This window comes from Carcharhinus amblyrhynchos, unplaced genomic scaffold (genome assembly GCF_965287045.1).
Source record: "Carcharhinus amblyrhynchos unplaced genomic scaffold, sCarAmb.v2.hapA scaffold_381, whole genome shotgun sequence".
In the NCBI taxonomy this organism is placed as follows: Eukaryota; Metazoa; Chordata; class Chondrichthyes; order Carcharhiniformes; family Carcharhinidae; genus Carcharhinus; species Carcharhinus amblyrhynchos.
In genome coordinates this window covers 67,288-139,376 of record NW_027650121.1, presented here as the reverse complement: position 1 = coordinate 139,376, position 72,089 = coordinate 67,288, and the positions used below count along the sequence as shown (strand labels likewise).

Genomic DNA, 72,089 nt, shown 5'->3' with positions numbered 1-72,089 from the left:
TTTGGTTCTGAAACTATTATCAGTTCACTGAAGGAGAGGCTGACAGAAGCTGTGTTTTGGGAAACAGATTCCACTACAACATCTCCTGAGTTTCTTCACAAGGGATTGTCAGCACTCAGCCCAGGAGGCTGGATTCCTGTAACAAGTGGGCATTACCCTGTACTGTATTGTGTTTATTTAGAGGGGTTTGTGCATTGGATGTTAGCTTTGGCTGGAACACAGTAGAGATATTTCCTTAAGGATTATACATTATCATGGTTGTTGTGTTTCTGGTCTGTAATTGTTAAAAGTTATTGCTATTTGTCTTACTATATATGGCAACAATATTGTTAATTAAACTCTGTTTTTGATAAAGCCCCTCGTGGGTCAGTTGAACTTGGGAGTGAAACCTTTCATGCTCATCCCAGCCAAATTCAACATAAACCATTACAGGTCAGGCGAGCTTCATAGAACACCTTGAAGTATCCAACCTGATTTGTAACACTGGCTTCGCATAGTGAATTTTTAAAAAAACATTTGTGAGAAGCGTTGCAGAAACAGTGAGAACTTGCACCTCTCTTTCACTAAACAACAATAAAAGTATTTATTAGAGTGATAATGAAACATGACGAAGAACAATCTTATACTTCAACAACTTAACAGTAAATCTGTAGTCTCTCAAAGACTGGAAACCCCAAAGTATCTGTTTCCCCACAATCCTAAACTCTACAAGGACCCTTCAGTTTCCCAAACCTCTATGACTCTATAGGGGAGAGAGACAAAAGGATCCAGAGGGGCAATTTTTTCACATGGATGGTGATGAGTGTCTGGAACAAGCTGCCAGAGGTAGTAGCAGAGGCGGGTACAATTTTGTCTTTTAAAAAGCATTTAGACAGTTACATGGGTAAGATGGGTATAGAGGGATATGGGCCAAATGCAGGCAATTGGGATTAACTTAGGGTTTTAAGAAAGAGGCAGCATGGACAAATCGGGCCGAAGGGCCTGTTTCCATGCTGTAAAGCTCTATGACTCCAACAACCGTAAATCTCATGGTCAAATCTAGCCAGTGGCTTCCACACTGCATCACTAAGTGACCAGGATTTGGGAATGGCCTTTGGTTCAGCAAAGAAAATGATCTTTAGTACGAACTGATTTTTGTCTTCAGAACTTCTTCTCCAGCTGAGCTGCTTCCTGAGGCTGGCTGACAGTGTGGCATTGCTACAGAACTCCTAATTGTATCAGTTGCAATGAACACCCTGCTCCCTATTCTTTTCTTTCTCTTAGTTGCTGCCAAGACATGGTTCACAAAATACATAGCAATTTGATTTAACTTGTCCAAAAAAAGCATTTGTTTTAATATCATCCGACCATTTTGTGACAACGGGGTGGCTCTGTTCATGCGTGTATATACATGGCAGTGTGGTCAGGTGTGAGTTATGATGTGGGTATGCCGGCGTTGGACTGGCGTAAACACAGTAAAAAGTCTGACAACACCAGGTTTTAGTCCAACCTATTTATTTGATAATATACTCACTAGCTTTCGGGGTTACCCCCTTCGTCAGGTGAATGGAGAGTTCTGGCCTCAGACAGAGCATATAAAGCACAGACAGTTTAGAGATTACTGATTAAATCAGTTAATCAGTAATCTCTAAACTGTCTGTGCTTTATATGCTCTGTCTGAGGCCAGAACTCTCCATTCACCTGACGAAGGGGGTAACCCCGAAAGCTAGTGAGTATATTATCAAATAAATAGGTTGGACTAAAACCTGGTGTTGTCAGACTTTTTACAGGTGTGAGTTGTCAGTGGTGTTTTTCTGCTCCTACCTGTGTCTGCACTCCTCACAATGAGAAGGAAAGAGGGGAAGTTGGGAAAGCAGAGAAAGCATTGAGTTCTCCCAGGTTAGGATGTGTTCCTGGGTGAAGATGATCCAGTTTACATTGAGATGTCACAGAGCAGTGTGAGCTGGGTGGCTCACTGTATGAATGCACGGCCTTGTTCAGAATGTTCCAGATCCGGTTTGAACGGACACTGGAGACAGGGACAGGGAGGGGAATGGGGGGGAGGCGAATGGCGATGTGGGGGTGGGGAATGTTGCTGTGAGGCGCCAGGCAGAATAGTTGGCAAGGCAGGCTGGGTGGTGGGCTAAGCCCCTGGGGCAGGGTGAGCCATGGCTCAGGGGCAGATGGTAGTGTAAGCCTCCTCCCTGCACCCAGGCTGTGCAGGTATCACAGTGAGCTCTGCAGAATTGACAGCTCCTTAGCACTGCCAGGCTACCTCAGGCTTTTATAAAACAGGGAGAAGGGCCTGCCATCCCGAGGCTGTTGGTTCAGAGTCCAGGATTACCACATCTTGAAGGTTGTGACAATGATGGTGAGCCCTGTTGCAACCCAAACTGTTTTGGGATCTGCAATTGGGAACTTATAAACTGTAACAGAGCTTTGAACAATATAGCCTTTAATCCATTCTGGAGAGTGTGGCTGGATTATATAAATGTCTGGCTTGTTTGACTTGCCCCAGACATGCACTGCAGTAACAAAGAGCTTGATTTCTACCTGGTTTCCACAGGCTGTTTGGGGTTGCACTGGCATGCTGGGCTGAATAGTACCTTTCTGCTCCATAACTTTTCTGTGGATCGATGGCTTGCTGTGTGATTTACAAATAAGAGGAAATGCCCAGAGCCTGCAGGAAAGCTGATGTTTCCTGCATTACTAGTAACTAGGATTACATTCAATATCATAACACACAATTTCAGGGAAATTGGATGTTGAGACTTATAAAAGCAAATTTATGAAGAATACTGGAAATGTGAAAACACTCAGCAGCCTAGCTAAAAGATAGAAATGGAGTCAACATTTCAGGAAGATATATCATGGTGCAGAATCTCAGTAGAAAGCCAATGCCTCCTGTTAGCGGTTGGCCAGTGGATTCATTGATGTCTCCCATGGTGATTCCTGTTGTTAGCAATGCCAGCAACATTGGCAATGCTAGTAGCAATATTGGCAACGCCAGTAGCAATATTGGCAATGCCAGTAGCAACACTGGCAACGCGAGTAGAAACATTGACAACGCGAGCAGCAACATTGGCCATCCCAGCAGCAATATTGGCAACATCAGTAGCAGCAACAATGGCAACACCAGCAGCAGCAACAATGGCAACACCAGCAGCAGCAACATTGGCAACACCAGCAGCAGCAACATTGGCAACACCAGCAGCAGCAGCAACATTGGCAACACCAGCAGCAGCAACATTGGCAACACCAGCAGCAGCAACATTGGCAACACCAGCAGCAGCAATATTGGCAACACCAGCAGCAGCAACATTGGCAACACCAGTAGCAGCAATATTGGCAACACCAGCAGCAGCAATATTGGCAACACCAGTAGCAGCAATATTGGCAACACCAGTAGCAGCAATATTGGCAACACCAGTAGCAGCAACTGTGGCAACACCAGCAGCAATATTGGCAACACCAGTAGCAGCAATATTGGCAACACCAGCAGCAGCAACATTGGCAACACCAGCAGCAGCAATATTGGCAACACCAGCAGCAGCAATATTGGCAACACCAGTAGCAGCAACTGTGGCAACACCAGCAGTAATATTGGCAACACCAGTAGCAGCAATATTGGCAACACCAGCAGCAGCAACATTGGCAACACCAGCAGCAGCAACATTGGCAACACCAGCAGCAGCAACATTGGCAACACCAGGAGCAGCAACATTGGCAACACCAGCAGCAGCAACATTGGCAACACCAGCAGCAGCAACATTGGCAACACCAGCAGCAGCAACATTGGCAACACCAGCAGCAGCAACATTGGCAACACCAGCAGCAGCAACATTGGCAACACCAGCAGCAGCAACATTGGCAACACCAGCAGCAGCAACATTGGCAACACCAGCAGCAGCAACATTGGCAACACCAGCAGCAGCAACAATGGCAACAACAGCAGCAGCAACATTGGCAACACCAGCAGCAGCAACATTGGCAACACCAGTAGCAGCAATATTGGCAACGCCAGCAGCAACATTGGCAACACCAGCAGCAGCAACATTGGCAACACCAGCAGCAGCAACATTGGCAACACCAGCAGCAACATTGGCAACACCAGTAGCAGCAACATTGGCAACGCCAGCAGCAACATTGGCAACACCAGTAGCAGCAATATTGGCAACGTCAGCAGCAACATTGGCAATGCCAGCAGCTACATCGGCAATGCCAGCAGCAATACTCTGGGCAGCACTGCAGGCAGCATCACCAGGATCATGAGCAACATCATTAGAAATGCCAGCAACAATGCTAATTGCTGGGTTTACGTGAACAGCCAAAATAAAACCATAAACACAAAAAGTTAGAAATTGTTTAGCCTTTGCATCATCATCACCATCGTGAGCATCACGTCCTCCATCACCCCTACCTCCCTCATCATCCCTACCCCTCCTACCCCTCCCATCACTCCCACCTCCCCTGTCACCCCTACCTCCCCCGTCACCCCTGTCTCCCCTACCTCCCCTGTCACCCCTACCCCCCCCATCACCCCTATCTCCCCTACCGCCCTCATCACCCCTATCTCTCCTACCTCCCCCGTCACCCCTACCTCCCTCGTCACCCCCACCTCCAGCACCAGCTCTGACATGAATTCTACCGCTGCCACCTCCATTACCACCAAGTGTAGCACCAAGGGCACGTGGGAATTCCTCACCCTGCGGAAAGAGGTTGTATCAGTAAACGATATAAACAGGTTCCACAGTGAAAATATTTTCAATGACTCTGTGATCCCAGTTATTTTTCTGCACACGCACACACATGTACACACGCGCACACGTACGCACACGCACGCACACGCACACACACGTGTACACACACGTGCACGTACACACACGTGCACGTACACACACGTGCACACACACACGTGCACACACACACGTGTACACATGCGCGTACACACATGTACACACACACGTGTACACACAGACGTGTACACGTGTACACACGCGTACACACACGTGTACACACACGTGCACACGCACATGCGCACACGCGTGCACACACACGTACACACACATGTACACACGCACGCACACACGTACACGCACGCACACGTACACACACGTGTGCACACACGTGTGCACACACGTACACACACGCGTACACACGTGTACACACACGTACATACACACGTGTACACACACACGTACATACACGCGTACACACGCGCACACGTGTACACACACACACGTACACACTCACGCACGTACACACGCACGAACACACGCACACACACACACGCCTACACACATGCACACACGCACGTACACACGCATGTACACACACACGCACACACGCACATACACGCGCACGCAAGCGTGTACGCATATGCGTATACACGCACGCACACGCATATACTCGCACGCACACGCGTTCGCACGCACACGCGTACACACGCACTCACGCATGTATACACACGCACGCATGTATACACGCACGCACACATATACGCGCGCACGCGCACACATATATGTATATATACACACATATATATACACACGCACGCACACATATATACACACGCATGCACACATATATGTACACATAAGCGCAGACGCACACACATATATATATACACGCACGCACACACATATATACACAAACACACGCACACATATATGTGTGAGCGCGCATATATATATACACATGCACGTGCACATATATATACACACACGTGCACATGTATGCATGCACGCGCACATATATATATACACACACGCACGCATGTGCACATATATATACACGCACGCATGCGCACATATATATACATGCACGCATGCGCACATATATATACATGCACGCATGCACACATGCACATATATATACACGCACGCGCACATACATATATGCACGTGCACATATATACACGCACACACGTGCACATATATATACATGCACGCACACGTATATATATACACGCACGCGCACATATATATACACATGCATGCACGCGCACGTATACACACGCACGTGCACATATATATACACACGCATGTGCACATATACGCACGCACATATATATATACACGCACGTGCACATATATATATATATGCACGCACACACATATACATACACAAACACGCACACACATATATATGTGTGCACGCATATATATATGCACATGCACATATATATATATACACACACACATGCACATATATGCACGCACGCGCACATATATATATACACACACACGCACGCATGCGCACACATATATATACACACATGCACATACATGTACACACACGCACATATATATATACACGCACGCGTACATATATATACATGCATGCATGCGCTCATATACATGCATGCATGCGCTCATATATATACATGCATGCGCACATATATACATGCATGCACATATATATATACGCACGCGCACATATATATACACACGCATGCACGCGCACATATACACACGCACGCACATATATATACACACGCACGTGCACATATATATACGCACGCACACATATATATACACGCACGTGCACATATATATATACATGCACGCGCACATATATATACACACATATATATATACACGCACACACATATATATACACACGCATGCACGCGCACACATGTATATACACACACGCACACATATATACACACACACGCACACATATATACACACACACACGCACATATATATACACACACGCACGCGCACATACATATATACACGCATGCGCACACAACATATATACACACATGCACGCATGTGCACATATATATACACGCACGCACGCGCACATATATATACACACGCACGCAGACGCACGTATATATATACATGCATGCACGTGCACATATATATACACGCACGCACGTGCATATATATATATACACGCACGCATGCGCACATATATATACACACACACATATATATACACGCACGCATGCGCACATATATACGCACACGCACATATATATACACACACGCACATACATATACACACACGCACACATATACACACACGCACGCACACATATACACACACGCATGCACATATACACGCACGCACACATACACACGCACACACACATATATAAACACGCGCATGCACACATATATACACACACGCACGCACACATATATATACACACACGCATGCGCATATATACACACACGCATGCGCACATATATATATACACACACGCACATATATATATACGCACACACGTGCATATATACATATATACACACATATTTACACGCACATACGCAGGCACATCTATATATACACACACGCGTGCACACACATATACACGTATGTATTTATGTACGTATGTATATTTACATATATATATACAGAGGCACACATATCTTTATAAATACACACGCACAGACACATACACAGGCACGCACTCTGGTCTGAAAAGTTAACTCTGTTTCTCTCTCTCCACAGATGCTGTTGGTCCTGCTGAGTTTATCCAGCATTTTCTGATTTGTATATTGTATTCATACATTCTGTCAACCTCTAGTGACCTCCCAACTTACCTCTTCCAGTTAAAATATGCCTTGGTCTTCATTCCCATTCCATGGAATGAACTAGCTCTCTCCCCACTAATGTTCTCCAACACTCTCACTGCCAAACAGATAGCATTGATCTATCACCCTCCCCCCCGCCCCCGCCCGGTAACAACGGGTGGGATTTTCTGGCCACGCTCGCTCTGGAACTGGACAATGGACCTTTCCATGGTTCGTCTCTTGCCCGCTTTGATTCCCATGGTGGGCGGAACAGGAGAAAATCCGCTCCCAATATGTCTGACACTCAGAGGGATACCTGCTGACTGGGAGACCTGTCCATCTATAATATGAGATCTACTCACCTGCGGCATTTTAACTCTGCCGTATCGAAGCTCGGTGACAAAGTCTTCACAGCTTTCTGTTGTTAGGTTGTAATTTACATTCTTTCCAACCTTTGTTTCAGCGTTTTCTATTATCTGGTCAACAGCTAATGGTGTCCATTTTGCGTCCAAAGTGTTCTTGACATGGTAACGATCATTTCCAACAACCTCCGAGAGAAGCTTTCTTTTAACCACAACAGATCCTGCATCTGGAAATTACAGCGAAGGGAGAGTTTACAGGAGCTGTTTGCTTACCCAGGGTCAACAGAGTTAGAGATTTTATTGTATTCATTCATGGGATGTGGATGTTACTGACTGGGCCACCCGTAATTGCCCCTTGAACTCGTTCAGCCATTTCTGGGGCAGTTGAGAGTCACCCACATTGCTGTGGCTCTGGATTCCCATGTAGGCTAGAGTAGGTAAGGATGGCAGATTTCCTTCCTGAAAGGACATTACTGAACCAGATGGGTTTTTCCGACAATGGTTTCATGGTCATGATTAGACTTTTAATTCCAGATATTTTTAATGTGGGATTTGAACCTGGATTCCCCTGGATCACTGGATTATTAGCACTGTGACCTGGGTTAAGTACAGTTCAAGGATCTATATCAGGACGTGGGTTAATTACATTATTACTGAAGCTGATTAAAATCTCCATTAGATACAAGGTGTAATTGGCTGATAAAGGTGCCAAGGTGTATGAAGGAGGAGTGAAATGAGGATCTGTGTTTATTGAGTTCAGGGAGCTGAGGTTAGCTTTATTCACAGAGGGTTTGAGCTTTGTGATCAGTGGTCGATCCAGTGTAGAGGAATAGTGGGAAGATGAACTCCAGATTTGGCTGATTGACTTTCCAGGTTTTACCAGGAAGATGTCTGAATGTAGCTGTTCTCTCAGTGTTCAGGAGTGGAGTCCTAGGTCCCACACTTCCTCTGCCAGTGGAGGGAATGATGTGGGTATGCCGGCGTTGGACTGGCGTAAACACAGTAAAAAGTCTGACAACACCAGGTTTTAGTCCAACCTATTTATTTGATAATATACTCACCCGAAATATACTAACCCGAAAGCTTGTGAGTATATTATCAAATAAATAGGTTGGACTAAAACCTGGTGTTGTCAGACTTTTTACAGTGGAGGGAATTCCAGAGCTTGATTCCAAGTGTCTCACCATTGGTGAAGGAGGATTCCCAGGAATCTGGGCTCGGAGTGACATCATTCTAATTACACCCTCCTTCCAATGGTGACACTGCAGCACCTCCACTGGTGAAAGGTTATAATTACAGTGTGACGTTTACGCAGGCAAGTCTCCATTGTAAATAATGGATTGTGGACACGTTTCAGATCCATCCTTTTACTCTATCAGTTGAAAAGATCACACAATCCAGTAGCCCTTACCTTCAGTTAAATAAATGACATATCCATCTCCAACATAGATAGCCCAGGGTTTATATGCAAGTCTAAATATTTCGATCATATCTCCAGGATTAGGACTAGGCTGGAAACAAGAGAGATTTTATTTTCGAAATCATACAGCCATTTGAAAGTGTAATTTATTCACAGATGCTCAGATTCTTGTGGTGCAGAATAGTGACAACACCAACAATTTAATTGCCCTTATTCCTCTACACTCGTGAGTCTGTGCAACCTAGCTTTATAATTTAACTCTTTTATCCCCAGTATCTTGTGATGTCTCTGCACTCCCAAAAAACACTATATTCTTCCTCGGTGTGGTAATCAGACCTGAACGCAGCTTCTCCAGATGGGATCTAAGCAATGCTTTATATCAGCTGTAGTATATAGAAACATAAAAGATAGGAGCAGGAGGAGGCCATTCGGCTCTTCAAGCCTGCTCCGCCATTCATCACCATCATGGCTGATCGTCCAACTTAATAGCATAATCCTGCTTTCTCCCCATAACCTTTGATCCCGTTCGCCCCAAGTGCTATATCCAGCTGCCTCTTGAATACATTCAATGTTTTGGCATCAACTACTTCCTGTGGGAATGAATTCCACAGGTTCACCAGGTGAAGAAATATCTCCTCACCTCTGTCCTAAATGGTCTACCCCAAATTCTCAAACTGACCCCTGGTTCTGGACAGCCCCACCATCAGGAACATCCTCCCTGCATCTACCTTGTCTAGTCCTGTTAGAATTTTATAAGTCTCTATGAGATCCCCCCCCCCCCCTCATTTGTCTGAACTCTAGCGAAAACAATCCTCACCTAGTCAATCTCTCCTCGTACATCAGTCCCACCATTCCCAGAATCAGCCTGGTAAACCTTAGCTGCACTCCCTTGAGAGCAAGAACATCCTTCCTCAGAAAACTGCCCACAATACTCTAGGTGAGGTCTCACCAAGGTCTTATTTAATTGCAACAACACATCCCTGCTCCTGTATTCAACTTCTGGCAATGAAGACCAACATACAATTCGCCTTCCTGGGTGGTACAATGGTTATCTGGGTACATCCAGGTTCGATTCCTGGCTTGGATCACTGTCTGTGTGGAGTTTGCACGTTCTCCCCATGTCTGTGTGGGTTTCCTCAGGGTGCTCTGGTTTCCTCCCACGGTCTGAAAGACATGTTGGTTAGGCTGCATTGACCCGAACTGGCGCCAGAATGGGGTGACGAGGGGAATTTCACAGTAACTTTATTGCAATGTTAATGTAAACCTTACTTGTGACTAATAAATAAACTTGAAGCTTCTTTATCTGTTTCACCTGCATGCTTACCTTCAGCAACTGGAGCATAAAGACACTCAGGTCCTGCTGCACAATCCCCTCTCTCATTTTACATGTAGTAATCTGCCTCTTGTTTTGCTTCCAAAGTGAATAACCTCACATTTATCCATATTATACTGCATCTGCCATTGCTTTGCCCACTCATCCAACCTGTCCAAATCATTTTGAAGGATCTCTGCATCCTCGTCACAGTTCACCCTCCCACCCAGCTTGGTATCATCTGCAAACTTTGAGATGTTACTTTTTGTTCCCTCATCCAAGTCATTAGTATATATTGTGAATAGCTGGTCCCAGCACCAATCCCTGTGGCACCCCACTAATTACTGCCTGCCAATCTGAAAAGCACCCATTAATTCCTACTCTTTGCTTCCTTTCTGCCAACCCGTTTTCTATCCATCTCAATAACATCCATCCCTTTGTGTTCCGACCTCTGAAACAAAGGCAAATAAATCAAATTGACTTTGTTAAGACTTGGAGTATTGTATACAGTTCTGAGGACTGAGATGATAGAATTGTCCTGTCAGGAGAGATTGAGTAGATTGGACCTAAATGCTCTAAAGTCTAGAACAATGAGAGGTGATGTCATTGAAACATTGACAATTCTTGCATGGCTAAACAGTGAAGATGTTGATTCCCTCAGTTGGAGAGACTAGAACACTGGGGATAATTCGGATAAAGATTTAGTTGATTTGGACTGAGATGAGGAGAATTATAAATCTTTGCAATTCTAAACCCCAGAAAGTTGAATATGGAATTGAATATGTTCCAGGCTGAGATGGTTAGCTTTTGGGGATTGGAGGGGATACGGGGATAGTGGTTGAGTTAAAAGATCTGCCAGGATCTTACTGAATGAAGGAGCAGGCTGAAAGCCGCATGACCAACACCCGATCTTATTCTTTATGTTATGTTGCATTCCTTCCTCTTCCAGGTACTCTGCCAAAAGAAGGGCTTTGGGGACCATGAATATCCATTGGATGGGTCTATGACTACAGTGGGAAAAGTCCTGCAGTGGTTTGTCTTTCTGTTGTCTCACTGACCAGGAATCTCTCCCAGTCTTATTGCTGGCCATCAGTTCTATTGGGTGGGGTTACAGACTGAGAACCAACCTCCTCTCAGTTCAAAACGGCTAACCCTTTATTCCAAATTGTCACCCTGTGTTCCAGACTCTCCAACTGATAACCAGTCTGTTTGGTCGTGTTATGAGTGCATCTTCGTTGGCCATTGAGTCTTGGGGTAGGACTGGAAGCAGGAGCTTCTGTCCCAGAGATGTGGACACTACCCATTGTGCTACACAACCCACAATCTCGTTTCCATCAATCTTTCTAATGATTTCTTGTAGCTGCCCGCCAGCTTTTAGTGATTTCTCTCCCAGGTAGTGTTCCAGATCCTAACCGAGTCACCATAGTCCCAGAAGATCAAAGGCTACTCTCGCCTTTCAGAGAGAGAAAGAGCTGACAGTGGTAATTTGATCTGAGGATCACCACATATTGGGCGAGAGGTGAGGTTGAGAAGACGGGGCCTTCATAGATAACCTCAGCTGGTATGGGAATTGAACCGTGCTGTTGGCATAGCTCAGCCAACTGAACTAACCGACCCTCCCCCTGCAGAGCCTAACCACTCACTGTGTGAAAAGATTTATTCTCCTACCGCAATCACGTTTTCTGCCAATTATTTTAAAACCAATGACCTCTTATTCTCAATCCTTTCATGATTGGGAACAGTCTCTCTTTCCCTCTGCTCTATCCAGGTCCCTCATGATTTTGAATATTTCTATCAAATCCCCCCCTCAACCTTCTCCTCCAAGGAGAACACTCACAACCTCTCCCATCTACCTCCGTAACTGAAGTTCCCCATTTCTGGAACCTTCCTCCTTGGTCTTTTCCGCACTCTCTCCAATGCTCTCATGAGAATGGTCATTACTGATGTGTTAAAACTGGGAAAGATCAAGAAAAAGATAAACTTACCCTGTCCATTTTAACTCTGTAATTCCGAGTGGAGGCTATGGGTTAGATATAGTCTCTCCCTCAGATTTTGACTACACTGCCAGATTGGAATTCATAAGTAAGATGCCTTTCTTTGAAAGGTTCTCTTGTTGTTGTATGTTGTCCGCCGCAGTCTTGTACAGGCTATATTGATATGTGTGGATTAACTGAAAGATCAGCTTTGGCTATTCGGTAGCTTCACTTTCGGTTTATCCCCAGTACAAACAGGTTCTTGTAACTGAACACTTTTCTCAGCAGCGTTCCAGTCATTCTTCCCCGTGCAGGTTAACGTCTGTTCACATTCCTGACTTTCTGCTACTGGATCGTCTTGTCTGACAACATAGAACCTAAACATAGAACATTACAGCACAATACAGGCCCTTCGGCCCTCAATGTTGTGCCGAGCTACGTCCAATCTCAGAATCAAGCTATCCCACTCCCTATCCTTCTGGTGTGAAACAACAACTTACAGATGTGATGAGAGAGGATTTGCATTTATGTAGCCCTTTTTGCTCTGACTCAGCAGCTGTGACTCGATCGTCTATTCAATTTTTTCCATCACTTTATCTGGATTATAGTCTATTTCCTACCTCTGCTGTTACCTGTTTCTGATTCTTGCACTCCTAGAATGGTAACAGTGAGGAAGGAGGCCATTCTGCCCATCGAATCAATGCTGGCTCTTTGGAGGATTGATTTTTCCCCCCCCTTCCCCCGACATCCTGCATATTTCTCCTTTTGGGCTATTTCTCCTTCTGAAAGTTCCTGTTGAATCTGCTCCCCTGGCCCCTGTAACCCTCGGGGATAGTCTGTGAATGTCACCGAGTAATTCTTTATCTTTGAGCTAGTAACAGCCGGCCTGTTATCAGCGTTCGGAGGGAGATGGTGAATGTCTTTGTTCTGCAGTAACAGTCTCCGTTCTGTGCATTTTGCTTCAATATATAAAGTATAGCCGTGTTTTTTTTAACCAAATAAAGTTGTGCTAATATGGAATGGACGTGATGTGTGAGTAGGCATCTCCTCAGTGTGCAGAGTGAACCAACACAGAGGTTACAGAGATAGGGAGGGAGTATAGAGGCCGGAGGAGGTTACAGAGATAAGCACAGGGTACAAAGGCTGGAGGAAGTTACAGAGATAGGGAGGGGGTATAGAGGCCAGAGGAGGTTACAGAGATAGGGAGAGAGTGTAGGGGCTGGAGGAGGTTACAGAGATAAGCACGGGGTACAAAGGCTGGAGGAAGTTACAGAGATAGGGAGGGGGTATAAGAGGCTGGAGGAGGTTACAGGGATAGGGAGTGGGTGTAGGGGCTGGAGGGGGTTACAGAGATAGGGAGTGGGTGAACGGGCTGGAGGAAGTTACAGAGATAGGGAGGGAGTGTAGGGGCTGTAAGAGGTTACAGAAATAGGGAGGGGGTGTAGAGGCTGGAGGAGGTTACAGTCAGAATTTATTTTTTGAATTCAGGTACCATCATTGGGAGGAGGAAACATCTGAGCAGGTCTAGTGACAGGAGTTCCGTTTCAGTTTTGGGAGTGGAATGTTAGCAGCAATGCGGAAAGTGTCTCTCTCTCTCTCTCTCTCTTCCCCCCCCCCCCCCCCCCCCCACCGTTTTCATTCTCTTTGGAAACTGTTGTTTTCCTGGAGGGTGAGAATCTGCTGCTACTGGGGGCTGGACCAGAGTCTCCCTAGTCTTCTGAAAAGCTATTCTGACTTCAGACTCTTCAGAGTGAATCCAGAGAACTGCAGACTTCAACCAAAAGACTCAATTTCCATTATTACGTGAGCAGTAGACTTTACTGTATTGAACCTGGTTAAAGGGTCTTGTCTACAGCAAGGGTTTTGGTTTGATTGGAACACATTAAACACCTTTGTTAAGGGTTATACATTATTGTGGTTGTTTTGTTGTTTGCAATTGAAAAACGTTCTTGCTAATTCTCTTACTAGACTTGTTAACAGTATTCTTAAATAAACTTTGATTAAAGCTCCCCACTGGGTCATTTAAATCATACCTGAAGTGAACCATGTCATGCTTACCCTAGCCAAATACAAGAGGCAAAACTTTATGATCCAGGCAGGCTCCGTAGAACACTTTGAAGCTTCTAAACTGAACAATAACAGTACACACATGAGGATTCTGGCATTCTCACTGACCCACACGCAAACAAGGAGATTTCAGTTACAAATCTTTAATTCAGTTCAGGAACATGAAGACTTTCAAAGCAAAGGTTGCCACCATTGGCCTGTTCCCTATTTCTGTATATTAAACTGTCAGCGACATCTTGTGCTACATCTACGGGGCTGCTTGGTGGTCCAATGGTTAGCACTACTGCCTCATAGCGCCAGGGACCTGGGATCAATTCCCGCCTTGGGTGACTGTCTGTGTGGAGTCTGCATGTTCTTGCCGTGTCTGCGTTGGGTTCCTCCGGGTGCTCCGATTTCCTCCCACAGTCTGAAAGATGTGCTGGTTAGGTGGATTGGCCATGCTAAATTGCCCTTTAGTGTCCAAAGATGTGCTGGTTAGATGGATTGGCCATGCTAAATTGTCCCTTAGTGTCCAAAGATCTGTAGGTTAGGTGTATTGGCCATGCTAAATTGTCCCTTAGTATCCAAAGATGTGCGGGTTAGGTGAATTGGCTATGCTAAATTGCCCCTTAGTGTCCAAAGATGTGCAGGTTCGATGGATTGGCCATGCAAAATTGCCCCTTAGTGTCCAAAGATCTGTAGGTTAGGTGGATTGGCCATGCTAAATTGTCCCTTAGTATCCAAAGATGTGCGAGTTAGGTGAATTGGCCACGCTAAATTGCCCCTTAGTGTCCAAAGATGTGCAGATTAGGTGGATTGGCCATGTTAAATTGTCCCTTAGTATCCAAAGATGTGCGGGTTAGGTGAATTGGCCATGCTAAATTGTCCCTTAGGGTCCAAAGATGTGCAGGTTAGGTGAATTGGCCACACTAAATTGACTCTAGTGATCTTACACATCTTCGAATTGTGGGAGGAAACCAGAGCACCCAGAGGAAACCCACACAAACGTTATTGTGTGTATGTGTATATATATATATATATATATATGTATGTATAGTATATTTTTATATATTGGCACATGGCGATCTGGTCAGGTGTGTGTTGTCAGTGGTTTTTGTCAGTGGCTCCTACCTGTGTCTGTGACCACAATGAGAAAGAAGGAGGGAAGGTTGGGAAAGCAGAGAAAGCATTGAGTTCTCCCAGGTTAGGATGTGTTCCTGGGTGAAGGTGATTCAGCTCACACTGAGAAGTCACAGAGCAGTGAGAGCTGGGTGGCTCAGTGTGTCAATGCACAGCCTTGTTCAGAATGTTCCGGATCCAGTTACAGTGGACATTGGAGACAGAGACAGGGAGGGGAGGGGGGTGGTGGGGGGAGGTGAGGGTTGGGGGAAACGGGGACTGAGGGGAGAATGGTGCTGTGAGGTGTCAGGCTCACGGTTATGGGGGGGGTGTGGGTATGGGGCTGGTAAACTAAGACCCCGGGGGGAGAGTGAGCGCTCGCTGGGTGGGGGAGAGTAATTCATGGGGGAATTCGGAATGTTGGAATGGGAGGAGGGGGGGTTACGGCGATGACGACCCCCCCATTTCTGGCAGTCAGTCTTGCTCTCCTCAGCTACAGACTCACTCCAGCCACGTGCAGCAAGGTTCCCGCCACCTCTTTCAGCTCTTCATCAATGTCTGAGGATCCCAACTGCTCCTGGCTCCAGCTCTGCAGCCTGTCCTCTGACCCCTCCCCAGACAGGGTATCCCGGAGACTCAGGGGGAGGTAGTCACTGTCAGCCAGTGAGTCCTCCCCCTCCCTTTCCTCCTCTTCCGAACTGTTCTCCATCTCCCACTCATCAGCACTGAGGAATCCCTCACTGTCCTCATCCCTTTGATCACAGACAGCCTTCACCGAGAGGGTCCAGCAGGGCACAGCTCCCAGCCTTCTGCCCACATCAGGCTGTAGATATGATCCCCACTGGGTACAGTACCGAGAGCCGGTGTCCAGTGGGAAAGACAGGAATCCATCTGGAGCGGGACAAACGGCAGCTCCCAATTGGAGAGGAGGAAGCAAAACATGAGGGAGAGAAGCCAGGCAGTTTTGAACCCCCCAACCATTACCCCCACCCCCATCTGTCCCCTATCCCTCCCCACTCTGTCTTCCACCCGCCCCCCACAGCATGTCTCCTGCCCTCCCCCCTGCGTGTCCCCTGCCCTCCCCTCCCCAGCATGTTCCCTGCCCTGCCCCCCAGCGTGTCCCCTGCCCTCCCCCCCCCAGCTTGTCCCCTGCCCTGCACCCCCCCCCCCAGCGTGTCCCCTGCCATCACCCCCCCAGCGTGTCCCCTGCCTTCCCCCCCAGCGTGTCCCCTGCCCTCCCCCCCCCCCAGCGTGTCCCCTGCCCTCCCCCCCCCAGCGTGTCCCCTGCCCTCCCCCCCCAGTGTGTCCCCTGCCCTCACCCCCCCTCAGCGTGTCCCCTGCCCTCACCCACCCTCAGCGTATCCCCTGCCATCACCCCCCTCAGCGTGTCCCCTGCCCTCATCCCCTCCCCTGCTCCCAGTGTGTCCCCTGCCCTCCCCTCCCCCATCCAGCTCCACCACTCCCTCCACTCATGTCCCCCCCTCCAGTCTACCCCTCATCCAGTCTATCTCCCCGCTGCCGGCCTGAGCCTCTCACACCAGCTCCTGCCTCCCCCGGCCTGTATCTCACCAGCATTAAGGAGGATACCTGTTTGTCAGGGTGGGTTCTTTATTATCTGTTCCACTGATCCCCTCATCAGAGAGTGCGGCAGTTACACCCGGTTCCTAATTCGCTATGGACAGCTGCTCCTCAAATTCTCCATCTGCGGAGGGTGGACACAGAGCCGGAGTTAGAGCGGCATTCCCAGTCTATCCAGATCCTGGATACGGAGAATGGACACAGAGCTGTAAATAAAACCCCAGAACTGGGAGGTTACAATGATTAGGAAATATCGAACACACACTGGGGGGGTGTCTTTTCTCATGAAAGGAGATGGCTGAAGGGGATATGTTCCCAATTGCGCTGGGATCTCCTGGGCCTCTGGGGTCTCCCTCGCCAGCCTCAATGCGGTCAACAGGTTTTTGCTCGCGTGAAGCCAGTTGGCGTTGGTCAGTTCCTGGTCCTTCCTCGCCTTGCGGGTACAGCAGCTGGGCCCCAAGTCACCCCCACCCCGGGCAGAGGGCAGGGCTGCTGGCTCTCTGTCCCATGTACTGTCTCTCCATGTACTGTCAGTGGCCTGAGCGACTGAAGGTCATCAGTTAGCCCCTTGAGAAAAGAAAGAGACTTGTATTCATAAACCACCTCTTCCTCCCACCCCCGTCCCCAATCCCAGCCCTCCCCACCCCCTCAGGACATCCCAGAGTGAAACGCAAACCCCCTCCCCATCTCTCCAGCTCCTCTCTCCCCCACTCCAGGATGTCCCAAAGTGAAACATAGATCCCTCCATCTCTCCAGCCTCCTCCCCCCCTTCAAGATGTGCCACGATGAAACACAGGCCTGTCCTCCCGATTTCCATCCCCCCCAATCTCTCCCACTCCTGTTCCCCCTCAGGACATCCCAAAGTGAAACACAGACCCCTCCCCTCCCAATCTCTCCGGCTCTTCTCCCCCTTCAGAACATCCCAAAGTGTTTCACACACAATGAAGGAGTTTTAGTTTTGAAGTGTGCTCACTGTTGTACAGTGAGCTAATTTACACACAGCAAGATCCCACACACAATAAGGTGTTCACCAACCAGATCAGCTGTTTTGAGTGATGTTGGTTTAGGAAGGATGTCAAGGCCTTAGTCTCCCTTTTAACCTTCCCTGCTCCAAGGAGAACAAAACCCAGCTTCTCCATTCTCTCCACAGGTGGGCAGCACAGTGGTTAGCACTGCTGCCTCACAGCGCCAGGGACCCAGGTTCAATTCTGGCCTCGGGTCACTGTCTGTGTGGGGTCTGTACATTCTCCCTGTGTCTGCGTGGGTTTCCTCCACACTCCAAAGATGTGCAGGTAGGTGGATTGGCCATACTAAATTGTCCCTTAGTGTCAGGGGGACTAGCAGGGTAAATGTGTGGGGTTATGGGGAAAGGGGGGTAGGATTGTTGATGATGCAGACTCAGTGGGCTGAATGGCCTCCTTCTGCACTTTAGGGACTCCATGATCAGGGCCATTTGTTGCCATTTTATTGGAATAATTGAGAGATTTAAGAATTCCCTCTGTGACCCTCCCGCTGCTCCCACTGGGATCTGGCACAGTTGGAATGGGAACAGGTGGCTGTATTTAATTGTCTGCTTTGAGTTGTGTGTAGCCAGCCTAAAGTTCGCCCTGGAGGCAGACCCACGGCCCAGTGCCAAAGAGACAATAGCTGGTAACCCCTCCCCTGAGCCCAGGCCGCCTGTTCCTGAATCACAGCTCACAAGACAACAAAGGGGGCTCGCTCATCGTATCAATAATGGCATCATCTGGGGCCTGTGTGGGAGCTGGATTCACCAAGCCACCAGGACTAGCCCAGAATTACTGACTAATTAGACATTTAAATACTGCACACTGCTCATTCTAAACCCAGAGGTCAGAATCACACAGCAAGTTCACCCCTATCAGACACACTGTCACGGGGAGGGAGAGACAGTTTAACCCGGGGTGGGGAGAGCACAGCCCCAAAACCACCAGCAACAAAATGAAGGAGATTGTCATCGACTTCAGGAAGTGGAGCGGAGAACATGCCCCCGTCTACATCAATGGGGATGAAATGGAAATAGTCGAGAGCTTCAAATTTTTAGGTGTCCAGATCACCAACAACCTGTCCTGGTCCCCTCCATGCCAACACTATAATTAAAGCCCACCAACACCTCTACTTTCTCAGAAGACGAAGGAAATTTGTCATGTCAGCAACAACTCTCACCAACTTTTACAGATACACCATAGAAAGCTGTAAAGACGCGCATTCCAATTATAATTCATGTAAATTGAGTTTGTGTCTTTATATGCCCTGTTTATGATTAGAACTCCCCACTCACCTGACAAAGGGGCAGTGCTCCGAAAGCTAGTGGTGTTTGCTACCAAATAAACCTGTTGGACTTTAACCTGGTGTTGTGAGACTTCTTACTATGTTTACCCCAGTCCAACGCTGGCATCTCCAGATTATAATTACTGAATGTAGCATGGAGTGATACACAATGATTAATTCCCCGTATTCGGAGAAGAGGGAGAGAGAGATTCACCCACAAGGGGCACTGGAAACTCATGGAAGCAAAGCTTCGAATAGCACTGCCTGTTTTATTTTGAGGGCAGCCTTTCACACATGCCCTTTCAGGAGGGGAGAGCATGTTAGCAAATGGGATTGAGGGGGAAGTGGGGCTTTCTTCACTGGAAAAGGGATCTTTACCTGGAGATAGGCTGCTCGCTCTGTGAACTGGCTGCTTGCAGACACTTACACACACACTGGCTGCAAAACCCTCCTCTGGAACACCCCCACCATGTCTCCTGCAGAGTTTCTGTTTCTCATTCTCTTCCTCCCACACCCACCCCAGCTTACCTGGAACTGAATCCTCCCCCTCTCTGTCTCGCACTCTCACACACATTGCCGTGGAGCTGAGAGAGGGAGCAAGCGAGAGGAAATCGCTAGCGTGATGCTGGGAGTCTGCCTGGGGATCCGCATGGGAACACAAATTCCAGGATATAGTTTCATCTTCATTTTCAGTTTCTCTTCACTCGCACACTGCTGCTTTCAGACCCTGCCAGCTTCCCATCGCAATGCCATGCCTCAATATCCCCTCCTCCCGACCCCCAGTATGTGGATCCCCTCTGCTGCTGGGCTTCAGTTCATTGACTGGGATGGGATGGCTCGGATTAAAGCAGAAAAACACCGGATATTCTCGGCATCAGAGACATGGTAAAAGTTCAGACACTCCCTAAGGATAGGTGTTTGTGGAGGAGGGCTTGAAGGATAAGGGGTGGGGGGGGTATGAGGACCTCATTAGACACTCACTGCAACCTCCCAGATTGTCCAAGTGCCTCCCAGTCCATCTATGTCTCATCATCCTGCAGACTCACAGCTTGGTGTAACCCATCCATTGACTCTGTCTACACCTCCCGCTGCCTCAGGAAAAGCAGCCAGCATAATTAAGGATCCCACGCACCGCGGACATTCTCTCTTCCAGCTTCTTCTGTCAGGGAAAAGATACAAAAGTCTGAGGTCACGTATCAACCGATTCAAGAACAGCTTCTTCCCTGCTGCCGTCAGACTTTTGAATGCACCTACCTCGCATTAAGTTGATCTTTCTCTACACCCTGGCTATGATTGTAACACTACATTCTGCACTCTCTCCTTTCCTTCTCTATGAATGGTATGCTTTGTACAGCACACAAAAAACAATACTTTTCACTGTATCCTGATACATGTGACAATAATAAATCTAAGCAAATCAACACTCTGGGTTCCAGTGCCATCATGTTTGGGGTGTTAGGGAGTACAAGGCGATAGACGTATCAGTCACATCGCGTATCTCTGGGCTGCTAAATTCCCACGGCATGTTCAACAGATCCCAGTCTGTGTCTGCTAGGGTGATCACCCACTGCAGGTGATTCAGACGGCAACAACTGCAATTTCCCCCGCATTTCCTGTGCCTCTACTTTCTCAAGAGGCTAAGAAAATTTGGCATGTCCACTATGGTCAACTTTTACAGATGCACCATAGAAAGCATCCTTTCTGGTTGTATCACAGCTTGGTATGAGCTCCTGTTCTGCCCAAGACTGCAAGGAACTACAAAAGGTCGTGAATTAGCCCAATCCATCACACAAACCAGCCACCCATCCATTGACTCTATGTTCTAAAATTCTAGGAGGAGGCCATTCGGCGCCTCAGATTGACTGAATTAGATCATTGCTCATCAGGTAATGAAGGAAGTTTTGTTGTGTTGATTGTCAGGTTTGGAATCAAAGCTCTTCATTCATCTTTGGGGAAGAATTGATCATGTCGGGACTCTTCCCAGTCGCGGGAGGAGCTGTGCGCCGGACCAAACCCGATTGGCTAGACGACCGAGGAGGGTGAATCTCGATTGGAGGACCGAGCAGGGTGAGGCAACTGATTGGGCGGAGGTCATGGGAGCCGCAGCGTGTGATTGGTTGGAGGGGAAGGCTGATTGGCTAGCGGAGCAAACGGACAGTGGACGGTGATTGGCTCAATGAAAGCGGGATTCTGGAGGACTGGCAGCGCGGTGGATGGTGGGGTATCGGAGGACCAACGACGTCGTGCATGTCGGGATGTTGGAGGACATGCAGCGCCTTGAATGCCGGGGTGGTGGAGGGCTAGTAGCCGTAGCAGTGCAGTGGATGCCGGGATATTGGAGGGCCGGTGTCGCGGTGGATCCTGGGGTATTGGAGGAGCGGTAGGGGGGAGGGAGGTTGTTCGCGCGGGAGACTCAGATTGCCCTCCGTGTCGGTGACAGAGTGAGCGGGGAGGTTGTGGTCTGGGCCGGTGGATCAGATCCCTGAGAGGAACCGGAGATGCGGGTCAATGTGGAGAACATCCTTTCCGAGCTGGAAACTTTCGACGTACGAGTCGAGGATGAGGGAGTCCCGGAGAAACGTGAGCGGCGGCGGGTCATTAACTTAACTAGTAACTTATTAACCAGACTCACTAACCCGGGACAGCACAGCTCTCCCTCGGCGCCGACCCTCCGACAGTGCGGCGCTCCCTCGGCGCCGACCCTCCGACAGTGCGGCGCTCCCTCGGCGCCGACCCTCCGACAGTGCGGCGCTCCCTCGGCGCCGACCCTCCGACAGTGCGGCGCTCCCTCGGCGCCGACCCTCCGACAGTGCGGCGCTCCCTCGGCGCCGGCCCTCCGACAGTGCGGCGCTCCCTCGGCGCCGGCCCTCCGACAGTGCGGCGCTCCCTCGGCGCCGACCCTCCGACAGTGCGGCGCTCCCTCGGCGCCGACCCTCCGACAGTGCGGCGCTCCCTCGGCGCCGACCCTCCGACAGTGCGGCGCTCCCTCGGCGCCGACCCTCCGATGGAATTCCTCGCTGTCTCAGTTGCTGCCCCTTTATTCTGTGCCTTCTGGTCCTAGGCTCTCCCATCAGGGAAACATCCCCCAGTGTTTACCCTGTCAAACCTCTTTAGAATGGGGAGCACAGTGGGTTAGTGCTGCTACCTCACAGCACCAGGGACCCGGGTTCGATTCCCGGCTTGGGTCACTGTGCAGAGTCTGCACGTTATCCCCGTGTCTGTATGGGTTTCCTCTGGGTGCTCCGATTCCTCCCACAGTCCGAAAGACGATGCTGGTTAGGTAAAGTTAAAGTTTATTAGTGTCACACGTCCGTTACTTAATACTGCAATGAAGTTACTGTGAAAATCCCCCAGTCACCACACTCTGGTGCTTGTTCGGGTACACCGAGGAAGAATTTAGCGTGGCCGATTCATCCTAACCAGCACCTCTTTCCTGTGGGAGGAAACCCACACAGACTCAGGGAGAACGTGCAGACTCCACACAGACAGTGAGCCAAGCTGGGAATCGAACCCAGGTCCCTGGTGCTGTGAGGCAGCAGTGTTAACTTTTCTTTCCACCTATTTTTGTCTTGTCTGCAAATTTGGGCACAGTACATTCGCTTCCATCCTCCAAGTCATTAAAATATATTGTAAACTGTTGTGGTCCCAGCACTGATCCCTATGGAACCCCACTGGTTACAGGTCACCAACCTTATTCCCACTTGCTATTTCCTGCCCATTAGCCAATTTCTTATCCGTGCCAGTACACTACTTCCAACGTGATTTAACCTTTAGTGTGGTACCTTGTCAAACACCTTCTGGAAGTCCAAATACAACACATCTACTGGTTCTCCTCTAATCACTCTGATTGAGACTTCCTCAAAAACTCGAATGAATTCGTCAAACATGATTTCTTTTTCACGAAGCCATGCTAACTCTGCTTGAGTAGAATCGTAGAATCCCCACAGTACAGAAGAAGCCCTTCAGCCCATCAAGTCTGCACTGACATATCAGAAACACCTGAACTCCCACCTAATCCCACTTGCCAGCACTTGGTCCATAACCCTGAATGTTTTGATGTGCCAAGTGCTCATCCAGGTACTTTGTGAAGGATGTGAGGTATCCCGCCTCCACCACCCTCCCAGGCAGCGCATTCCAGACCCTCACCACCCTCTGGGTAGAAAGGTTTTTCCTGAAATTCCCCCCTAAACTTCCCACCCCCTCACTTTTAAGTTGTGCCCCCTTGTGATTGACCCTTCAACTAAGGGATCAGCTGCCCCCTATCTGCCCTGTCCATGCCCCTCAATCTTGAACACCTTGATCAGGTTGCCCCTCTTCTTTACTCCAGAGAAAACAACCCAAATCTGTCCAACCTCTCTTTGTAACTACAATGCTCCATCCCAGGCAGCAACCTGGTGAATCTCCTCTGCACCCCCTCCAGTACAATCACATCCTTCCTGATAGATTCTGATTTTCCAAATGTACCACTATTACTCCTTTAATAATTGATTCGAATGATAGATGTTAGGCTAAACAGCTTATAGTTACTGGATTTTTGTCCCTCTTTTTGAATACGGGCAGTTTTCCCAACCTCCCGTACTTCAAAGTAAGTTTGTTTTATTAGTCACAAGTAAGGCTTACATTAACATTGCAATGAAGTTACTGTGAAAATTCCCTAGTTGCCACACTCTGGCGCCTGTTCAGGTCACACTGAGGGAGAATTTAGCATGGCCAACGCACCCTAACCAGCAGGTCTTTCGGACTGTGGGAGGAAACCAGAGCACCTGGAGGAAACCCATGCAGATACGGGGAGAATGTGCAGACTCTGCACAGGCAGTGACCCGAACTGGGGATTGAACCCAGGACCCTGGCGCTGTGAGGCAGCAGTGCTAACCCTTGTGCCACCCTACTACAAAGATGTGCGGGTTAGGTGGATTGGCCATGCTAGATTGTGTCAGGGGGACTAGAGGATAAATGCATGGGGGTTAGGGCCTGAGGTAGGATTGTGGTCGTGCAGACTCGATGGACAGAATGGCGTCAAAGAAAAATCCCAGGCACCCACTACCCTCTGTGCTTTTAAAAAAAACTTGCCTCCTTTTGCCCTGTCGGATTTGATGATTCTGCAGAATCCCAGGATTTTTGGAATATTAACACTCACTATTTCAGCAGGATCCTTTGGGATGCCTGTATTGTTGAATAGCTGTGTTTGTGGGGTTTTGAGTGTGGTTGCTGAGCACTCTGGCGTGTGGGTGTGTTGTTGTTTGTGTGTGGTGTGGTGTAGTGTGTTTGTGTGCGGCGTGGCATAGTGTGTTATGTTGTTTGTGTGCGGCGTGGCGTGTTTTGGGATCAGAGGGACTTAAACAGCCTGTTGTCTCTCCTCTGTAGTGTTGGAGTACTGCATCACGTATCGTTTGAAGGAGGAACACATTGTGAATGAATGGTTTGCGTTCAGCTCAACACGAAATGGCGTTGCCCTCAACACGGACAATGTGGAAATCTTTGAACATGAGGTAACGCATTCAGAAAGTCTCGCGCGCTCCGACTGCTATGAGCACCAGTTTACAGAAAGCTCATAACAGCACAGGAGAGAGGGCAAAACAGATCTACCAGAACTGCAAAAGTTTCTTCTCCAGAAAGGGACATGGGGCGGCATGGTGACACAGTGGTTAGCACCGCTGCCTCACAGCTCCAGGGACCTGGGTTTGATTCCTGGCTTGGGTCACTGTCAATGTGGAGTTTGCACATTCTGCTCGAGTCTGTGTGGATTTCCTCCAGGTGCTCAGATTTCCTTGCACACTCCAAAGATGTGCAGGTTAGGTGGATTGGCCGTGCTAAATTGCCCCTTCGTGTCCAAAGATGTGCAGGTGAAGTGGATTGGCCATGCTAAATTGCCCCTTTGTGTCCTGAGGTGTGTGGAGAGATTAGCGGGCAAATGTGCGGGGTGATGGGGATAGAGTCGGGTAGAATTGTTGTTGCTGCAGACTTGATGGGCTGAATGGCCTCCTTCTGCACTGTAGGGATTCTATGATTTCGAAAAGAGAAGTGGGGAGAGGGAGGGAAGGATCCCGGTCAAGGGGATTGAGATGAGAGGGGGAAAGTCTAAAGGAGATGAACGGGGGTAAGTTTTTCACACAGAGCGTGGTGGGTGCCTGGAATGTGCTGCCAGAGGAGGTGGTGGAAGCAGGTACATTAGCAACATTCAAGGCTTACCTTGATAGACATGTGAACAGGAGGCGAGCAGAGGGATAGAAACCGAGTATCGGCGCAGGTTTGGTGGGCCGAAGGGCCTGTTCCCAGTGCTCTTTGTTGTTCATAAATTCAAGGGCGGAGTTCAGGAGAAATGTTTTTACCCAGAGAGTGGGCAGAATGAACAGCCTGAAAGGGTGGTGGAAGCAGATCCAATAGTCATGCTGCAAAGGGAATCTGTTAATCATTGGAAAGGAGAAATTTGCAGGACTCTGGGGGGGGGGGGCTGGGGCTATTGGGATAGATGCTTCAGTGAACTGGCTTGATGGGCCGAGTGGCCTATGTTGTGTGGCTCTACACAGTTTCCGTCTCTCATGCCGTCAGTGAGAGCTTCGGGGAGAATCACTGTCGTGTTGGGACTGGCAGAGTGTAGCATGGACTGCATGTTGTGTGGTTTCATGTCCTGTTTACGGGCGCGTCGGACACATTAGCCTCTGCAGCCTGGTGGGGTGGCCTTGAGCGCACTGACCACTAGGTAGCAGGGGTGGGTGTCAGGGAAGGGTCACGCTCCATAACCTGCGAACAACCTGGTGAGGTTAAGTATGGTTTGCTTACCTGGGCACCTTCCATGGGCATGCAGGTCCACAGCACAGGTGGAAAAGGTGGTGAAGAAGGCATGTGGCATGCTTGTCTTCATCGACCAGGGCACCGAGTATAAAAGTTGGCAAATTATGTTACAGTTGTATAAAACGTTGGTTAGGCCACACTTGGGATACTGTGTCCAATTCTGGTCACCACACTCCCGGAAGAATGTGGAGGCTTTGGAGAGAGTGCAGAAAAGGTTTACCAGGATGTTGCCTGGTAGGGAGAGTATTAGTTATGAGGAGAGATTGAATAAACTGGGATTGTTCTACCTGGAAAGACAGAGGCTGAGGGGCGACTATAGAAGTTTATAAAATTATGGGAGGTATAGATAGGGTGAACAGTTGGAAGCTTTTTCCAGAGTGGAAATGACAATTACAAGGGAGCACAAGTTCAAGATAATCGGGGGGAAAGGTTCAGTGGAGATGTGTGGGGGGAAGGTTTTTACACAGAGGGTGGTGAGGGCCTGGAATGCATTGCTAAGTGAGGTGGTTGAGGCAGTTACGTTAGTCGCATTTAAGTCTTATCTTGATAGACATATGAACAGATGGGGAATAGAGGGATATAAGCGGTTGGTCTAGATAGGTAAATGTGATCGGCACAGGCTTGGAGGGCCAAAGGGCCTGTTCCTGGGCTGCACTGTTCTTGTTCTTTGTTATAATTGTTATCAAATTGATATACAAAGGGAGGTAGCGCAGAGGGGTCACAGATCTCCAACTCCAGAATGAAGAGTAGTGAATCAAAGTAGAATTTCATCCATTAAGACAGCCAGCTGAACATTGTCCTCATCCCTGGCTCCACCTGACCCAAGAAATGTGTTTTGTTTTTTGGCAGATCCTTAGCAAAAGAGCCAATAAGACTCGCCCGGCAACAGTCAGACAGAACAACCGGGCACCCATGCAGGACCTGAACACACTTGAAGAGCTGTATCCTTTGGAACAAGTTTGACACGCATGCAGTGTTCTCGGGAGACAGTTTCGGGAGAGGTCAGTTATTGTATTAATCTCTGAAAACGCCCGTCTTAACTTCAGTGCTGGGGAAGTTCTTGAAGCTGCAATTTGGTGCATAGTCACATGGATAATGAAGGAAATCCGGCAAGGATCAAACCCATCTCCCAGAAACACCCGCCATGCGTGCGGTCGAAGATGTAATTCCAGGTTTGGGTTCATCAGCCGCACAAGGACCCACAGAACCGATGACCAGTGACATGGGGTGGCACGTGGCAGAGTGGTTAGCACTACTGCTTCACAGTGCCAGGGATCCAGGTTCGATTCCCGGCTCAGGTCACTGTCTATGCGGAGTCTGCATGTTCTCCCCATGTCTGTGTGGGTTTCCTCTGGGTGCTCCAGTTTCCTCCCACAGTCCGAAAGACATGCTGGTTAGGGTGGATTGGCCATGCTAAATTCTCCCTCAGTGTACCTGAACAGGTGCCGGAGTGTGGGCGACCAGGGGATTTTCACAGTAACTTCATTACAGTGTTAATGTAAACCTTACTTGTGACAATAATGACCAGCACTACTTTGGACGTTGAGGGACGTTTGTCTCCACAGGCATTTAAGTCCACCTTGTTGACCAGCAAGGGGCATGCATGCGGCAGGTTGTAGTGGGCTGCTCTTGGACGTTGCTTCGGGAGTTGCCTATTGCTTCATGTCGTTAGTGTGCTTAAACTGGACCATCTCGAGGGCAACATGACAGCTCAGAGACTATCTCTGTTGCTGTGCAGACACATGGATTTGGGCCTGTGTCTGTGGGAGTTTGCATGTTCTCCCCGTGGTTGCGTGGGTTTCCTCCGGGTACTCCGGTTTCCTCCCACATCCCAAAGATGTGCTTTTAGGCTGATTGATTGGGTAACAAATTGTCCCTATATTGGACCTCCCTGATCCTCGCACATTAGGCGTAGACTAAAATCATGAATAGGTCACTGAGACAGTGGGACGGCGGCGCGGGCTCGTTGGGCCGAAGGGCCTGTTTCCCGTGCTGTGTTGTTCTTTGTTTTTTTATTGCTGAATAAGGAGATGGATATGATGGGCTGCATAGTCTACTGTGCAGTAAAAACAAATTCTTCCATCTCCTCCGGTTGCCTTAAAGAGCAGTGCAGCTTGGAATTTATTAACTGTGGTGTTATCAAATGCTGTGATAGTATCTTTACACATCTCAGACTGCTTGGTTATTCTGTGTGTGCGCGCTGCTGCTGAGGGAGTAATGCTGCTCTGGACGCAACTATCTTGCTCCCTCTGGAATATTGACGCCCCTTTGACTCTGCAGCACTCCCGCAGTCCTGAAGCCTTGGGCTGACTCTGAGCTCAAATCCTGGAGAAAGGCGTGAAGCTCCGAGGCGAGACCAGATAAGCTGGTGGCGGAGATTTCAATCAGGGTCATGAGTTTGATTCGAGGACAGTTACTGAAATGCATTGAAGGTGTGGGCAGGTGTAAGAAAACGCAGAGCAAGACAACACAGTGTTGGTATTGACTAACGCGCGTGGTGTTGGTACTGACTAACGCGCGTGGTGTTGGTACACCTGTTATTCTAACATGTGTGCTGTCGATTTGATGTAAAGAATTGCTTGGAATGGGATTGAATCACCAATAACTGAGTTACTGTGTGGCCAGTGCATTCCCTTAACTCCAGGCAGTATCCAAGCAGAGACAGAGGAAGAGAACCTACTGGATTCCTACACCACGCCAGCTAAGGTACCTGACACAACGGACCCGGATCCCCTGGAAGGTCCAAATGCAACTTCCTGCCTCTCTCCTCCCTGAGCTGTGGGTTTACTGACATTTCTCCACTGTGAAGCCCCAGCTCTGTTCCTGTGCTTTACCATCGCTGCCATATAGCTCGCAGTCAGGGGAGGGGTTGCTCTATTTTGGGGGTGGTTTGGGGGCAGCTGCAGGCTGTATTTTTTTTGGTGGAGGGCGTTGGCTGTATTTCTTTTGGAGGCAGGTGCAGGCTGTTGTTTTTGGGGGATGCTGGCTGTATTTTCTGGGGAGCGGGGCAGACTGGCTGTATTTTTTGGGAGGGTCTGGTGATACTTTTGGGGGTCGGGCCTGGGCTGTGTTTTGGAGGTTGGGGTCGGGCCTGGGCTGTGTTTTGGAGGTTGGGGTCGGGCCTGGGCTGTGTTTTGGAGGTTGGGGTCGGGCCTGGGCTGTGTTTTGGAGGTTGGGGTCGGGCCTGGGCTGTGTTTTGGAGGTTGGGGTCGGGCCTGGGCTGTGGGTGTATTTTGGGGGTGTTTGCTTCCAGTTCACACTTCGAATTGAAGGATTTATTTTTGCTCCATAGGCGGGGTCACAGAAGCGAGTGCTGACCACCCCGGAACAGCCACAGTCAAAGAAATTGTCGGTCTCCCGCAGCCCACGTCTCCTCTTCTCTCCAGCTTCTTTCTCTCCAAGGTAACAGCCAGAAGGAGATCCAGGACAGACACAGCAGCATGTGCAGGGATATCGGTCCAACAGGCTATTAAACCTACTGACTGTCTCTGTGCTAACAGTTACACTCCCCTATACCCACTGACCGTCTCTCTGTGCTAACCGTTACACTCCCCTATACCTACTGACTGTCTCTCTGTGCTAACCGTTACACTCCCCTATACCCACTGACTGTCTCTCTGTGCTAACTGTTATACTTCCGCCCTATACCCACTGACTGTCCTTGTACCTGTGCTTTTCTACCTCTTGTCAGTTTGTTCTACTGTTTATAAGAGCTGCACTTTTCCAATCTTGGAAATGTTCATTTAAGTTTCCCATTCTGACATACTGAGTCACCTGCTGTGACAGCTGGAATACAGCATGGGAAAGCATGAGGTTTTGCACTTTGTCAGAAGGATAGAGGCTTGGACTATTTTCTAAATGGGGAAGAATTTAGAATTTGGAAACGCAAGGGGACTTGGGAGTGCTTGTTCAAAATTCCCTGAAGGTTAACGTGCAAGTTCAGTCGGCAGTTAGGAAGGCAAATGCAATGTAGGCATTCATGTCAAGAAGGCTAGAATACAAGAGCAGGGATGTACTTCTGAGGCTGTGTAAGGCTCTGGTCAAACGCTTTTTGGAGTATTGTGAACAGTTTTGGGCCCCAAATCTAAGGAAGGCCTTGGAAAGGGTCCAGAGGAGGTTCACAAGAATGATCCCTGGAATGAAGAGCTTGTCGTATGAGGAACGGTTGAGGACTCTGGGTCTGTACTCGTTGGAGTTTAGAAGGATGAGGAGGGGGGGGGATCTTATTGAAACTTACAGGATACTGCGAGGCCTGGATAGAGTGGATGTGGAGAGGATGTTTCCACTAGTAGGAAAAACTAGAACCAGAGGGCACAGCCTCAGGCTAAAGGGACGATCCTTTAAAACAGAGATGAGGAGGAATTTTTTCAGTCAGAGAGTGGGGAATCTGTGGAACTCTTTGCCGCAGAAGGCTGTGGAGGCCGGGTCATTGAGTGTCTTTAAGACAGAGATAGATAGGTTCTTGATTAATAAGGGGATCAGGGATTATGGGGAAAAGGCAGGAGAATGGGGATGAGAAAAATATCAGCCACGATTGAATGGCGGAGCAGACTTGATGGGCCGAGTGGCCTCATTCTGCTCCTATGTCTCATGGTATTTCCACTTTTCTAGGTTTTTTTTTAAGAATCTTTCTGCTGTGTATCTTAACCGTGTCAATGTAATATGAAGGCTGTAAATTCTCAGGTAGGAAAGAAGACCCAAATTTTCTTTTTTTTACCACTACCACCACCACCCCGCCCCCCGCCCCACCCCAGAGACCTTTTCATTTCTCTACATGAGCCCAGTGAGAGTGATTCCGCCCGACCTTGCTCCTCTGCCTGCCCTCGCTTCCCCTGCCCTGCTTGGGCAGTGTTTTTGGTCGCCTGTCCCCAATCTCACCATACGTGGCTCGGGGTCTGATTCTGTCTGCTTTCCGCTCCTGGGAAGTTAATGCTGTTCTATTAACACCCTCGTGGCAGTTGGTGGTTTGGTGAGTTATTTCTTTTTTCCTCTTTCTCTCCTCAGTGCTACCCCCTCTCAGAAGTACAGTTCCAGAGGTAACCGCGGTGAGGTTGTTGCCTCCTTTGGCATGGCACAAGGAGCCAGCTGGCATGGCATGGGGGGCAGGAGTGCCAAGGTTCAACTGCTGCTGGCTCCCGAGGACTCCATCACCAAACGCTTCAAGTACATGTTCCAGAAGCTCCGTGATGTCCGCGATGGTAAATACCCTTTGGCTGCTGCTTTCCTATCCTCCTGAAGCAACTCTAATGCGGCTGGGGAACTGTGGGATCAGCCCCATTTAGAGAGCACCCCCTTCGGAACCCCTTTCTCTGCTCCCCTCTGCAACTGGGGCAGCAGGTCACCATAGGGAAATCAGCAGGATGGGGGGTACACACGCACACACACACCCCCCCCCCATTCAGGGCCAGGTTCTGAGGCTGTCACCTGAGGAGGAAGACACTGCGCAGAACCATCCTGGAGCTGGAAGGGTTAAATCCCGAGGACAGGCCACAGAGACGAGGCTTGTGTTCCCTTGAGTGTGGAAGATCGAGGGGGTTTAACACAGTTAAAGGATTCAATTGGGTCGATAGAGGAAAATCGGGGAGGCAGCGGAATCGTGGCATTGTCACTGGATTAGTAAAATCCAGAGACCCAGGGTAATTCTCTGGGGGCCCGGGTTTGAATCCCACCACGGCAACTGGTGAGATTTGAATTCGATAAAAACCTGGAATTAAATCTAATGGTGACCATGAAACAATTGTCGGAAAAACCTACCTGGTTCACTAATGTCCTTTAGGGAAGGAAATCTGCTGTCCTTACCCAGTCTGGCCTATGTGTATTAAGTAAGTGTTGCTACAACTTCATAGAAATAGAATCCCTACAGTGCAGGAAGAGGCCATTCGGCCCATCGAGCCTGCGCGGACCACAATCCCACCCGTGCCCTACTCCCATATCCCTACATATTTAACCACTAATACCTTTTACCTACACACCTCAGGACACTAAGGGGCAACTTTAGCATGGCCAATCAACCTAACCTGCACATCTTTGGACTGTGGGAGGAAACCGGAGCACCCGGAGGAAACCCACGCAGATATGGGGAGAATGTGCAAACTCCATACAGACAGTGACCCAAGCCCGGAATCGAACCCAGGTGTCTGGAGCTGTGACACAGCAGTGCTAACCGCTGTGCTACCATGCCGCCATGTGACTGCAGACACATGGCACAATTGAGATTGAGAGAGTTTTTTAAGATAATGAGTATGAAAAGTCATGAGAATGAAGCCCGGGCCCCTCCTGCCCCTGTTGGCTACACTGTGCTTCGAGTGTGGTTCAGGCTCAGGTGTGGCGCTGTCCCTAGGTGTACAGCCGATGGACATTTATCCTGTTCACTCAGGGGGTGAGGTATGAGAGAGAGAGAAAGACTGGATTGTCAGAGATGCCATGCCTCACCCTCTGGGGGTGGGCTGGGAAAGTAGATCATAAATGAATAGTTGTGACCCCCTGTTGATTCACCTTTTTCAGATCTAAACGCCAGGATTGAGGAGCTGGGTCAGGTGCTGAAGGATCATTACAGAATCGAGGATTTCCGCTCAGTGGCAATGCCAGCTCAGGTGAGGTTCTCCTAACAGCCTGGACCTCACTGTAAACGTCCCATTGTCACCCTAAATAAAATGAACTCCTTCACTAACTCCCAGTGTTACAATTGGAAATGTTGTTTAGTGCAGCGGTGCTTCTCCTGAGTTTATTGCATGTTGATATCCCAACAGGCACTGAGTCCCATTCACCCATTGCCACATTGTGTTTACTGAATAAACTCTTTCCCAGTACAGCAAAGCTCGAGTTTCAAATGTGTATCCTCTTGTTCAAATCCCACCTTGGCCTCCACCCAGCCCCTATGACCCCTACACCCCCTCCCTATCTCTAACCTCCTCCAGCCCCTTCATCCCCTCCCTATCTTTGTAACCTCCTCCAGCCCCTTCATCCCCTCCCTATCTCTGTAACCTCCTCTAGTCCCCTACACCCCCTCCCTATCTCTGTAACCTCCTCCAGACCCTACACCCTCTACCTATCTTTATAACCTCCAGTTTTTTTAAGTTCAGGTTTATTAGTATCGGCTTATGTTAACACTGCAATGAAGTTGCTGTGAAAGTCCCCTAGTTGCCACACTCCGGCGCCTGTTCAGGTACCACTGAGGGAGAAATTAGCACGGCCAATGCACCCTAACCAGCATGTCTTTTGGACTACAGGAGGAAACCCACGGGGAGAATGTGCAGACTCCACATAGACAGTGACCCAAGTGTGGAATCGAACCCGAGTCCCTGGCGCTGAGAGGCAGCGGTGCTAACCAGTGTGCCACCGTGCTGCCCAGATAGAGGGGAAGCTGTAGATGTTGTGTATTTAGATTTCCAAAAGGCACTTGACGAGGTGCCGCATGAGAGACTGGCGCATGAAGTAAAAGCCCATGGAATTGAGGGGAGTGTGTTCGCATGGATTGAAAACTGTCTGTCAGATAGAAAACAGGGAGTTGGAATAAAAGGGCCCCTTCCCGAGAGGAAAGATGTGACTAGTGGAGTACACACAAGAAAGGATCAGTTCGCTATGTACATTAATGATCTGGAGGAAGGAACAGAATGAAAGGATTCCATAACTGCCAATGATATGAAGATAGGTGAAAGGGCAGGTTGTGATGAGGATACTGTGATTCTACAGTGGGATAGAGATTGATTGGGTCGCTGGGCAAAAACCTGGCAAATGGAGATTAATGTGGGGAAGTGTGAGGTCACACACTTTGGTGAAAGAGTCAAAAGGCAGATTATTATCTAAATGGAGAGAGACTGCAGGTGAGTGAAGTGCAGAGGGATCTGGGTGACGCAGAGCATGAGTCACAAAAATCTAGCAGGCAGGTCCAACGAGTATCTACAATGGCGAACAGCATTTTGAACTTTATTGCAAAGGGGTTGAAGTTTAAAAATAGGGAGGTGTTGGTGAGGCCACATCTGGAACACTGTGTACGGTTTTAGTCCCCTTACCTAAAAAAGGATATAGTAACACTGGAGGCAGTCCAAAGGAGATTCTCCAGGCTAATTCCTGGGATGACAGGGTTATCCTAGCAAGAGAAACTAAATAGTCTGGGTCTGTATTCCTGGGAATTCAGAAGATTGAGGGGTGACCTTATTCAAACATATACAATGCTGAGGGTGCTTGACAGGGTAGGTGGTGAGATGGTGGGAACATTGCTACATCGAACAAGGGAACATCGCTACAAGATATACATAGAACAGTACAGCACAGTACAGGCCCTTCAGCCCTCGATGTTGTGCCGAGCTTCGTCCGAAACCAAGATCAAGCTACCCCACTCCCTATCATTCTGGTGTGCTCCACGTGCCTATCCAATAACCGTTTGAAAGTTCCTAAAGTGTCCGACCCCACTATCACAGCAGGCAGTCCATTCCACACCCCAACCACTCTGAGTGAAGAATCTACCTTGGACATCCGTCCTATATCTCCCACCATGAACCTTATAGTTGTGTCCCCTAGTAACAGCTACATCCACCCGAGGAAATAGAGTGGACGTGCAGAGACTATCTATCCCCCTTGTCATCTTATAAACCTCTAATAAATTGCCTCTCATCCTCCTCCGCTCTCATGAGAAAAGCCCCAGTTCCCTCAACCTTTCCTCATAAGACCTACCCTCCAAACCAGGCAGCTTCCTGATAAATCTCCTCTGCACTCTCTCTGATGCTTCCACATCCTCCTTATAGTGAGGTGACCAGAACTGCACACAATATTCCAAGTGTGGTCTCACCAAGTAAAGGGCCACTCGTTTCAAACTAAGGTGTGTAGAAATTTCTTCCTGCAGGGGGTGGTGAATCTTTGGAATTCTCTGTCCCAAAGGGGTGCTGGAGGCTGGAACGTTCAAACTATTGAAAGTGGAGGTGGATAAATATTTGATAGTTGGAGGAATAGAGGGGGAAAGGCACAGAAAAGGAGCTGAGAGTGGGCATAGATCAGCCACGATAGTATTGAATGGCAGGGCAGCCTCGAAGGGCCGAATGGTGGCCTAACCTCCTTTTACTGAGAGATGAACTGGACGTATTGGAACTTACCAGAATGAAGCAGACTCTCATTCACTTCCTTTGCCTGTTACCCTGACTACAATCATTCCTTTCCATTTGCCGCAGGAGCCTGTAACCTACCTGGGGCAGATCGCATGCGACAGCAATGGAAAACTCAACGCAAAGTCGGTGATATTGCAGGGGGATCTGAAGTATTCCGGGGGGCTGCAAGTGCCGGTGGATCTGTCTGAGCTAAAGGAGTACTCGCTCTTCCCTGGGCAGGTGAGTGGAACATCGCTGGGGTAAACTCAGTCAGTGCGTGTTTGCCCTCAGTCCAGAGATGGGGCCCTATCGTACCCATCTAGATTCCAGAACGATTGTGCTGGAGGAGGTCTGGGTAAAGCGAAACCTATAAAAACCAGTACTTAGTGGCAAACCCAGATAACTTCCGACGTAAAGTGTACAAAATGCACTCTGAGAGTATGAACTCTTGGCAATTATAGCGTTCAAAATGCCATTCTTTTCACACAAATAAAGGGTGGCACAGTGGTTAGCGCACCCCCCCCCTTACAAATTAATCAGAACTTGCATGGTAGATGAATACTTCATGTGCCTGTTGTATAGTCTTCCTGCTGTTATTTTTATATTTGTCCATGGGCGTCGCTGACTAAGCCAGCATTTTAATTGCCCTCCCCAACTGCGCTTGAAAAGATGGTGGTAACCCATCACCTTGAACCCACTGCAGTCAGCATGGTGTAGGAACAGCCACAGTGCAGAAGCACAGAGATATAAACCTGTGTGTTAAAATAGCACACACGGCGTTTAACATTAACACAGTGATATCTGGGCTAAACTCAGTAATCCCGTGATGTTCCGATCTACATCCCAGAGATTTTCTTGTGGAGGAGAGGAGTTGTCTCCAGAGTTTGCCTGTGGTTAGTTCTGTGACCAGCACTGGAACTGATTGTGACGCCATTTACTTTCACCAGGTGGTGGCTGTGGAGGGGACCAACAGCAGTGGCCAGCGCGTGGTGGCTTCCCGCTTGTACGAGGTCAGTAGTTGAGCGGGGGGAATTCAGTCACATTTAGGCTGGCAACAGATTGGCCCTCGATTATTCCACCACAAAATGGTTACCCAACTTGATTGTGCTGCCACAGGAAAGGGGCAAACAAAGGGTGTGTGCTTCCCTGTGTCAGAATCTGTCGAACACCCGCCTCTCGTGCTTGTATATCTGTTTCTCTTAAGTATCCCCTGTAACTCTCTTGTTGCCCTGATCCTCTGGAGTGTGTTTTCTCCGCAGTCGACTTCTCTCATGTCCCCTGCTGTCTGTCCCCGTGTGTTTCTCATCCGCGTCCTGCACTGTGCAGTCTCCATGCCCTCTCTGGGGCATGGCTGTATTGCCCTCTGCTGCTTTTTATAGTTGTTCCTGTGGGTGTTGAATGATGGGCTGTCTGGGTGAGGGGTATACAGTCAGTGTTAGATTGGGAGTGATGGGGGTGTCTGGGTGAGGGGGGATACAGTCAGTGTGAGATTGGGAGTGTGGCATGGGGTTGTCTGTGTGAGTGAGGGGGATACAGTCAGCACCATCACTATGTGCTCAGTAATAAAACATGTTTGTCCACGATTTCTCACTCAGTGAGATCTCTGAGTTATTACATTTCTTGACGTTGAGTGAGTTTCCCCTGTGCCTGTTTTACAGGGTGTGCCACTGCCTTTCTACAAAGCTGAAAAACAGTCTGAGGAGGATGAGCCTTTTGAAGGTGAGTGAATAAAGTAACTGCAACCGCCAGCTAGGCAGAATTGAGTGCTCCGTTACCGTGTATTACAGGAGCGACAGCACTTGTAATAAAAGTACTTCAATTAGCGCTTTGGGGTGTCCTGTGTGGGTGTGAGGTGGTATATAAAGTAATATCTTTAATTTATCTTGTGTCTCTCACTTATAGAAATTGGACCTGCAAAATATTTACAAACACTGATACAGGCCATTTGGCCCATTCGCTCCAGACTGCTGCTTCTGCTCCACTTGACGCAACTCCCACCTTTTGACATCTCACCCGATAAACATTTTCTATTCATCTCTCCCTCATATTTATCTAGCTCCCCTGCCACTGCCACCGCCCCCCCCCCCCCCCCCCCCCCCAAAACATATCAATATTATTCACCTCGAGTACTGCCCATGGGAGCGAGTCCCACATTCTCCCCCCACTCCCCGAGTAAAGATGTTTCTGCTGAATTCCCATTGGATCTATCATTCACTATCTTATATTGACGGCCCCCGATTCTAGTCTCCCCCACAACAAGTGGCAACATCTTCTCCATTGACCTTCCCTGAAACCTCGTCTTCAGGTCACACCCTCTGCCCTCTCGTTTCGAGAGAATTGGAGTCCAGTCTGTTCAATATTTCCCGACAGTTAAAACGCCAGCAGTAGATTAGTGCTTCCTCGGTAACAGAAGGACATTGTACCTGATGTGACATAAATCCCCTCAGTATAGAATCCTGTACTCCGACTCTGTGACCTCTTCAGCGAACTTGGGCCTGGTGTGATGTGTTTCTTTTCTCAAACAGTGCAGAGTTTGACTGCTCCACCGGAATTCTCTCGTGGACCAGATGGTGGGAGGGGAGGGTGGGCTCTTGCCATGTGGAGTTTAATGAGCTATGAATGATGTACCTAGGTCTGGAGCAGCAGATGGTCCTTGTGGCCTGCGGACCTTACACCACCTCGGACAGCATCACCTATGACCCCATGATGGATCTGATCGAAGTTATCAACAGGGACCAGCCTGACATCTGTATATTGGTGCGTGCCGCCTTCCGCTCCGATGTAAACCTGTATCTTAATGTCATTTTACTTCCCAGAGTGCGCTTGCTTCTTATCGCTCTGTTTTGCAATTACTCCCTGTCATAATTTGCTGACGGCCCCCTGCCCTATTACCCTGTAACCTGGGAGATCTTTGGTAGGTTGTCTGTAGTCTGAATAGAATCTGCTAAGACTTGGGGAGGTCTCTGACCACTCGCTCAGTATGGGTAAACTGAGTTTACAGGTAAACCATTCCAGCACACCAGCTGAAATATAACAACACTACCAACACCCAGCAATAAAGCATAAAATACATGTAGCCCTGGACTTTGCAGTGTTTGAGTTACAATGAGTGGCACTTAACAAAGAACAGTACAGCACTGTAACAGGCCCTTCGGCCGTCCAAGCCTGCAATATCTAGACCAACCATTTATATCCCTCCATTCCCTGTTTGTTTAAAGGCCAATCAAAATGAGACTTAAATGTGACTAACGTAACTGCTTCAACACCTCACTTGGCGGTGCATTCCAGGCCCCCACCACCCTCTGTGTAAAAACCTTTCCCTGCACATCTCCACTAAACCTTTCTCCCCTCATCTTGAACTTGTACCCCCTTGTAATTGTCATTTCCGCCCTGGGAAAAAAGCTTCCAACTGTTCACCCTATCTGTACCTCTCATAATTTTATAAACTTCTATAAAGTCCGCCCTCAGCCTCTCTTCTTCCAGGGAGAACAATCCCAGTTTATTCAATCTCTCCTCATGGCTAATATCCTCCATACTAGGCAACATCCTGGTAAACCTTTTCTGTACTGTCTCCAAAGCCTCCATGTCCTTCTGGTAGTTATAAAAATGGCGTTTATAAATTTAGAACCTGTTTCTACTTTGCAGTATCGATTTGGCCTTGTGACGTGCAGCACAGTAGGTTAGCACTGCTGCCTCACAGCTCCAGGGACCCGGGTTCGATTCCTGGCTTGGGTCACTGTCTGTGTGGAGTCTGCACAGTTCTCCTGTGTCTGCGTGGGTTTTCTCCAGGTGAACATAGAACATAAAACATTACAGCGCAGTACATGCCCTTCGGCCCTCGATGTTGTGCCGACCAGTACCTCGCTAAATATTTTTAAGACGCGGGTTGATGGGTTTTTGATAAGAGAGGGGATTAAGGGTTATGGGGAGAGGGCGGGAATGTGGAACTGAGCCACGACAGATCAGCCATGATCTTATTGAATGGCGGGGCAGGCTCGAAGGGCTAGATGGCCTACTCCTGCTCCTATTTCTTATGTTCTTATGTTCAATCTAATGACCCTCTAACCTAAACTATTCCAATGTTATCCATATGCTTATCCACTGACCATTTGAATGCCCTTAAAGTTGGCGAGTCCACAACTGCTGCAGGCAGGGCATTCCACGACCTTACTACCCTCTGAGTGAAGAACCTACCTCTGACATCTGTCCTATAATTACCACCCCTTAATTTGAAGCTACGTCCCCTTGTGTTAGCCATCACCATCTGAGGTAAAAGGCTCTCACTATCCACCCTATCCAATCCTTTGATCATCTTGTATGCCTCAATCAGGTCACCTCGTAACCTTCTTCTCTCCAATGAAAATAACCTCAAGTCCCTCAGTCTTTCCTCATAAGACCTTCCCACCATACCTGGCAACATCCTGGTAAACCTCCTCTGCACCCTTTCCAATGCCTCCACATCTTTCTTATAATGTGGTGACCAGAGTATGCAATACTCCAAGTGCGGCCGCACCAGAGTTTTGTACAGTTGTAAAATCACCTCACGGCTCCGAAATTCAATCCCTCTACCAATAAAAGCTAATACACCGTACGCCGCCTTAACAACCGTATCAACCTGGTGCTCCGGTTTTCTCCCACACTCCAAAGATGTGCGGATTAGGTGGATTGGTCATGCTAAATTGCATCTTAGTGTCAGGGGCACTAGCTAGGGTAAATGTGTGGTTACAGGTATAGGGCCTGTTTGGAGGTGTGGTCAGTGCAGACTCGATGGGCTGAATGGCCTCTCCTTCGCTGTAGGGATTCTATGATCGTGTCCACGAACAAATTTACCATTTATGTTGACATTCTGCCCTGCTCATCTTCCCCCCTCGACGCTTGGCTACTGTTCCGACCCATTTTTATTTGCTGGATCTGTGTTTCCAAACTTTTTGTTAAAATGTATGTTTTATTAAATTATTGCTATATTACTACATTTTATAATTGATCTGAATACACAATTCTGGGCTGTTTTGGTGAAATTTGGGTATCTGATCTTGGTTCAAGAACCAATTCCCCATTTATAACATTGTTCTTCTGGGGAAATCGGTTCTGACTTTGGTTCAAGAAAACTGCGTCCGCAGTCAAAAACTCAATCATGTTGTAAGTCCAAGGACTGCTGGACTAAACTCTGCATTCCACCAACCTTTCAGTTGGATCCTGCCCTGTATGTCCCCGTCTCTCTCTCTCTCTCTCTCTCTCTCTCTCGCTGATTCTCTTGCATGCTTGGTTAGGTCAATTGGCCATGCTAAAATTGCCCCCTAGTGTCAGAGGGATTAGCAGGGTAAATACATGGTGTAACAGGGATAAGGGTTGGGTGGGATTGTTGTCGGTGCAGGCTCAATGGGCCAAATGGCCTCCTCTAGCATTGCAGGGATTCTATGATTCTAGAATGAAGCTCACTTGCTCTCTCTCTCGTCCTCTCTCTCTCTCTCTCCTCTTAGCCCGTCCTCGCTCCTGCTTGTCGCTTTGTGTGGGAATCGTGTTCACTTTCAATATTCCTTTTTTCTCCCTTTAGTTGGGACCATTTGTGGACAGCAAACATGAACAGATTGAGGTAAGATCTTTCAGGTGTTGTTTTATTTATAAACCTTGATTGATTTCAGGTAATTGGGGAAAGAGCCAGAGGGGGGAATGAGAATTTTTTTGGCGAATTATTGTGATCTGGAAGGCACTGCCTGAAAGGGCAGTGGAAGCAGATTCAACAGGAACTTTCAAAAGGGGGAAATACTGGAAAAGAAGAAAGTTGCAGAGGTATGAGGGAAAGAGCAGGAGGAGGGGTTAGACTAACCTTTCAAAGAGCTCGCACAGGGACAGTGAGCTGAATGGCTTCACTCTATGAATCAATTTCTTAGTGAATTGTTACTGTGAGGACTGGGATTTGAACCTGGTGTCCATGGAAGGGGAACGGAGACACAGCTTGGGCTACTCTTGTTTAATTCCAGTGATCAGCCTGGAGCCGGTGGTTCAGACACTGAGCTTACCCTGCCGTTCTGCCTGTGTCAGTAGCTCTTTCTCCGCAAACCCCCCCGGAATCCCCTCTCTCGCATTCCAAGGGGATATCTGGATGTGATTTTATGACTGTGTCTTCAGCTCAATTCTTGCAGCCCTCTCTGTGAAGAAGATTCACCCCAGATTCACTTTCATTTGGCTTTCGAATTGTCCACTTCTGCACCCCTGCCACTGGAATGTTAACCTTGCCTCAGTAGGTAGCCTTGTCTCTCGTCTCTGAACCAGGGGTTCATGAGATGGGTGACACGATGCCTCACGGACCCAGGGATCCGGGTTCATTTCTGGCCTCAGGTCACGACCTGTGTGAAGTCTGCACATTCTCCCTGCGTGGGTTTCCTCCGGATGCTCCGGTTTCCACCCACACTCCAAAGATGTGCACATTAGATTGATTGGTCGTACTAAATTGCCCCTTAGTGTGCAATGATGTGTAGGTTAGGTGGATTGGCCATGCTAAATTGCCCCCTAGTGTCCAAAATGTGTAGGTTAGGTGGATTGGCCATGCTAAATTTCCACTTAGTGTCCAAATATGCACGACCAATCCACCTAACCCATACTAAATTGCTCCTTAGTGTCGAAAGATGTGCAGGTTAAGTGGATTGGCCATGCTAAATTGTCCCTTACTGTCAGGGGGATTAGAGGGTAGATGGGTGGGGTTATGGGAAAATTGCCAGGGTTGGATTATGGTTGGTGCAGTCTCGATGGGCCAAATGGCCTCCTGCGCTGTAGGGATTCTATGATTCTCGTGTGAGGTGGAAGCGCTGTATCCAAGTCAGTGTTTCCAGTCCACGACGGACAGAGTGCTGCTGTGTCAAAGGTGCCATCCTGGTGTTCCTCACCATGCCAGGATTTCACCAACAGAGCCATGGTTGACCCTTACAGTCACTGCACCCTGTATGAAGCAGCAGGGAACACACCGCTGTGTAAAGTACAGGTGGCTGGAGTACAGATTACCCTCCACACCCCTGTGAGTAAATCAAGATGAGATGTGAGGTGGATTGGCCGTGCTAAATGGCCCCTTTAGTGTCAGGGGGACTAGCAGGGTGAATGCATAGAGTTAGGAGGATAGGGCCTGGGTGGGATTGTGGTCGGTGCAGGCTCGATGGGCTGAATGGCCTTCTGCACTGTAGGGATTCTCTGATTCTGAGCACCCAGCTTGCCTGGGTATTTGGTGAACTGTCCCACTTCTCATTGTTCTCAATGTTTCTCTCTCCAGAATTGCCAGCTGACAGTCACCTACCAAGAGGTTTTTAAACAATGCATGAGGGGGATCATCGAAGGGACGAGGGGGTATGTATCTGTGCTGACCTCTATATAATCGTCACGTTTCAAAGCAGGGACTGGGGTAGGTGGGGCTGCGATAGGAGGCAGAGGGCTGGGAGGCAGCTTTGCTTCTGACTGTCCTAACCTTCAGCAGAAGTCATTGGCAATCTCCAAACCAAATGAGGAATCCTTGTGCGTTTCCCTAATGAGGGAGAACAGCTCTCACTCTCTCCCTCTCCTCCGGGCTCCTTCTGCCTCCTTCCCGTCTGTAGGGATGCACCCAATTTCCCTCCGCTATCAAGCAAGCTGGCGCGATGTTGAGAATCAGAACACTTTGCCAAAGCAGTGCAGCTTCTGCAGGGCCTCCTTCGCTGATTGGGCTTTGCGTCGCTACCTGGAATAGGAAGAATTGCGAACCTGTCGTGATGGTGCAGCTTCCAGTCAGTAACCCAGGCTGGGTGTTGGGTCACCCCCGGGAGCTGGTATGCTGCCTGGTTCAGGGGGGGTTTGGATTCCCCTGGCAGGAATCGACTGAGTTATCAGTCTCAGCAGCCCTGTGCTAGAGGGTCCCTCTCACAGGCTGTGAGGGGTCAGGGTTCCCTGGCCGTGTTAGTTGTTTGTCATCAGTAGGAACAGGGTTGAATTTTTGAGTTGGTGTGTGTATATTCAACTGAGAAACAGCAATGACATGATGACCAGTTGAGGGTGCTGTGAGCCCTGTCTCTCTCTCTCGTTCTATCTCCTTTCCATCGATCATTCTTTCGAGTTCTGATCCTCTCTGTACCGGATTTCCTTGTAACTAAAATATCCTGCGCTCTCAATGCTGGCCCCACACCACTCCACCCCGCTTGTTAATCCTGTGGCATGGCTGGGGGGGTCTTCACAAACCCATGTCCCACCACTGTGTTTTGCTGTTACACCATAAGTTTAAGTTTGTTTGTTTATTTATTAGTGTCACAAGTAGGCTTACCTCAACACTATTCACTTGTCTTGAAATGTGGATTGAAGCAGTTTGAAGTTTATTTATTAGTGTCACAAGTAGGCTTACATTAACACTGCAATGAAGTTACTGTGAAAATCCCCCTAGCTGTCACACTCCTGTTTGGGTACACTGAGGGAGAATTTAGCACGGTCAATGCACCCTAACCAGCACGTCTTTCGGACTGTGGGAGGAAACCGGAGCAGTCGGAGGAAACCCACGCAGAAGGGGGGAGAATGTGCAGACTCCGCGCAGACAGTGACCCAAGCCATGAAGTGGGCTTTAATCATTTTCCCTGTTAGCTTTTCCATTGCAAGGACCCAACCTCAAACTTTGACTACCCTTCTCTCCCTCTGTCTGCCTCTTTGTCTCTGATTCTTTATTCTGCCAGAGTTCGCAGTGGGCACGGTGGCATAGTGGGTTAGTACTTCTGCCTCACAGCGCCAGCAACCCAGGTTCAATTCCCGGCTTTGGTCACTGTCTATGTGGAGTCTGCACGTTCTCCCCGTGTCTGCATGCGTTTCCTCTGGGTGCTCCAGTTTCCTCCCACAGTCTGAAAGACGTGCTGGTTAGGGTGCATTGGCCGTGCTAAATTCTCCCTCAGTGTACCCGAACAGGAGTGTGGGGGACTGGGGGATTTTCACAGTAACGTAATTGCAGTGTTAATGTAAGCCTTACTTGTGACTAATAAATTAACTTAGCAATCTTGTCGGTGATTCAGTGGGGCTTTTGATTGCCTTCTCCTGCTCTGTCACACACGCAACCGTATGCAGTTATTTCCTGTCCCACACCCAGTACGATGCAGAACCAAAGCACAGCAACACTTAGGTTAAGTGAGTGGGCAGCAAGATATCAGAGGGAGTGCTATGTGGGAAAGTGTGAGGATAATTACTGTGTTACAAAACCCTGCTGATTTTCAGTGTGAGAGTGCTCCAACCTGTAACACTGGTTCTGTGTCTTGTTCTCTCGGGGTCATGAATGAGAAACGTTTGCGGAAACAGAACAAAAACCTTCTCTTCCTTTAAACGACAACAAAAGCATTTATTAAAAGAGAAAAAAGGCTAATAAAACACGACAAAGAAACAACCTAATGCTACAAAATATTAACATTAAGCCCCTTTGCCCCTCACCGACTATAAACCTAAAACATCTGTTTTCTCTGTAACCCTGAACTCCACAAAGGCCCATCCGTTTCCAAAACAGCACTGATAAATCTATTGGTCTTATCTAACCAGCACAGTAGTTAGCACTGCTGCCTCATAGCGTCAGGTACCTGGGTTCAATTCTGGGCTTTGTTCACTGTCTGTGCGGAGTCTTCCCTGTGTCTGCGTAGGTTTCATCCGGGTGCTCTGGTTTCCTCTGGAGTGTATATGAACACTCTGTATATAATGGGGGAAATCATTGAATCCCTACAGTGCAGAAGGAGGTCATTCAGCCCATCAAGTCTGCACTGACCATAATCCCATTCAGACCCTACTCCTGCAACCCCTTATATTTACTCTAGCTAATCCCCCTGACACTAAGGGACAATTTAGCACGGCCAATTCACCTAACCTGCACATCTTTGGGCTATGGGAGGAAACTGGAGCACCCAGAGGAAACCTACTCAGACGTGGGGAGAACGTGCAAACTCCACACAGACAGTGACCGAAGCCGGGAATCGAATTCAGGTCCCTGGCACTGTGAAGTAGTAGCGCTAACTACTGTGCTGTCTTGTGAATGGTGGTAAATAAGTCACTCTTAACCTCTTAGGGGGAGGCAGTAGCGTATTGGCATTATCACTGGGCTGGAGATGCAAAATCCCAGGGTAACGCTCTGGGGCCCCAGGTTTGAATCCCATCACGGCAGATAGTGAAACTTGAATTCAATAAAAACCTAGAATTAAGAATCTAGTGATGACCATGAAACCACTGTCGATTATTGTAAAAACCTATCTGGTTCTTTCAGGGAAGGAAATCTGTTGTCCTTACCCGGTCTGGCCTACATGTGACTCCAGACCCACAGCAATGTGGTTGACTCTGGGCGGCACAGTGGTTAGCACTGTCGCCCCACAGCGCCAGGGTTCAATTCCCAGCTTGGGTCATTGTCTGCGCAGAGTCTGCACGTTCTCCCCCGTGTCTGCGTGGGTTTCCTCCGGGTGCTCCGGTTTCCTCCCACACTCCAAAGATGTATGGTTAGGTTAATTGGCCGTGCTGAATTGCCCCCTATTGTCCCGGCTTGCGCAGGTTAGAGAGTAAATGTGTGAGGTGATGGGGTCTGGGTGGGATTGTGTCAGTGCAGACTCAATGGGCTGAATAGTCTCCTTCTGCCCTGTAGTGATTCCATCCTATGATTCTCTCCACCTTTACCTGGTCATCAACTTCTGGCTGAATAGACTTGTTTCAAGCATCTGAGAATGACTTGCGATGTTAAACACCGCTTTAAAACTTGTCTCTTCAGCGGGTGCTGTGAAAACCTCTTCTATTTCAAAGCTTTGTATTCTTGCTGTCGATGTCTGGAGAATTTTGTGTCACCTCGTACGCTGCTGGTGAGACTGCTGCATGTGGAGCCTGAAATTGGGCAAATGTACCTGGGTGGACGTGCCCGTCTCTAACCGTCAGCTTCCCTCCGCAGCTCGGGGTCGCGTCTCGTTTTTGTGCCATCACTGAGGGACGTCCATCACGACTTTGTGTATCCTCAGGCGCCCTTCCACTGCTTTGAGCCATGGAAAGAAGACAAGGAGGTATTTTAACCTTTCGTTCAGCCTTTCGACGAAGGTGTGCTTACCTGCTTCACCTGCCGGGGCATCGAGTAGAAGTGTTGGAAAATTATGTTATAATTATATAAAACGTTGGTTGGGCCATGTTTGGGATACTGTGTCCAATTCTGATCACCACACTACCAGGAGGATATGGAGGCTTTGGAGGGATTGCAGAAAAGGTTTACCAGGATGAGGATTAGCTATGAGGAGAGATTGAATAAACTGGGATCGTTTTCCCTGGAAAGACGGAGGTTGAGGGGTGGACTTTATAGAAGTTTATAAAATTATGAGAGGTATAGATATGGTGAACAGTTAGAAGCTTTTTCCCAGGGCGGAAGTGACAATTACAAGTGGGGTGGGGTGGGGGGGCTTGTACTTTGCAGTTGTTCCTGCCAAAGCTGTTTTGAGGCAGCAAGTCACAGGATTGTGATGGACGTTGAACAGCCTTTACAGACTCGAGCACTGTTGTTCAGAGAAGTGAGTCTGAAATCAGCTAACAGCTGGGAGATTCTTTATCAGCCGCATAAAGTTCAGTGATCTGGGGCTGCGTTTCTCTGTGGCCCTCTCTGTCTCGAGCCCACCCAAATTGCCCCCGAGTGTCCAAAGATGTGCAGATTAGGTGGATTGGCCGTGCTAAATTGGCCCTTAGTGTCCAAAGATGTGCAGGTTAGGTGGATTAACAAGAATAAACACTTGGGGTTCTGGGGATAGGCCAGCCTGGGCAAGATGCTCTGTCGGGGGCAGACTCGACGGGCCGAATGGCCTCATCTGCTCGATAGGGATTCTGTGGAAAGATCTAGCAGGATTTGCGCTCTCGGCCTGGCCGTATCCTCGGTGCAGTTTTATTCTTAAGGTACATGCACGAAATGTGTTGTGAGAGTTAGTGTCTGTTCCACACCCTGCTGTCCCTGTGACTAATACACTGACAACCCTCCCCTGTCCTCCACTCACACACACCATAAACCCCTCCTTCCCAGTGCTGGCAGTGAGATTATTCCCTGTATTTCACAGAGCATTATTCTGCTGCAAAGGCAGATGTGTTTTATTACGTTAACTGTTCTGTAGAAACCCCACCCCCCGGTCCGACGGCTGAACCATAATTACAATAAATAATCAGCATCTATAACATTCTGTTGCACTTAATTTCCTGATGTTCTCACCTCACAGGGGATTTACAATCCACTTAGCTAGATTTCCTCAGGGAGTGCTTGAGCAGAAGCTTTAAAGAGGCATCCTAGATTACTGAAATACACTGCAGCCTTGTTTCCATTCCACAGCCAAGTCCTACCAGCAGCTTTGTGACAATGACTGTCCACTTGATTCACTGAGATGTGTTGAGGCAGAGATATTGACCAAAGGACATTGTGGACACTTGCTGCCTGCTAGTCTTCAAACAGTGCTGGAAAAACCTATTGCTTTCCCCTACAAGGAGAGAGAGGGCACCAATTTAAAGTCTCACCTGAAAGACATCACCTCCTAATCGTTCGGCACTGACCCTCCCCCAGTGCGGCGGCGCTCCCTCGGCACTGACCCTCCCCCAGTGCGGCGGCGCTCCCTCGGCACTGACCCTCCCCCAGTGCGGCGGCGCTCCCTCGGCACTGACCCTCCCCCAGTGCGGCGGCGCTCCCTCGGCACTGACCCTCCCCCAGTGCGGCGGCGCTCCCTCGGCACTGACCCTCCCCCAGTGCGGCGGCGCTCCCTCGGCACTGACCCTCCCCCAGTGCGGCGGCGCTCCCTCGGCACTGACCCTCCCCCAGTGCGGCGGCGCTCCCTCGGCACTGACCCTCCCCCAGTGCGGCGGCGCTCCCTCGGCACTGACCCTCCCCCAGTGCGGCGGCGCTCCCTCGGCACTGACCCTCCCCCAGTGCGGCGGCGCTCCCTCGGCACTGACCCTCCCCCAGTGCAGCGGCGCTCCCTCGGCACTGACCCTCCCCCAGTGCGGCGGCGCTCCCTCGGCACTGACCCTCCCCCAGTGCGGCGCTACTCCCTTTTGAGGTCAGATCCCTGCTGTGGTGTTCAAACCCATGACCTTCTAATTTATTATGCTTGTGGTTTGGGGATGTTGTGAAAGCCTTTGTGTGTGAAGTATTCCTCCCTCCACATTCTCTCTCTATCTCTCTCCCTGTACCCCAGCGGCTCCTGCTGCCATTTCAGTAATAATCCTGGAATTAAAAGTAAAAATGTAATCAAATGCAGCTTTCTTTGAGCAGGGGCTGATGCCCAAAGCTCGTATCTCTCCAAGTGATTGGGCTGGGCTGGGTTGTTCTTAGCTAACTCATGTCCAGCTCTATGAGAATGGAGCTTCAGTCCACATTCCCAAATCAGATGGTAGTTGAAGCTTTTCCCAGCTGATTTCCATTCTTTACGACCATCTTTCACTGTCCCATTGGCAAAACTCAGTGTCATCCTGGAACTGGATTTGACCCCCCGAATCCCAGAGGCCAGAGTCTGATCGACTGCCCATCCTCCCTCTTCAGCTGTGATCGATAACCCCCTCGTCGTTGGCTGACAGTAACACGGGGGGAGGGGAGAGGAGAGGGAAAGAGGGCATTGAACTCTATAAAATGAAACAGCTTGACAGTGGAAACCAGGCTTTCCGTTACACCAGGCTCCCATTTTAATGATTTATTAGCCAGCTGACCCCTAATACTATTCAGCATGAGTTGTTATTATTCCTGTGCCAGCTGTAATTCTTCACAGGCTGCTGGTCAGGGGGGGATGAGGCCAGCTTCCAGCTCCTACCTCTTCAGCTTTTAAAGCTTTCCCATTCCCAGTGATGTCCTGGTCATTCGCAATGTCCCAGTCGCTTGTGCAGCTCCGGTGATTGGCCAACTGCAAAACCAGATCGCCAGTCACGCACACGCTGTCCCATGCGTGCACTGCGCCAGCCATCTGGTTTTGCACTTGGCCAGTTGGATCCAATTCCAGTTCTTGATGTCCTGAGTTCTCATCTATCTAAGATGCAGTAAGCATGTGGTCCATTCTCCCTCTCTCGCTCTCTCCCCACCCTGCTCTTAGATTAAAAACACCAAAGAAGCTCTTCGGACCAACATGTCCATGCTGACCCTTTGAAAGATCTGTCCAATTAGTCCCTCTTCTCTTGGAGGTTCAGAAGGATGAGAGGGTTCTGATCGAGGTGCACGAAACACCAAAAGGGATCAATAAAGTAAATTTAGACTAAACGTTTCCTCTTATGGGGCAATCTGGAACAAGAGGTCACAGGTGGAGGTGGTAGATTTAATACTGAGATGGGGAGGAACTACTTCTCGCACAGGGTGGTAAATTTGTGGAACTCGCTGTCCCGTAGCGCGGTGGAGTCTGAATCATTTAATGGTTTCAAGAGGGAGACGGATACATTTGTAATTTTAAAAACAAGTTAAAGGGATGTGGGGAGGTGGATTTGAGACCAGGGAGAGATCAGCCATGATGTGATTGAGTGCCAGAGCAGGCTCGAAGGGCTGAATTGCTCCGAATTCCAATGTTCGCTCCCTCTTTTTGAAAATCCCTGAAGGTGGCAGCTGGATCTTAGTTCCTGCGGGACTATAGCCATGTTAGGAGCCGGCACCTTGATGGGGCTGAGTAGTATTGGTGAGAGCGAGAGGAACTGTAAAGACCCTGGTCCAGCTGATGTATTTGCTTCTTTTGGCAGCGTGTCCACTTTGTCTCCGATCCCTGCACCCTGAACATCAACGGGGTGGTCTTTGGAGTGACATCAACTGACGTTCTCTTCCACATGGGCGCAGAGGAGATTAGCAGGTACGTGGACGGTGGGCTATTTTGTTTCAAGATTTCTCTTGAAACAAATAGCCCACCGTCCACGTAACCTGAATCCCACAAAATTCCTCTGGCCCACTGTCGGAAGAGCAACGTCCCTTGTTGCCATGTCACTCCAAAGACCAACCCGTTGATGTTCAGGGTGCAGGGATCGGAGACAAAGTGGACACGCTGCCAAAAGAATCAAATACATCAGCTACCATCTTTCGTTCCTCTCGCTCTCTCGTTACAAAACCCCTTAAAACACTTAGCTCGAGACATAATTGTGTCATGTTCTTCAACTTGGCGTGAAATACCTCTGCCCCGCCCCACACCCACTGTCTGTCTCCCTCCTCCCCCCCCTTCCGTCTCCCTCCCTCCTCCCCGCTTCCGTCTCCCTCCTCCCCCCTCCCCCCCCGCGTCCGTCTCCCTTCTCCCCCCGCCTTCCCTCTTCCGTCTCGCTCCTCCCCCCCTTCCGTCTCCCTCCCCCCCACTTCCGTCTCCCTCCTCCCCCTGCCTTCCCTCTTCCGTCTCCCTCCTCCCCTCCCCCCCTGCTTCCGTCTCCCTCCTCTTTCCCCACAACCCCCTCCCCCTCCCCCTTCCATCTCTCTCTGTCTCTTTAACATCTGGGCAAGTTCTGACACTCATTAAACAAAATTGGCCAGAGTATTTTGGGGAGGTTGCCATTTTGGCAGCAGTATTTTACAGTGCCTGTGCTGCTGCCCTCAGGCTGCGCAGTCCCTCTCCTGTTTACCACATTCCTGCGCTGCGCCCTGTCTTCATCTGTTTATGGAGATGTAACTCCAATATTGCAGCTGTTTGATACCTGCTTTGTCGCTGCTCGGAGTGAACGGTTAGACCTCGCAGCTCGTCACGCCAGGCCCAGACGTTTTCTTCTAAACAAATGAGAATTATTAATGCAGCGATATTGAAGGAGAGGCAGGTGGAGTAATGCTTTTAAAATCTGAAGCATGTGAAGAATGTCTCAGAACAGTGAGGTTTAATTTGTTAGGACGAGTTAAACTTGAGTAGCATTTCGTTCACCTATCAGGCCTTGTGCCTCCCAAAGCAGCCAACTAAACAAAAGAACAAAGAAAATTACAGCACAGGAGCAGGCCCTTCGGTCCTCCAAGCCTGCACTGACCATGTTGCCCATCTGAACTAAAACCCAGTACCCTTCCGGGGACCATATCCCTCTATTCCCATCCTATTCATGTATTTGTGCAAATGCCCCTAAAAAGTCACTATCGTATCCGCTTCCACGACCTCCCCCAGCATCAAGTTCCAGGCACCCACTACCCTCCATGTGGAAACAAAACTGCCTCATACATCTCCTTTAAACCTTGCCCCTCACACCTTAAACCTGTGCCCTCTAGTAATTGACTCTTCCACCCTGGGGAAAAAGCGTCTGACTATCCACTCTGTCCATGCCTCACATAATCTTGTAGACTTCTATCAGGTCTCCCCGTCAACCTCCATCATTCCAGTGAGAACAAACCCAAGTTTCTCCAGCCTCTCCTCATAGCTAATGCCCTCCATACCAGGCAACATCCTGGTAGATTTATTGGTGGATATTGGACGTCCACCTTGACTGGGTGGCCAAACTCGATGTGTGAACCCTGGCGTCGAGGGTCAGCAGCAGACGCGCTTGTCTGGGTTGGGTCAGTGGAAGACATCTGCTGCCTCACAGCGCCAGGAAGCCAAGTTCATTTCTGGCCTCAGGTATCTGTCTGTGTGGAGTTTGCACATTGTCCCCGTGTCTGCATGGGTTTCCTCCGGGTGCTCCGGTTTCCTCCCACAGTCCAAAAGACATGCTGGTTAGGGTGGATTGGGCCGTGCTAAATTGCCCCTTAGTGTCCAAAGATGTGCAGGTTAGATGGATTAGCCATGCTAAATTGCCCCTTAGTGGCCCCCTGCTGGGGATTAGCCGCATAAGTATGTTGGGTTACGGGGATAGGGCCTGGGTGGGATGGTTGTCAGTGCAGGCTCGATGGGCTGAATGGTCTCTCTGCACTGTAGGGATTTTGTGAACTTGGGGGAACAAATCCGCACTCCTGCAAACCTCTGGCATCAATGTGGCTTCGGGATCCCCAGATGAAGGGATGTGTTGGCATCCCCTGTGATGTGAGCAAGCTTCTGGTTATTTGACCCACTGTTATCAGATTTAATCTTCAGCACAGGGAAGATAAACAAGTCCCCATTAATAAATCACGGAGCAGTAACGTCATCAGAATTCCTCAGATTAGTTTGGAACAATCAGCTCCCTGTCCTAGTGTTTACGGGGGCCCCCACACCCGTCACTTACTTTCTGCCTCTCCGAACGAGGCTTCAGTGGAGGTTGGGGGGTGGGGGCGGGGATTACAGATTCTCTGCTGAGAGTGCCTGGACTGTGAGCCAGGAGTGTGACAGTCGTACTCCATCCTCCTACTGTGCAGTGTCCACTTGATGCCTTGTAGCATCGAGTGGACCAGGTAACCTTGTCGGTTACTTGGTGATGAGAGTCTGGTGGCACGGGTGGCGCAGTGGGTTTGTGCTGCTGCCTCACAGCTCCAGGGACCTGGGTTCGATTCCCGGCTTGGGTCACTGTCTGTGTGGAGAGTGCACGTTCTCGCTGTGTCTGCGTGGGTTTCCTCCGGGTGATCCGGGTTTCCTCCCACAGTCCGAAAAACGTGCCGGTTAGGTGGATTGGCATTGCTAAATTCTCCTTCAGTATATCTGAGTAGGTGCAGGAGCTTGGCGACGAGGGGATTTTCACAGTAACTTCATTGCATTGTTAATGTAAGCCTACTTGTGACACTAATAAATAAACTTTAAACGCTGGACTGGGTAAGGGGCAGAGATTAACTGCTGGCCCGAGCTATTGATAGTTAACCAGTGACCGAACCTGGCATCTTAACGGTGCGTGCACACTCAACTGCGTCTGTAGGTAACCCAGTGGAGAGAATTGTGGAGGGAGTAATCTTTACAGTTTTGGTTGTGAAGTGATTGCGTTTGTAAAGCTTTTCCTTGTTTATGTAAAAGGGCTGATGTTGCAATGTCCCAAATTAATGGAAAAAAAAAACCCCCACTGGGAAAGTGATGAGGGTTTGATGGGAAACAGATGCAGAAAGGGCTGAGCTTCCACCACTGCAACATGACTAATGCGCAGAGTCTGCCAATTCCAGCCTATCCTTTCCAATCCCCAGTAAGCCCGTAATGGATGGTGTTCGGAGTGTGGTAAATACATTGCCTTAAACAAAGACCTGGGGCTCCTCACTCAGTGAGTTTATGTCCAGCCTCCGAACGTCGCTGAAAGAAAGCAGAGGCAGGGAGTGGGATCCTCTCGTCGCTGGGAGTGACAGTGTGGCCGGCGTCCGAGACAGCCCGGTGCTGCTATGGTCGGATGCTAGGGAGGGGATGGGGGCGCGGGCTTGCTGGTGGTGGTCAGTATCTGCTAAGCTGATCTCCCAGAGTGCCTTGGGACTTACTGCTCGCTGAGTTCAGCTGCCTTTTAAGGGTTTGGGGGTGGGGGGGGCATGTTGTGGGACAGGTGGGAGGGTAGGAAGGGGGGCGGGGGACGAGTGGGCTGGAGGAGTTGTGGTGATGCCCTCGAGTAAGTCCAGGGCTTGGGTTAATTGTTGGCGAGGTGACACTAACTGTATCTTCAGCCCCAAACCCCAACCGCAGCCGTCCCGCTGCAGTGAGAAGGAACTTCGGAAAGACCCTTTGCCTTCTTTTCACTGTGAGGTGTGACCTCTGGAAGCAGGAGGCCATCAGAGCCTGTCCTTGACGCTGAGCCCCTTCCAACATGACTGAAATAGCCGCCAGTAATGGGAATCCAGGCTGCTATCCATAACCCGCTGCTATCCATAACCCACTGCCCCCGCACCCCACCGTTTACCCCTGCCCCCCCACCTGCCATTTACCCACTGCCTCCTCCCGCCCCACCGTTTACCCACTGCTCCCCCGCCCCCTCTGCCATTTACCCCACTGCCCCCCGGCCCCTGCCCTGCCGTTTGCCACGCTGGCCCCCCCCGCCCCTGCTCTGCTGTTTACCACGCTGCCCCCCCTGCTGTTTACCCACTCTCCACCCCCCCGCCCCCTCTGCCGTTTACCCCCCGCCCCTCTGCCATTTTACCCCGGCCCCCCGCCTAAGGGTCACTTGTTGCTGCTTAGAATGTCTTTCCAGCCACAGCTCTGATAACTAGCCCAAAACTGGCCCCTGCAGCTGGGGAGTGCACTTGCCTTTTGTTCGTTATTGAATGTGCCAGAGTTCAGGTTATATTTACCAAGGGAGGGGCAGGAAGGGGAAGGGATACTATTTTAGTACGTGTCCCAAGTGAGGGCGATGGATTGGATCCCACAGTAAGACGATGAAGCCTGATTTGAGGGATCCAAGCCCACCCGTGAAGGGGTTTCCCTGCAGAGTGCTTAGTTCTCTTCAGGTGGGGGGGGAGGGGGGAGGTGGTGCAGCAATCTGTTCACCGGAATGTGAAGCAGTTCACGATGGGAAAAATCTGAAAGCAGGGACAAATATGCAGCGCAGAGCCCTTCTGCAATCCTCTCCACAACCCCTCAAGATAGTCCAAGCACCACCCCCGCCTTGCTGAGGGCAGTCAAACAGCACGCACATATCATTGGAAGAAAAGGTGTGGGGAGTGAGGGAGCTGCGTGTGATTCCCACCCAAATTCCTGTTGGAAAACTGTCTGTACTTTGTTTTATTCATTCGTTGGGATATGGGCGTTACTGGCTGGCCAGCATTTATTGCCCATCCCGAGTTGCCCCTTGTCCCTCGGGATGGAAGTAGTCGTGAGTTTGGAAGCTGCTGCCTAAGGATCTTTGGTGAATTGCTGCAGTGCATTTTGTAGATCGTATATACTGTGGACACAGAGCGAGAGATCTGCCTGTGATTCCCACCCAGGTCCCCGTTGGAATACCTTCTGTGTAGACACAGGGTGAGGGATTGACTGATAGGGGGGAAGATTTGGTTTTCTATCACACCTTTTGACACCTCCAGAGGCCCCAAAACCAGTGAAATGCTTTTAAAGTCTGCTCACTGCTGTAATGTGGGAAAGGCAGCAGCCAATTTACACACAGCAAGATCCCACACACAGCAAGATCCCACATGATCACAGCAATGTGATCATCAACCAGATCAGCTGTTTTTAGTGATGTTGACTGAGGAACAAAACTCCACATTGTTCCAATACTTTGACATTTTACCTGGGGGTGGGGAGAGGCCAAGAGCCTCGGTTAAACACCTCAGCTGAGAGAAAGACTGGAGATGCAGCAGTGCAGCACTCCCTCGATGCTGTGTTGGGAGTGTTCGTCTGGGTTGTGGGGCTCGAGTCTCGATAGTGGGGCATGAAGACACGACTTTCTGACACAGTGGGAACCAGTGAGACACGGTAAACGGGATAACCTTGATCAATCCACACACTCTTACTCTCTCTCTTTGTGTGTGTGTGTCTCTCTCTCTCGCACTTTGTCATTCACTCTTTTCCTTTCTCAATCTCCCCGGCCCCATTGCCTATGATTGGCTTGTAGGAAGCATGAATAGCTGGCGGGATGCTGTGGTCAGTCTGAATGAGGGTAACACCCTCTTACTCGTGGCCATCTGTGCGGAGTTGAAGCCAGGGAAGTTGGATTTCTCATTTTCTTGTCTCCCTCATACAGCTGGGAATCCTGGAACAGCACAACGTGCACTGCAATAATCTGCTTCCAGGATCTCCAAGCTGTGCGAATGCCATTTCTGGCATGCGTTATCTCGAGCAACAAGCTTCCTGAGTAGCTATTCCTGGAGAGGTGGACCCATCCATCCGCAAGCAGTTGCTTCCTGTATCTAGGTTAGGGATCAGACAAGTTCTTTGGGCAGGTTCAAGTTACAAAGCCTTGCCTTTGCTGCTAGGTGTAAGATTAACAAGCCTGAACCCTCTGACTCTTTGTCACGCCCTGTGTCTCTGTAATAGCGGTAACCAAGCTTCCTGCAGCAGCTATGCTGGGTAGGCTTGTCTAAATTTGTGTCAGATGGCAATGAACCCTGTGAACCTTGCTGAGCTGAGAGGCTCAGTGTCTGCTGAGCATCCGTAGATCCCAAAACATTTCAAGTCCAATTAATTCACTTGAGAATGTGCAACTCCCTCCCATGAGGTCGTGGGGGAAGAATGTGAGACTCGCTTCCACGGGGGGGAGTGGGGGAGAATTTGGGACTCGCTCCCACAGGGGGAGTGGGGGGAGAATGTGGGATTCGCTCCCGCGGGGGGGGGTAGCATGTGGGACTCGCTCCCGCGGCGTGGTAGCATGTGGGACTCGCTCCCGCGGCGTGGTAGCATGTGGGACTCGCTCCCGCGGCGGGGTAGCATGTGGGACTCGCTCCCGCGGCGGGGTAGCATGTGGGACTCGCTCCCGCGGGGGGGAGCATGTGGGACTCGCTCCCGCGGGGTCTGGTTCTGATGAATAGTATCGATACATTTAAGAGGTAAGCTGGGTAAACATGAGGTTAAACGAAGGAACAGTTTATCGAGATTATAGACGCGAGTCTTTTGATGTTGTTACAGAGGTCATCAGTGAGAGACCTATTGTCCTCTTCTGAGAGAGAGTGACTGTGGGTGATTGGTACCGATGTGCATGGGACTTGACTCGCCGAGATACCAGATAATGGAAGAATATGTTTCACACTGAGGGCTGAAGCTCGGAATATTTTGCATGCCTCGAAACATCATTTAAAGTGTATCTGATCAGAATTTATAAGGGTACAGGAGATGGGGTGAGAGTCAGCAGCATTGAAGAGCACGCACTGAGTGTTGCTAATGCTGGATGATTCCTCCTCCTCTCATTTGTTGTGTGACGTTGTGTTTCTGAACTTGCTGCGCCACCGTTTCGGTTAACCCAATAATACCGTGCATCCTTCTTCCGTCTACAGTCCCCCGGGTGGATCGGACCGGTTCACCAGAATCCTCAAGCACATTCTGACCCAGCGAAGGTGAGACAATCGTTTTCAGCAACCCCCAAATCTGGTGAAGCTGCTGTACATTCCAAGCCTCCTGCCCACCTGCTGAGATGAGAGAGACAGCCCTGAACCATCAAGGCAGCACTTACCCAAGTGTGGTATCACTCTAACAAAACTGGAGTCAATGGGAATCTGGGGGGGAGACTCTCTGCCAGTTCTAGTCGTATCTAGCACAAAGGAAGATGGTTGTTATTGTAGAGGGTCAGTCATCTCAGCTCCAGGACATCTCTGCAGAAGTCCTGCAGGGGAGTGTCCGAGACTTCAGCTGCTTCGTCAATAACCTTCCCTCCATCAGAAGGTCAGGAGTGGGGATGTTTACCCATGACTAATTCGGAGGGTTACAGCATTGAAACAGGCTCTTTGGCCCAACTTGTCCATGCTGCTCTTTTTTTAAAACCCGTAAGCTAGTCATAATTGCCCACATTTGGTCCATGTTCCTCTATACCCATCTTTATCCATGTAACCATCAAAACTCTTTTTAAAATACAAAATTGTACCCACCTCTACTACTAATTCTGGCAGCTTGTTCCAGACACACTCCACCCTCTGTGTGTAAAAAAATTGCCCCTCTGGACACTCTTATATCTCTCCCCTCTCACCTTAAAGCTTTGTCCTCTAGTTTTAGACTCCCCTACCTTTGGGAAAAGATATCGTCTATCCAGCTGATCTGTGCCCCTCATTATTTTATAGATCTCTATAAGATCATCCCTCAGCCTCCTACGCTCCAGAGAAAAAGGTCCCAGTCTATCCAGCCTTTCCTTGTAACTCAATCCATCAAGTCCCGGTAGCATCCTAGTAAATCTTTTCTGCATTCTTTCTAGTTTAATAATACCCTTTCTATAATAGGGTGATCAGAACTGTACACAGTATTCCAAGTGTGGCCTTACCAATGTCTTGTACAACGTAACAAGACGTCCCAACCCCTGTATTCAATGTTCTGACCGATGAAACCAAGCATGCCGAATGCCCTCTTCACCAGTCTGTCCACCTGTGACTCCACTTTCAAGGAACTGTGAGTCTGTACCCTTAGATCTCTTTGTACTGTAACTCTCCCCAGCACCCTACGATTAACTGAGTAAGTTCTGCCCTGGTGCAATCTATCAAAATGCATCACCTTGCATTTATCTAATCTATCTGCCATTCGTCAGCCCACTGGCCCAATTGATCAAGATCCTGTTGCAATCCAAGAAAGCTTCTTCACTGTCCACTATGCCACCAATCTTGGTGTCATCTGTAAACTTACTAATTCTCATCCAGATAATTAATATAAAGGACAAATTAACAGTGGACCCAGTACCGATCCCTGAGGTACACTGCTGGTCACAGGTGTCCAGTTTGAAAAACAACCCTCTATAACCACCCTTTGGCTTCTGTCAAGAAGGCAATTTTGCATTGATTTGGATACCTCACCGTGGATCCCATGAGATTTAATTTTATGCAACAACCTACCATGTGGTACCTTGTCAAAGGCCTTGCTAAAGTCAGCGTCAACAACATTAACTGCACTGCCCTCATCTACCTTGGTTACCCCTTCAGACTGCACAATGTTCAGCACCATTCACGATTCCTCAGATACTGAAGCAGCCCATGTCCGAATGCAGCAAGACCTGTTAACACCCTGGGGTTGGTATTGACCAGAAATTGAACTGGACCCTGCCACATAAACACTGTGGCTACGAGACCAGGTCAGAGGCTGGGAATCTTAATGAGCAAGGGGAAGTCCTGAGGAAAGGGTGGGCTGGGAGATTTACTTTGTGTTTTCTGAAGAATGTTGGATGTTTGACTAATGAAATTTTCTTCTGCTTTCCCCTCTCCTCAGTTACTATCCCCTCTACCCACCTGCGGAGGAGATGAACATTGATCATGAGTGTTTCCAGCTGCATGCACAGACTCCCTTTACGCCTGATATTTTAATCGTGCCCTCTGAGCTGCGGTATTTCATTAAGGTGAGCACAACTGCCTGAGTAAGCATTAGTTATCAGCAAGTGGCTGCTGTCAACCTGGTAATGACCATGCTGGCTGTTGCTGCATTTTCATCTATATATCTTCAACTCAACTGAAAGTAGGAGGGAGGTACAGATAGCGCAATGCTGCTCCTTTTCCCTCAGCTCAAAGCCAACCTGACATCCTCCTGATCAGCCGTATGTGACAAGACTCTGTCAATTTTAACAAATTCACAGCAGGAGAGTGCCCTTAAATAATCCCACACTGAGAGAATAGTGTTCAAAGATATGCAGTTAGGTGGATTGGCCATGCTAAATTGTCCCTTAGTGTCCAAAGATGTGTAGGTTAGGATGGATTGGCCATGCTACATTGCCCCTTAGTGTCCAAAGTTTTGCAGGTTAGATGCATTGGCCGTGCTATATTGCCCTTTAGTGTCGGGGGCTTAGCCGGGTAAATATATGGGATTATGGGGATAGGCCCTGGGTGGGGTCATTGTCAGGGCAAGCTCGATGGGCTAAATGGCCGCCTCCTGCACTGTGGCGGCTGGGGGGGATTTCTGTGGTGATTCTTTAATTCTATAAATGGTGACACAATGGGTGTTGTACAGCTGCAGTAGGAGCCATTGTGGTTTCGATATGGGAGAAGGGCCTTTCGATAGGTTTGGAAGTCCCTCAATGCATTTGACCTCACCCTGCCGGCTGAGATTACAGCCTATTAAAGCAGCAGTTCCCTGGCTGTGCCTGTTTGGAGCACTGGGCAATGACACAGGCCGGATTGGCCATGTAGCATCAGACCCTCGTGCCCTGGGACCCCCCCGCCCATAACAAAGAAACATCGTTTTTCTCAGGTGCCTTTTGCTACTCGAGGATACTCCAAATCACTTCACAATGCATTAGGTACTCTCTGGCCATGTGGTCACTTCTGTAATGTAAAAGTTTCAGCTGTCAGTTTGGATGCAATGGTCCCATAGAAGAAGCCCACCCCCCGCCCCCCTGAACTCTGTTTCAGATCGTGGCTGCAGCTCTTATTCTGCGATCCAGCAGAGCATGCAGGACTTCTGGATGAATGTTTAATTTGGTACGCAATACATGCAGTGAGCCTTCGACACTGCTGACTCCTCCCACTGTGCGGCACCCCCTCAGCACTGTCCTTCTGACAGTGCGGCGCTCCCTCGGCACGGGCCCCCCGACGGCGACAGTGCGGCGCTCCCTCGTTACCGGCCCCCCGACGGCGGCAGTGCGGCGCTCCCTTGGCACCAGCCCCCCCCTGACGGCGGCAGTGCGGCGCTCCCTCGGCACCGGCCCCCCGACAGCACAGAGGTTGATTTGGAAACTGGCTGCTTTAACCTTGCTTCCGCACGCATAGAATTGAAGATTAACAGGCGTCAGTATCGGGGGCAACCTGAAAGGTACAGCACCGTCGTGGGCTGGATCATCCTGGGAAGAGATTCGTTCTGTGCTCCAAGAATCATTGCTTGGCATTTTGCCAGGGGATTTATTCCGAGTTGACTCTGGCTCGGTGGTCTGGGGGTGAGGGGGTGAAAGGAATGCCATCCACTGGTTGTGTTGATATACTGCGCTGGAAGGAGGTGCTGGCTGAGGACGCACTCTGTCGATCTCTTGTGGTCACCTTGTGCTTTTTTTCCCGCAACATCAGGATGTCCTGGGCTGTATCTGCATCAACCCTGGCAGGTTAACCAAGGGACAGGTTGGTGGGACGTATGGGCGGCTGTTTATACGGAAAGAGGAGAGTGAGGAGGCGCCGCGACAGACCCCCTGCCCGGCTGCCCAGGTGGTGAAGATCTGACCCGGGGGCACGTGGACTCCTGGCATCCAGAATGTGGGCAACCTGAGCCAAACATGGGACATTGCCTTACCCAGAGGCAGCTGCCTTGGCTAGGGGTTGCTTTTGGGGTTCCTCTCTGGCAACATATGGCAAAATTCACTGAAGATCTGACAGGCACTATGCAACTGCCTGATACCAAGTACTTGTTGAAACAAGATCAGTGCCGTTTGGTTTTTCCCTCTTGCTGTCTCACCCTTTTGTTCTCCCTCTTGTGAATGCTGAGCACTGAGTGTTTATTCATGTAAATAAAATGATTTGATTGTTCCTGTTTCTCCACTGCTGCTTCCAGGAGGGAGCTTAAGTTTTAATTTTGGGAGTCAGAATACTGAGGTCATGTCTGTTCTTGCTGTCAAGCCCCAGGGAGTGGTTTGATTTGATTTAGTATTGTCCTATGTATTAACATGCAGTGAAAAGTATTGTTTCTTGCGTGCTACACAATCAAAGCATAACCGTTCATAGAGAAGAAAAGGAGAGAGTGCAGAATGTAGTGTTACAGTCATAGCCAGGGCATAGAGAAAGATTAGCTTAATTTCTCCCCCTCTGACTCTGAGGAAAAGGATAGGATCAGTTCAGCCTCTCTGCTCTGCTAACCTCTGGGTACGACGGCCGGCTTGGGTCACTGTTTGTGTGGAGTTTGCATGTTCTCCCCGTGTCTGCATGGGTTTCCTCCGGGTGCTCCAGTTTCCTCCCACAGTCCGAAAGACGTGCTGGTTAGGCAGCATTGACCCGAACAGGTGCCGGAGTGTGGTGACTAGGGGAATTTTGTTGCAGTGTTAATGTAAGTTTTACTTGTGACTAATAAATAAACTTCACTTTTACCAGGAGAATTCAGTGCTCTTCCATTAGTGCCCGTGGGCCTGTAAATCCACCTGAGTAGACGGAAGCATTTCCCTGTGTAAATTTACCTGTAAGCTGGCCTGTTCGACAGTGCAACTCTCCCTTCTGTATTCTTCCATCAACAACAACCTCTCCCCAGACAACAAGGCCAGCGTTGAGAGGCTAATCACTAAAAGCCAGCTCCCCTCAACCGGATATATCATTCGTCTGCCCAAAAGAGAGAGTGCGACCCATTGAATCAGGCTCAGGAGAGGCATTTGTGAGTTTGTTACAATTCCGTTCCCCCCTCTCCGTTAAACTCCTGACGTGTAAGGGATTGATTCCACAGCTGATAGCTCCCACCTGAATTAGAGCAAATTACTGCGGGTGCTGGAATCTGAAACCAAAAGAGAAAATGCTGGAAAATCTCAGCACGTCTGGCAGCTTTGACAAAAGACTCGAAACGTCAGCTCTTTTCTCTCCTTACAGATGCTGCCGGACCTGCTGAGATTTTCCAGCATTTTCTCTTCTGGTTTTAGATCCTGTCTGCCCTCTCCTGATAATCCCAGCTCTGCTGTTTCTGGAACAACAATCAAACTGGGGCCCTGACCAGGTCCTCCTTGTCTCTGGAGTATGAATCGAGATGACCCTCATCCAGACTTGAAACCTTGTCTCTATTGTCCCTCTCCACAGACGCTGTCAGACCTGCTGAGATTTTCCAGCATTTTCTGTTCTTGTTTCAGATTTTGGCATCCGCAGTAATTTTCGTTTTATTTATGAAAACACTAGTTCGTCCTCAACTTGAGTAGCGTGTGGTGTTCAATTCCGGGAACTGCACTCGAGGAAAGATGAGAAAGCGTTTGCAAGAATGGTCCCAGGCCTGATCAAATTGCAGTTACGTGACAAATTGGATGGGCTGTAGGGCAGTTCTGTGTGAAGAAGTGGAAGTTGAGAGAAGGTTTGGTGGAGAATTTCAAAATGGAGAGAAGCCTGGACAGGGCAGAAAGAGAGAGAGAGAGAGAGAGAGAGAAACTGCTCCCCTGGGAGGGGGAGAATCGAGAGGCAGAGCCACACACACATTTCAGGTGATTGGTGACATGAGGAGGAGCAGCGAGTGGTTGGGGTCTGGAATGCACAGCCTGAGAGCGTGGCTTCCAAAAGGGAATTGGATAATTATTGGGGGGTGCTGCTCAAAACGAGATACGAGTCAATTATAAAAGTACAAATGTGGAATTCAACCACTGGGGAGTTAACTGAGAATCTGTGCTATGTCCTAAGTGAATGTTTTATGGCCTCAGATATTTGCCATCTGGAATTTTTTAAATCCTAACTCATTGCAGAATATTTTGTAAATCCCTGTAGGGGCGATTTTCTTTTTCAAGTATTTGGAAAATTTGACTTAATTTCCAAAACTTTCTTTGTTTTAAATTCCTCGGCCTGCAAAAAAGCAAACACCACCCCTTTCCTTGTGCCTCTCCTGCAGCAGGAGCGAGGGCAACCCGTGACTGAACGCAGGGCAAAGGGAGGAATGAAACACAGCTTTTGCCTCAGCGTTTTCAGGCTGTGAATCCTCAATATTTAATTTTCCCTCCTCTCTCTGTCTCTCTCTCTCTCTCACTCTTTGCCCCTCTCTCACTCTGACTCTGTCTCTCTCCCAATCACACTCTGACTCTCTCTTAAACTCTGACTCTGTCTCTCTCTCACACTCTGAGTCTCTCTGTCTCTCACTCGCACTGACTCTCTCTCTCTCTCTCCCAGTCACACTCTGACTCTCTCTCTCTCCCATTCACACTCTGACTCTCCTGTCTCACTGACTGTTTTCTCTGTCTCTCACTCAATCTGACTCTGTCTCTCTTCTCTCGTACTCTGTTTCTGTCTTTCTCTCACACTGACTTTCTTCTCTCTTTCACACTCTGACTCTCTTTCTTTCTTGCTCTCTCATTCTGACTCTCTTACATCCTGGCTCTCTCACTCTCTGTCTCTGTCTCTCACGCTCTCTCTCACTCTCTGTCTCTCTCACTGACTCCTCACTCACTCTCTTTCACTCACTCCCTCTCTCTCTCACTCTGACTCTGTCTGTCTCTCGCTGACTCCCACTCACTCCCTCTCTCTCTCACTCTGACTCTGTCTGTCTCTCGCTGACTCCCACTCACTCACTCTTTCACTCACTATTTCTCTCTGACAATGTGTCTCTTTCTCTCTCACTCTTTCTCACTCTGTCTCTTTCTCTCTCACGTTCACTCTCTCTCTCTCTCTCTCTCTTCTCTCACTCTGTCTCTTCCCCCACCCCCCCTGCTATTACTGTGGCTTCTTCTGTTCTTCCAGCTGGTTGTAAAATAAACCCCCGCACGCCACCGTTGGTACAGAACTTTCCCTGATGTCCTGTGGGACCAATATTTATCCCACAGCTAACATCACTAGAAGCAGATGATCTGGATCATAGACCATAGAATCCCTACAGTGCAGAAGGAGGCTATTCAGTTCATTGAGACTGCACCTATCCCCGTAATCCCACATATTTACCCTGTTAATCCCTCTGATACAAAGGGGCAATTTAGCATGGCCAATCCACCTAACCCATGCAGACACGGGAGAACGTGCAAACTCCACATAGACAGTGACCCAAGCTGGTAATTGAACCCGGGTCCCTGGCGGCGTAAGGCAGCACTGCTAACCACCGTGATCACGTTGCTGTGTGTGGCATCTTACTGTGCACAAACTGGCTGCTGTGTTTCCCACATCACACTTGGGAAAGATAAAGTTCTCCACTGGCTGTGAAACACTTTGAGGTCCTGCAAGGGTCGGCGATGGTCAGGACACTGGGTCAACCAGCACTCCTTAAAAGGTCAGGAGGAGTCCCACTAAGTGCAGTGCATCTGAGACCAAGCACACTGCGCATAGGATTGTCAACTGAATATGTGGCACAGGCAAGCGACTGAGATGAAACTTTATACTGCCGGCCCTGTCGTTCAAAGACTTTATAAAAGGCCATCTGACACTCGAGGTTGCGATGCAAACTTTAACAGGGTGCGACCACCTGTCAACCCTGCTGGATGACTGGGAATATTGAAGATGGAGTTTCCACAGGAGGGCTAGTCCATCAGTGTCCAAACTAGTTCAGGAACCTGCGATTGTGGGGTGGGGAGCAGGGTGTGGCACTGCTGCCTCACAGCGCCAGGGACCTGAGTTTGATTCCCGGCTTGGGTCACTGTCTGTGCAGAGTTTGCACGTTCTCCCCCACATCTGCGTGGGCTTCCTCCGGGTGCTCCGGTTTCCTCCACAGTCCGAAAGACGTGCTGGTTAGGGTGCGTTGGCCGTGCTAAATTCCCCCTCAGTGTAGGCACCAGAGTGTGGTGACGGGGGGGATTTACACAGTAAATAAACGCAAATCAGTGTGGATTCTGGAATCTGAAACCTAAAGAGAAAGCGCTAGAAAATCTCAGCAGCTCTGGCAGCATCCGTAAGGAAATTGAGATTCAATTGGCAAAGCTTTGACGAAGGGTCATCTGGACCCAAATAACAGTTCCTTTCTCTCCTGATTTTCCAGCGTTTTCTCTTGATTTTCACAGTAACTTCATTGCAGTGTTAATGTAAGTCTACTTGACAATAATAAGTAAACGTTATTTATTTTACTTTGATGACAGGGAGGCTGCAATGTAGCTGGACAAGAGTTACCAGTCCAACTAAGTAGTTGAACTTCTGTGTTGTATTAAGTTAAGCAATTTCCATTTCTCTGCTCCCTTGGGTATGATAGACCGAGGTGATGAATCAAGGTGTTTATTGTTGATGAAAGGGTGTGATAGAAACTATTTTCTCTGGGAAAGTCCTCAATCTTCAGATTGGAGCCAGGCCACTCAAGGCCACTCAATTAGAGCAATACAGCACAGTAACAGGCTCTTCGGCCCATCCAGTCCATGGCGCCCTCCTAGCTGGTCCCAATTGCCCATGTTTGGCCCTATCCCCCTCATCCTTTTTCCTTATCCAAATGCTTTTTAAATGTTGCTATGGCACCCACCTCAACTACTTTCTTTGGCAGCTCATTCCATACCCAGACCACCCTCCGCTTGAAGAAGTACTACCCCCGCCCCCCAAACCCTGGTCCCCCTCATAGGATCCCTACAGTGCAGAAGGAGGCCATTTGGCCCATCGAATCTGCACCAAGCATAAACCCACCCATCCCTGTAACCCTGTTTACCCTTACTACTCCGCCTGACACTTGAAGAAGCAATTTAGCACGGCCAATCCACCTAACCCACATATCATTCGGAGTGTGGGAGGAAACCAGAGCAGCCGGACGAAGCCCACGGGGAGAATGTGCAGACTCCACACAGACAGTGACCCAAGCCAGGAGTCGAAGCCAGGGTCCCTGGCGCTGTGAGGCAGCAATGCTAACCACTGCGCTGCCCACCTTAAACCTTTGCCCTCTCGTTTTCAATTCCCCTTCCCTGGGAAATGGACTGTGTGCGTTCATCTCTGCCCCTCGTGAATTTACACACCTCAATAAGGCCAGCCCTCATTCTTGCTAATTCCAGAGAATAAAGTCCTAGCCTGCCCAACCACTCCCTATAACTCAGGCCCACTAGTCCTGGCAACATCCTGGTCAATCTTCTCTGCACTCTTTCTAGTTTATCAATGTCTTTATCACGTCAGAAAGCACTTCCCCATACAAAGGGAGTTGGAAATTAGAACTCTCCCTCTCTGTCTCTGACTTCCCTGCCCCCAAACCCGAAAAGTTTTTAGCTGAGGGTTAATGGGAGGTGTTGAGGTTGATAGATTTTCATGAACTGAGGTTGTTGAGGGTTACAGAACCAAGGCGAGTAGATGGAGGTATGAGACATAGATCAGGCAGGATTTAATTGTATCATGGAACAGGCTCGAGGATCTGAATATCTGGCTCCTAACCCAATGTTCCTGAAAGCTCAGTTGGCTGACACTAAGTAGCTGCCAGCAGAGTAGAAAGGTGCCAATTTCAATTCCCAGTCTGCACTGAGTTGGGAACACAGGAATTAGGAGCAGAATTTGGCAAATTCAGCACTTCGAGCCTGCTCTGCCACTCAATCAGATCTTGGCTGATCACTCCCTGGTCTCAAATCCACCTCCCCACCTGTTCCCCATATCCCTCTTTTTATCAGAAATATATCTTCTTCCCTCTTGAAACCATTCAATGATTCAGACTCCACTGCGCTATGGGGCAGCGAGTTCCACAAATTCACCACCCTCTGTGAGTAGTTCCTCCCCATCTCAGTGTTAAACCTACTGCCTCTCAACCTCTACCTGTGACCTTGTATTCGAGATTGTCCCACAAGGGGAAACGTTTGGTCTACATTTAGTTTAGCGATCCCTTTTAGAATTTTATATACCTCAGTCAGATCCCCTCTTATCCAGCGAGTACTAGCACAAACTGTTTAATCTCTCCTCGCATGCCGTGAACCTCCTCTGAACTGCCTCCAATGCCACCACATCCTTCCTCAAATCAGGAGACCAAAACTGGACACATTACTCTAGATGTGGTCTCACCAACACCCTATCCAATTGCAGCAACACTTCTCTACTTTTATATCCAGTCCCTTTGCGATAAACATCAACACCCCCCTTGGCCTTTTTTATTATATGCTGCACCTGCACACCGACTTCTGGTGACTCATGAACCCAGACACCCAGATCCCTTTGCCCAGAACCCAGACGCCCAGATCCCTCTGCCCAGAATGCAGGCAGCCAGATCCCTCTGCCCAGAACGCAGGCAGCCAGATCCCTCTGCCCGGAACCCAGACGCCCAGATCCCTCTGCCCGGAACGCAGGCGCCCTGACCCCCCTGCCCAGAACCAGGGCAGGACTTACTCAGTTAATGGTAGGGCACTGGGAAGAGTTACAGAACAAAGAGATCTAGGGGTACATGTTCAGGTGGACAGAGTGGTGAAGAAGGTCAGTGCTGAGGGAGTGCCGCACTGCTGGGGAGGTTCTGTCTTTCAGGATGAGACATTAAACTGAGGCTCCATCTGCCCTCTCGGCCAACTATTGTAAGAAGAATGGGCAGGGTGTGTTTATCTCATAAATCACTTAAAACATTTGATCTGGTTGTGGGTTTGTTGAGCTGTGTTCGCACATTGAATTCTGCCTATCCCACAGTACAACAGATCTTATTTATTCATCCCTGGGACATGGATGTCGCTGGCTGGGCCAGCATTTATTGCCCATCCCTAGTTGCACCTTGGAGAGCAGTTGAGAGTCAACCACACTGCTGTGTTTCTGGAGTCGCATGTAGGCCAGACTGCAGTAAGGACGGCAGATTTCCTTCCCTAAAGGGAACCAGGTGAGTTTTTCCGACAATGGGTCATCAGTAGATTCTTAATTCCAGATTTTTTTTATTGAGTTCAAATTCCACCTCTACCATGGTGGGATTCGAACTCAGGTCCCCCAGAACATTCGCTGAGTTTCTGGATTAATAGTCTAGTGATAATACAGCTAGGCTGTCACTTCCCCTTGACTCTGCTATGATTGATGGTGAAGGGATTTGGGGTGTGCTGAGATGCCTTACAATCACAGTACAGTTGAGAGGCACGGGAGCACAGTGGTTAGCGTGCTGCCTCGCAGCGCCAGGGACTTGGGTTCGATTCCCGGCTTGGGTCACTGTCTGTGTGGAGTTTGCACATTCTCCCTGTGTCTGCATGGGTTTCCTCAGGGTGTCCAGTTTCTTCCCACTGTCCAAAAGATGTGCGGGTTAGGTTGGTAAAATTGCCCCTTGGTGTCCTGAGATGCATCAGTTAGAGGGATTAGTGAGTAAACGTGCAGGGATATGGGATTCACGGCACAGAAACAGGCCATTCGGCCCCACGGCTCCAGACTTGGTGCCCTACAAGAGCCACCTCCCACTCCACAGGGTGCAAACCGATAGGATAAAGCAGTATCCCTTCGAGCGCTGCCCCTTCATTGGAATCTGCAGTCAGATAGCTGACTGGACCCCATTTGGATACCAGGGCCCACGGCAAGGGTTAGAAACAGGAAGAAACATAGAAATCCTACAGTGTAGGAAGAGGCCATTCGGCCCATTGAGTCTGCACTGACCACAATCCCACCCAGGCCCTACCCCTCATGTAAACAGTAGCACAATGGAGTTCACCGTCTTCAAGGGTGGAGAATGAGTCCAAAGCACAGCCAAATTGCATTCACAGACCACCTTTTGTGTCCAGTGATTTTTATTGAGAATGTTTTTTCCTGTTGGTGGCTGCATGAAGAATCTGTCAAGATAACAAATGAACGCTGGAACGCATGCCTCCCAGTCCCCTTTATCTGCCTCTCAGCTTCAGTTGTGGAGGCTTTTGCTGAGGGTCCTACTGTAGTGGGGACTCACCACATTCCAAGTTCATCCCTCCTCTGTGTGTTCATTTACTGACTTAACAAAACAGTTCTGAAATTCAAAGCTTCCCTGCCTTTCAAGACAAAACAACATTTATTCAACGTAGATTTACCCACTGTCCCCTATCCAAATTCTAACCAACCACTCTCCCTCTCGCTGCCCTCGGAAAGGCTTGGCTCACAAAGGCTGCAAAGAAAGAGCCTGCACTTACATAGCACCTCTCGCAACCTCAGGGGCTCCCAGCCAGAGAACTTTTGCTCTGGCTGCAGTGGGGGAAACTCAGTAGACAGTGAAGTGCACAGCAAGATCCCACAGTAGGACAATGATAATGAGCTGATGATCTCAGCACTGACCCTCCCGCAGTGCGGCGCTCCCTCAGCACTGACCCTCCCGCAGTGCGGCGCTCCCTCAGCACTGACCCTCCCGCAGTGTGGCGCTCCCTCAGCACTGACCCTCCCGCAGTGCGGCGCTCCCTCAGCACTGACCCTCCCGCGGTGCGGCGCTCCCTCAGCACTGAAATGTGCACCTAATTTCTGAAACTGGTAGAAAGGAAGGGAATGGTAACTGAAAGGCTATTAGAAGTGGTTAGCACTGCTGTTTCACAGTGCCGGGGACCCGGGGTGGCACGGTGACACAGTGGTTAGCACTGCTGCCACACAGCACCAAGTTTGATTCCCGGCTTTGGCCACTGTCTGTGTGGAGACTCCACGTCCTTCCTGTGCTTGCGTAGGTTTCCTCCGGGTGCTCCGGTTTCCTCCCACTGTCTGAAAGACGTGCTGGTTAGGGTGGATTGGCTGCACTAAATTCTTCCTCAGTGAACCCAAGCAGGTGCCAGAGTGTGGCGACTAGGGGATTTTCACAGCAACTTCATTGCAGTGTTAATGTAAGCCTTACTTATGACACTAATGTGGAAGCATTGGAAAGGGTGCAGAAGAGGTTTACCAGGATGTTGCGTGGTATGGTGGGAAGGTCTTATGAGGAAAGGCTGAGGGACTTGAGGTTGTTTTTGTTAGAGAGAAGGTGGTTAAGAGGTGACCTAATTGAGGCATACAAGATGATTAGATAGTGTGGACAGTGAGAGCCTTTTTCCCCAGGTGGTGATGGCTAACACAAGGGGACATAGCTTTAAATTGAGGGGTGATAATTATAGGACGGATGTCACAGGTAGGTTCTTTACTCAGAGGGTAGTAAGGGCGTGGAATGCCCTGCCTGCAGCAGTTGTGGACTCGCCAACTTTAAGGGTGTTCAAATGGTCAGTGGATAGGCATATGGATAACATTGGAATAGTTTAGGTTAGAGGGTCATTAGATTGGTTCCACTGGTCGGCGCAACATCGAGGGCTGAAGGGCCTGTACTGCGCTGTAATGTTCTATATTCTATAATAAATAACCTTTTAAAGCCAGTGTCTCCACTCCATGCTTTGCCTGCAGACTCTGTCCCGCAGAAGTGTCCCAGCAGCTTATGGGAAGGGCAAGGGAAGGAGGTGGGGTGTGTGTGTAAGTATGTGAGTGTGTGGAGAGTGGATGGAGCAATACATCTTTGTGTAGCGGGATGAAAGATTAAATGAGAGGGTCGAGTGCTGTCGCTGCTTTGAAAGCCGGGGGCAGGGGGTGTGGGGTAGGAGAGAGAGGGGGAGGGTGAAGCCCATGCCAGCAGCTGCCTGACACTCCGAGGGTCCGTTCAGAAGGTGGGGTGAGCAAACCCCCCCCCCCCCCCCCAGACCATCTGCCACCTCCTCCCCTGACACAGCACGGCCGCGACAAGACAAAGGACTTCTCTCATAAAGCCCAGTGGACTCGGTGGGAGGGGGTGGAATATGATTGAGGTGACATGCTGGGCCTGCACTCTGGGGAGGCAGAGGGGATGGGCTGCTGCTCCTGTCAGGGTCGTGAATGAGTTAAGGACACTGACACGATGCTGTGTTTGGAACAATGCGGCAATGAATCAAGCCCTTGCCTCCCGTCCTGGAGGAGCTGACAGTGGAACTGTGCCAAGACTCTTTTCAGAAAGGATTAGTGCAGGAGGTTATTCTCCTCCGCTCAGACAAACTGCTGGACGGGAGGAGAGAAAGGAACAATTGTGGCCTCAATGAGCAGAAAAAAACTGTCAACGGCTGTTGGTGTGTGTGTATGTGAGAGAGGGAGGGAAAGAGAGGAGAGTTTGTCTGGCGTGCCATCGAGATTCGAAATTGCCGCACTTGTGATCAACCCTCCTCCAACTCGCTGAGCCCAGAGACGCTGACCCAGCGGGAGCTTCCGATCGCCCCAAATCGCAACGCTCCCCAGACGGGACCAGCTGGGGAAAAGGAGGAGACGAGAGTTTCGGGGCCACTGAGGTGTTTCGGAAAATAACCCGGGTGAATCGCAACCGTCAGCGGTTTCCTCTCCAAACCTGAAGGAACCAGAATTGTTGGAGTGTCTTGGCAAAAGAAGCAATCATGTTCTTGCTGCACTGTAGCTGTAAGTACAGAACTTTATTTTGTCTCAGTAACTGTGGCTTAGTGTACTAACCCCTCTCTCTCCCTTCCCAACAGAAATCTCAGCATTACAAATAAGAGCAGGTATAGGTCATAGAAGGAGGCCATTCTGCCCATCAAGTCTGCACTGACCACAATCCCAGCCATTAACCCTATGCATTTATCCTAGCTAGTCGCCCTGACGCTAAGGGACATTTCAGCATAGCCAATCCACCTAACCCACACATCTTTGGACACTAAGGGGCAATTTAGCATGGCCAATCCCCCTAACCAGCACATCTTTGGACACTAAGGGGCAATTTAGCATGGCCAATCCACCTAACCTGCACATCTTGGGACACCAATGGACAATTTAGCATGGCCAATCCACCTAACCTGCACATCTTTGGACACTAAGGGGCAA

General features: G+C 49.3%; 1 protein-coding gene across 1 annotated transcript; it reads left to right on the top strand.

Annotated features, from left to right (window-relative positions):
* The first annotated feature begins 22,000 nt into the window (after positions 1-22,000).
* On the top strand, positions 22,001-61,858 carry pola2 (polymerase (DNA directed), alpha 2). Its single transcript, XM_080183695.1, has 18 exons — positions 22,001-22,190; positions 24,975-25,099; positions 27,252-27,343; positions 29,051-29,108; positions 29,695-29,804; positions 31,407-31,600; positions 32,907-32,995; positions 35,567-35,722; positions 36,430-36,492; positions 37,141-37,201; positions 38,115-38,239; positions 41,037-41,075; positions 42,744-42,817; positions 46,383-46,491; positions 50,159-50,265; positions 57,165-57,224; positions 59,071-59,197; positions 60,852-61,858. Exons 1-18 carry the CDS (start codon positions 22,109-22,111, stop codon positions 60,999-61,001), a joined length of 1,821 nt encoding a protein of 606 aa, XP_080039821.1. The 5' UTR covers positions 22,001-22,108; the 3' UTR covers positions 61,002-61,858.
* The last annotated feature ends 10,231 nt before the right edge of the window (positions 61,859-72,089 follow it).

Coding starts and splice junctions, on each gene's coding strand:
- pola2 (XM_080183695.1), top strand. CDS start 22,109: ATGCGGGTCAATGTGGAGAACATCCTTTCCGAGCTGGAAACTTTCGAC. Junction 32,996..35,566: donor CAGTGGCAATGCCAGCTCAG/GTGAGGTTCTCC, acceptor CATTTGCCGCAG/GAGCCTGTAACCTACCTGGG. Junction 38,240..41,036: donor AGCCTGACATCTGTATATTG/GTGCGTGCCGCC, acceptor TTCTCCCTTTAG/TTGGGACCATTTGTGGACAG.